We start from the raw sequence: 72,089 nt of genomic DNA, 5'->3' as shown, positions 1-72,089 counted from the left end.
CGAGCGGTATGTTTTCTTTCAATTCTCGGAAATTAAAAAAGCTCAACTACGTTTCGCTTTTTCAAACTTTTCCTCGAACATGAAAACTTCAACATACCGCTCTTGTAACGCATATTACTATATTCTACACATCTGCTTATACACTTCCTCTCTCCCCTATACTTCTCGATCTTTTCCAGTTTCACTTTATTTGCATTTTTTGATCACATCCACATTTTTTTTAAACGTATCAAATATCTCTGCTGTATCCTTAGCTGTCGCAGGTTTTGACCTTTCTTTACTGTTCGTCTCTGCCTTATTTCTGTCTTTGTCTTTCTTTCTCTTTATTTCTTCTTCTATTCCTCTTATTATTTTCCCCCCACGCTTTCACTTTCACATACTAGATTTCCACTTACACTCGCACCCTTATTCTTTCACTACTTTCTTCCCTATCATTTCCTGAATCTTGGTTTCTCTTTTCATCACCCCTCGCCTTTATATCCAACTGTATTGTTCATTCACTTTGTATTATGTTTCTACCAACTATTCACAAAGTTTCGTGGTGCTGCAAATATTGAATTTTGCTATTAAAATGCAGAATTATACTCATTCTGAAAACAGAAAAGTCCTCTTTGATGGAGCATTGTCCCATTTCGTACACATAGGCCTACCCTTCTTCTAAAATTCTGAATCGTTTTCTTAATGCCTCCAAATAAATTTATCCTGGAATTATGTGCAGTGTGTAAGTTCTTTGACAAATACGTAAGGATACTCAGATATGTAAGTATACTTTTCCGAGTAGATTGCTGTTATGTGGGTTATGTTATTCCTTCATTTTAAAAGTCCTTGTGAGTTTCATTAGAAACGTATTTTCATAAGAAATCGTAATGGAAGTTGTTACGTATCTCTAAACAGCATTTAAGTGCATACTCGTTAGGAATTATTTTAGCTGTTTTGAAGTTTTCACAGTAACGAGTCAGTTCGTTAAGAGAAAAGTTATAAATAGAGGGCGGTTATTAATGAAAAGTCATTATTTTACTTTTAACTTTATTATTATTAGGTTGAGAACCTTTTGTCATCTAGTCTGCTCTCAAAAAAAAAAAAAAAAACTGAAAGTTAGAAATTATAAAACAGTTATGTTACCGGTTCTGTATGGTTGTGAAACTTGGACTCTCACTTTGAGAGAGGAACATAGGTTAAGGGTGTTTGAGAATAATGTGCTTAGGAAAATATTTGGGGCTAAGAGCGATAAAGTTACAGGAAAATGGAGAAAGTTGCACAACGCAGCTCTGCACGCATTTTATTCTTTACTGAATATAATTAGGAACATTAAATCCAGACGTTTGAGATGGGCAGGGCATGTAGCACGTATGGGCGAATCCAGAAATTCGTATAGAGTGTTAGTTGGGAAATCTGAGGGAAAAAGATCTTTAGGGAGGCCGAGACGTAGATGGGAGGATAATATAAAATGGATTTGAGGGAGATGCGATATGATAGTAGGGACTGAATTAATGTTGCTCAGGATGGGGACCGATGGCGGGCTTGTGTTAGGACGGCAATGAACCTCCGGGTTCTCTAAAAACCATTTGTAAGTACGTAAGTAAGGAACCGACCCCCATTCGGTGGTCATGTTGATCCGATAAGCTGAAATAAATTGGTGAGGATAGATTTTATATGGAAATACAGACTTCACCACTCCGCACTAATGTTTTTCAGCGCTTAGTCCGCAAACACGTAAATACTCAGTTGCTTAATATTTCCATGGGTGAGGTGGGGAACAAACAAAAGAAGAATTAGAATAAAAAAAATAATTTTAGTTTTTACCTCATCAATTGATTCCGAAGGCCGTGATGATTTAATTGGGAATTAAATTACTTGGTTTTATTTTAAATGCTTATTATTTTGGTGAAATGCAAACGAATTAAATATGACTAGTGGTTTGTGCAGGAAATGCTGCGAACTAAGTTCATTAGACTTTCAAATAAAAATTTGCCAGATTTATTTTCAATGAAAAATACCAGACATTTTAAAAGTTATTAGGTGCTAACATTGTTAAAAAATGGCTTAATTCCAACTTCCTTTCTTTAAATATATCTAAATCAACTTTAGTCCCTTTCTCGTTAACAGCTGCCAGTGTTCAAAATTTAAAATTTAGCGATAAATATAGACTAATAATAAACAGTGAAAATTGTTTAGATCCCAAAAGTTGTAAATGTCCACCTTTGAAAGAAGCCACGTATGTCAAATATCTGGGTATCATTATTGATCAGAATTTAAAATGGCCTCATCACATTACTTATCTTTGTAAGAGGCTTCGTAAAACAATTTATAAATTCGTTAATCTTCGATGCTACTTACCCATTAGAGTTCTACGAAATGTTTATTTGGCCATTATTCAGTCTATCATTCAATATGGTATAATTGTTTGGGGTGGAAGTACGAAAATTAATCCTAGCCCGTTAAATTTACTACAAAAACGAATAATTAAAATTTGTTTGAAGAAACGTTTCGATTATCCAAATAAATTAATTTATTCTGAATTTAATGTATTTAATATTGAACAAATTTATAAGTATACGCTGTTAAAATTTTATCATAAAAATCGTAATAAGTTTGTATTACAGAAACACAATTATGACACAAGACGAAATATTAATTCAACATTAGTAGAACCTAAATGTCTCACATCTGATGGTCTAAAGCATAGGATTAATTTTGGCCCTCGGTTGTAAAATGCTTTAACTAAATTACACCCAGAACTTCTAACATGTAACCCACTAACATATAACAAGAAAATTAGAAATGTGTTAGCATCTTCAGTTTGATTAAATAAATTCATAGCCTATGTGTATGGATTAATCAACCTATATTATATTTGTATTTTATAATTTTGATATATATATATATAAGTATATATATATATATATATATATATATATATATATATATATATATATATATATATAGTCCTACTTTTCACGTGCGATATTATTCTTCTCTAGTGTTAATATTATATTATATAATTCCATTGCTGGTGTAATTATATTTTAGTTCCTATTTTATTTTACTTATTTATTATTATTATTATTATTTTTTATTTTAATATTATTATTATTTTTTATTTTAGTATTATATCTGAACTGCGACCGAGCACGAGCGCTGCTCATTCGGTCTCAAATTTTGTTAATACTACTGTATCTTCTTTTTATATTGCTTGTATTATTTTATTTCTATTTCTCTTGTTTGTTTTGTAATTATATTCTTTATTCTGTATATTTAAATTTAAATAAATAAATAAATAAATAAATAAATAAATAAATAAATAAATAAATAAATAAATAAATAAATAAATAAATTCCATAATAATGAAACATACACCCTCTGGATGTTTTTTTATGCCAAATACTTTTTCTTGAAACTATCCACCTTCAGTTTTTGAGTTTCAACGCGAGAACGCAAGTAACAATGTCAGGACGATCAGTGGGTTTTTCATGTAGGAGTAAAGCAATAGCTATTTCAGGTCATTGTGGATTGTAGGTGAAAGTTAAAAAAGAGTCAGGTTTGCTATGCTTTCGAACAATAGACATAGCATCTTGGTATAGCTGTTGCATGTAGAGCTTGAAATGTAGAGGTTAAAATCATTTTATCCTGCTAAAAGATCTTGCTGAAATGATCGGGAGACTAGAAAGTTTTATAGGCCTCTTATTTTATCAGTAAATAATACCGGCTTTCCTTAGATATTGCAATTTTGCGCTCTCTCGAGCCAATACTGAAGAGAGTGACGCATATAAGTATCTACACCACACCGCTATTAAGTGTATGAAAAAGACCCAACCCCACTTGATTAATAACTATAAACATATTTTATTTTTAATAAAAAAATTATTATCTTACATAAGTTTTGTAGTTAATAACATCATGGCATTGACTATGATAATATTTCATTTCTAGTGGTAGACTAATAATATCAAACCACCTCAAGTTTTGTAGATTTTAATATCCAATACACAGATTACTCAGAAAATCACACACAGCAGAATCAGACCTGTAAATTATTTTTAGTAAGTCTTGAAGTTTTTAATAACCAATGAATTTCAACTCTATATATGTCAGCAATCCTACATGTCATGTCCTTCGTGTAATAGACTATTGTTTATTGTAGTCTGTGTTTTGTTTTATTCTAAAATGGAATTAGTTCTCAAAACTAACGAAAGATGGATTTTGGAAAATAGAAAAATTATGTAGGAAAACTAACGCTTCATTGAAAGTTACTATTTTTCTGAAAATCATTTGATGCCAAGTTTCAAAATGACGGGTCATTAATTAAAATCCGTTTAGCCGTTTTCTCGTAATTTCCATTACCAATTCAAATTATATATATATATATATATATATATATAGATTCAACTTCCGTTCTCCATCCCACTCATGGGAATTTTAAGCAACTATTTACGGGCTTCCGTATTTAAGTTAAGTTACAATTAATTTATTGTGGATTAGAATAGTAACATATCAGTGAAATCGACCCTTATTGGTCATGCCCTTCAAATGGTAATTGTTCGTGTTTGGAAGAAACTTGAAAGCGACCGACTGACTATCAGCATGTACTCTGTACTGCTTCGGAGAGACCAAGTAAACAGGTCAGATTCAGTGATGCGCCACGATAGACAGAGAAGCTCCAAGACTCTCTAAAAGAAGCTTGATAATTGACCTACTAGTGGAAAGTGAAGTGAAAAAAGAAACGAGAGGGCAACGAAAATTGGGTTGAGGTTGTAACAACATAGCAAGTCAGGAAACTACATTTTGGCTGTGTTTTCTGTTGTAGCTTGTTACCAAGGAAACTCGGGGAAGAGACGATGATGGTCGACCGACTTAGGAAATTCCTAGCAACCAACCATGCGGCTCAGCCGAAGGTTTTGTTACAGTTGGTTTGTTCGGGATTTCCCAGCCTCTTTTTGATCACAGAGATTACGCTTCGTTAGCTCAGTTCCCCCGTTCTACCCCAGAAGCCATTCCTCTCTGCTGCAGCGAGTGTACCAAGAGTTAAAGCAAACATTGCAGTGTGTGCTTATTGTGAAATAAATTGCCTCACTTATAACGGACGGTGAATTATTTAACGACTACTAATCAAGATTGTGGGTCGAGAGCACTATTCACCGACCATTATCATCACCATCACCACCGTCGTGTTCACAATATCACCATCGCCATAAAATGAACAGCATAACTACCAGATCATCAGTTACAAATAAATACCATTCATTCATGTATACTCTTCTTCATAGAGACTAGTCCTTCACTGCAAATCCAGCATTATCCAGTCTCCCCTCTTTTCCGCCTTCCTCTTCATCTCCACATAATATATTATCCATATCATTTTCTTAATGTCGTGTATCATCTGATGCCTTCTTCTTCCCCGAACTTTTTCCCCGTTCACCATTCCTTCCAGTGTATCTTCCAGTAGGCAGTTAATTTTTTTCCTTCCTGATCAGTTTCAGTATTGTTCTATCTTTCTTCACCTGCTCTTTCCACCACAGTTTCATTTCTATTTATGTCCGTCCGTTTCACACGCTTCATTGTTCTTCATATCCACATTTCAAATGCTTCTATTCGCTTCTCTTCACTTCGTCGTAATGTCCATGTTTTGCCCCATACAATGACACAATCCAATCTTAGTTCTATTTCCAGAGGTCCGCAGAAGATGCTCCCTTTTCTGTTAAAAACTTCCTTTGCCATTGCTATCCTCCTTTTGACTTCCTGGCAACAGCTCATGTTCCTACCATGGATGAATATATAATAGGATGCGAAACTTACTGAGTTTCCCGTAACACATACTAGAGGCGCTGTTGTAGAAATTGATCTTGCTGCCACCTGTTGGGAGGAGGGGCGTTATTACATCTAGCAGCGCACCAAGTAGCGAAAAGAGTAACTAATTACTCCATGCATTTAGCATGGTGACGAAAATGTTAAACTGTGCAGAAAGTATTCCCTCCCACCCTCATTAGATATTCAAAACTAACCCAATTTAAAATAAAACATTTACATTTTTATTCCTCACAGCATCTTCTACTGAAAATTCTTACCGGAACCAACAGGAAGATAAAAGAGACGATCTATTTTACACTACCCGATTAAAATATAACCAGACAGAGATAAAAATAGAGCAAAAGATTAGATAATTTGGATTGTATTCTTTATTGTACAGCGCAATGGAAAAGCCTGCAAGAACTAGACAGTTCAATTTATTATATTACTATTACTTTACAATACATTCAACAACACTATTTTACAACGTCCATAAACATCACTGTTTATACACACACGTAGTGTCACTTTATGTTCACTTATTAACAAGTTTCTGTCTGCCATCTTGTCTCCTCGAACAATGTCTCGAATGGATAAATAGGGAACTCTGGGTAATGTACCCAACACGTAGTACTAATGTTCACCACCTACGACGTTGGGCGCTGATCATCTTATTTCAGCCCCCCGCCGCCAGATGGTGCTGACCGCGTTTCGCATCCTATTATATATTTATCCATGTTACTGCTTATAATACATCCCAAGTATTTGAAGCTGTCCATTTTTTCTACAACTTAATTTACAATTCGCACGTTTACCTTCCTTATTTTTGTTGCCTTAAAATATGTAACTAATTTTCCTCTACAGTAGCGGAACAGATGCGACACATTTGTTATGTCTTCGTTAACAGGTAGGAAGGTTTCTAATGTAAATAACATAACTGAACATTTTTATTTACATTTCAAACCTACTTCTTTTTCACACAGCTTGTATTATACTACTCTTCTTCAGAATGACTTCAATAGAATAAACGATTGGGCAATAGCCATCAAAATGAAAATAAATTCTCTAAAGAGCAAAGCTATTAGCTTTACAAGAAAAAGAAATAAAATAATCGCATCGTATACATTAGGGGGTTAAACCATTCTGGAAGTTAACAAATGTAAATACCTCGGAATAACATTTAGCAGCTATCTCGGCTGGGGGGAACACGTTACTGACACAGCGGGAAAGGCATGGAGGGCGTTACACTTTGTGATGAGGGTACTAAGGAAAGGCTCTGATAAATCCAGAGAGATTGCATATAAATCACTAGTACGTCCAGTAATGGAATATGGTGCTGCATGTTGGGATCCTTACGGATTAGAACATATTAAGAGACTGGAAAAGATTAAAAAACGGCCTCTCAAGTGTTGTCGTAATAATTCACCATTAAAATGGGACACACTCACGGACCGGAGAACGCGAATTCGATTATGCGCAATGTTCAAAACATACAGAGGTGAGCCTGCCTGGAGAGAAATAAAAAATAGGTTGCAGCCGCCAAATTACTCTTCAAGGAACGACCACTCATATAAATTGAGGGAAAGAAGACAGAGGACGGACACTGGAAAGTTTTCTTTTCTCAGTCGAACTATCAGGGACTGGAATGCTTTACCTGCAGACTTACTAAAGGCTTTACTAATAACCAAAAATGTATTTAAAAATAGGCTTAAGGAATTTACTAATAGACGTTATTATATTATACGCACTATTTAAAGGGTGTAATTGATATCTTGTTATTTGAAGTGTTCTGTCAGTGAGGAAGTGTTTTGTGTCAGTGAAGTGTGTAGTGTCAGTGAAGTCTATTGTGTAAGTGAAGTGTGTGTTGGTGTCAGTGAAGTGGCTGTGCAAAGTATTTGAACAGTGAAATGTTTAGAAGTATTAGTGAAATCAGGTAGAATCAGTGCAGTGAGTGAGTTGACAGCGAAATAATTGTAGTGCCGAAAGGTACTTGTGCAGGTATGAACCTGTCACACTCGTGGGTCTTAGTTCGAACTTAGGTTTAAGATACGAATTAGATTTACTTTGAATATTATTTTAAGTGATCGTGCTTCATTTAATTTAGGATGCTCCTTGTTATTATTATTATTATTATTATTATTATTATTATTATTATTATTATTTATCATTATTATTAATTATTGTTATTTTATTAGTTGTTTATTATTAATTATCATTATTGAGTGTAATTAGTTACCACTGCCACCGGGTATATACCCACTGCAGTGTGAATAAATACATACAATACTGAAAATCACTTGTAGGTTACTATAATATCTACTTTGTGTTATGTATGGGGTTCACTTGTAGCTCTGTGCTATGTTGTGAAAAACAGTCAGAACTATACATTGACACCGTCATGTAAGGGAACAGATCTTGCTGACGACGAACATTCCATGCAGCACGTAACTGTAGAACCCCTGAGCCGACCCAACACCTGTGTCGTGATGTGTGGCACTGTAAGGAGAGATATCAATAAGAACTTGTCTTTTAAACAGGCTGTAGTTAAGCAAGGGATAAAGATAAGGGCATACGTCAGAAGGAAATAAAAACAGAAGGAACCTTTATTACGCTGCACGCATCTCACTCACCCCTCCCAGCGGTGGTATTCGGAAACTTTAAAATTGGTGACCTGGTGCAGGGGAGGGGGTTGCTATTGGAGGTCGTGACCTCATTCCCCGGGTGCATCCGTTCCACTCCTTCTAGTCAATTATCCTCGGTACAGTATAAATTCAACTCCCTCACTATCACAGAGTTACACATGTAGGAATACCGCTAGAAAATTTGATATTCTGCTGTACACTCGCCATAGATTGTCTTGTATACAGCACTCAGGAGGGTCGTAGCCGCCGCTAACCGGCCGACGTAATGTCGATAGCTTCCCGATTGCCGTACACTCATTTCAGGAAAAAACCGCGGAATTGTGTGATCGAAGTTCTTACAGAGTTCTGATCGATTTGTGAAACGGACAGATAAAATGCTGAGCTTATGAAAGTCGTAACTACAGTATAATATTATTGTTAATACAACTTTAGGAAGTAACTGAAAATGCTACAGATTTGTTATCAACAGTAATCTCACTAGACCTTTCGATTTATCTAGAGAAAATCAAAACTCGAGTGGGATTTAATTGACTATTACACGATTAGAAGAAAGTATATAAAGATTAGAAGTAACGAAGTACTCCAATATAATAAAATATTGACTTACGAAAATACAACTGTCTTCAAATGTATTATTGTACCATTTCAACATTACAAATATTACGCTAGATGCATGCCAGATGGCAGTAGTGTGCAATGCCTTCTCGTCGAGAAGTTCTCGATCTATTATACACGATGGCAATGTTACTGGTCAAGAAGCCTTTGTTGATTCAGTTTCATTTTTATTAAAATGCAACATTCCACTTCAATTATCCGAATCCCAGTAATCAACGTCACTTGACAGATGATTTTCAATAAATCTTAATATTAAACAATCTCTGATACGTGACTATCCATAATATCATATAGCAGAAGCTATAACATAACCTAATTAATATCCACAAGTGTTAGAAAAGTTTTAATTAACGACGATGACATAAAAAATAAAGATGAATAATTTTAAAAGGAATAATTATTGAATGTACAATTTTCAAATTTGAATGTGGTTGGTGCTTCAATTGATGTTATATTGGACGTGTGCATAATAGAAGTGGAACTCGTTGATTTAGGCCTACATGGTGTATTCAACTTATTCAGAATTTCCGAATGAATAATTTTAAAAGGAATAATTATTGAATGTACAATTTTCAAATTTGAATGTGGTTGGTGGTTCAATTGATGTTATATTGGACGTGTGCGTAATAGAAGTGAACTGGTTGATTTAGGCCTACATGGTGTATTCAACTTATTCAGGATTTCCGAATGAATAATTTTAAAAGAAATAATTATTGAATGTACAATTTTCAAATTTGAATGTGGTTGGTGGTTCAGTTGATGTTGTATTGGACGTGTGCGTAATAGAAGTGGAACTCGTTGATTTAGGCCTACATGGTGTATTCAACTTATTCAGGATTTCCGAATGGTGCTGTTCATTTATTTGTAAATCGGATTTCAGAAGATGCATAGGTATGATCAGTGATTTTTATTAATTCTTGTTCTTGAATGCCAATGCGAGTCATATTTGAAACTGCTGTGCATCGACTGGAGTGGTTTGTAATTATATATATATATATATATATATATATATATATATATATATTGACGTCCAGACCAGCGCAGTTTCAAATGTTGGCAAAACAAAGAAACAAATGCTAGGGACGCGATAAAATTAAACAAATGCTAGGGACGCGATAAAATTAAACAAATGCTAGGGACGCGATAAAATTGTGCGATAAGCAGCCATGATTGGTTGAAATACGTCCTTTTGTACCGTTTTATTGGTCAAAACTAGTATGACGTAGTAAGAGTGTAATAGTCATTGTAAACACTAACTACAGTACATTACCTCAATACTTACGTATTTACTGGCTTTTAAGGAACCTGGAGAGGTTCATTGCCGCCCTCACATAAGCCCGCCATTGGTCCCTATCCTGAGCAAGATTAATCCATTCTCTATCATCATATCCCACCTCCCTCAAATCCATTTTAATATTATCTTCCCATCTACTCCTCGGCCTCCCTAAAGGTCTTTTTCCCTCCGGCCTCCCAACTAACACTCTATATGCATTTCTGGATTCGCCCATACGTGCTACATGCCCTGCCCATCTCAAACGGCTGGATTTAATGTTCCTAATTATGTCAGGTGAAGAATACAATGCGTGCAGTTTTGCGTTGTGTAACTTTCTCCATTCTCCTGTAACTTCATCCTTCTTAGCCCCAAATATTTTCCTAAGCACCTTATTCTCAAACACCCTTAACCTATGTTCGTTTCTCAAAGTGAGAGTCCAAGTTTCACAACCATACAGAACAACCGGTAATATAACTGTTTTATAAATTCTTTAAGATTTTTTTGACAACAGACTGGATGAGAAAAGCTTCTCAACCGAATAATAACAGGCATTTCCCATATTAATTCTGTGTTTAATTTCCTCCCGAGTATCATTTATATTTGTTACTGTTGCTCCAAGATGTTTGAACTTCTCCACCTCTTCAAAAGATAAATTTCCAATTTTTATATTTCCATTTCGTACAATATTCTCGTCACGGGACATAATCATATACTTTGACTTTTCGGGGTTTACTTCCAAACCTATATCTGTACTTGCTTCAAGTAAAATTCCCTTGTTTTCCCTAATCGTTTGTGGATTTTCTCCTAACATATTCACGTCATCCGCATAGACAAGCAGCTGATGTAACTCGTTCAATTCCAAACCCTCTCTGTTATCCTGGACTTTCCAAATGGCATACCTCAATTATTAACACAATTTCAGTTAAGTGATTCGAAATGATATACGTAGCTATGAACACTAACTGCAGTATAACACGTCGTAATTAACGAAACTACAGTTATGTGACCCCTGTATCGTTATATACAATACGTAATTATTCATCCGGATCCCTGAAGAAGACTCCGAGTGAAATTTGTCGGCCATTTTTGCCCACATTGATTTTTTACGTAGTGAAAGCATTGTTAAATGAAACGCTACTAATCTATTTCATTTGTCACATTACCTTAGAAACAATATCCTATAGATCCTACTGTATAATGTCTTAATTGCTGAGTCGATTTTGAGCAAATTGTCATTCCGTTATTATTTCTATCAATCGACAGTCCCGTAGCTTTCAGTGAAGGCGATTGTATTTCACGTGCGTCATTCCCAAATGAATTTATCCGGGGATATAGAATGTGGACAAAATCTGCCGATAGTGTTGAAGAAATTGTCGTATACCGTCAGCTTGATAGAATCACTTTACTGCTTTCGGGGATATGCATAACTATTTCGCTCACGGACCAATAGGTTACAGTAAGAATCTATTGAATTTCAAATGATCAAGACCAACTATCAACTGTACTCTTGTCCAAATAATCTTGTCGCATCTGATTTCCTCCTCCTCCTCCTTCTTCTTCTTCTTCTTCTTCTTCTTCTTCTTCTTCCCTTCAAGTATTAGGCCAAATGGCCTGTTACGACCCCACAGTTCAATTTTCAATCCAGCGCTTCTTTGAACGACCGAAAGATCTCTTCCCGTATGGACGGTAGTGGAGCATGACTTTAGGGATTCTATCTCTACGCATGCGATGCAGATGATTTATCCAGTTGTTCTGATAATGTTTTACGTAATTAATTACAGGTTCTAGTTGTATATCTTCTTTGCGTTTGTGATTCCATGCATCTGATTATTTTCAGATGTTAATATTTTCATTCTTTCCTTAACAATACAGTGGGTCGTGATATTGCGTGATGGCCGTGCTAGTTAATGTACTTTTAATTATTAAATATTTTTATTTACAATATAATCTGTTCCCGTATGTAATAAATTATTATTATTATTATTATTATTATTATTATTATTATTATTATTATTAATAATATTTTCGCGAAATAGTCATATTTAAATATCACACAAATTCTCATCTTGTCGATGATTCACTAGTTCAAAATAAAATGTTATAACCTCAAATATTTGTTTAGTTTTGCTGTTTAACTAATCACAATTTCTACAGCTATTGTCAACTGTTTACTCATGGATTTCATATTGCAGGAGTCCAAGGCAATGCCTGCCAATGAAATATATTACTATAGCAACTTAAATAACTTATTTAACAGTAATATAATTATTGCTTTTTTTGTTTATTTTTTATTCCTTTTCACGAAATAGTCTTATTCATATAAGCTATAATATCACGCAAGTTTTCATTTTGTCGATAATTCACTAAATGAAAGTACCTAGTGTTAAATAAAATGTTATAACCTCAAATATTTGTTTAATTTTGCTGTTTCACTAATCATAACAGCGAATAGGGAATATAAAGAATGGACACTGAGCGAATTTTCCTGTGTTTTGTATCTCTGTGCGCCGGCGTTTAGTTCCATTTTCAAGCGCTAGAGGTTAGTGTAATCGAGCATACGCTAAGATAATAATTGAGTATAGAGTTGAGACACAGGATCCAAACATCGCCTACCTTATTGCATAATCCAGTAACGCTTTGCTTCAAATAAATTCAAGTTAACAGCTTTTCCTTATTTCTCAGTGACAAACTAGTTGTAATAATAATTTTTTTATATTTCAGGTGTAATAAATTATATTATAAAATAATATAATACATTATAAAATTATGTATCAGATTCGTTTAATATTTGTATATAATATAATATAGGTATATGGTTTTACTTGTAAGAGTTTTGTTTTTCCATTTTCAGCGCTATCAAATCATTACATATTTTAATTGTTGTTGGGGTCAACGTCTCAACTCTCATTATAAAGGAACTCTAGAGTCTAGACATTACAGATAATGACGGATTTATTATTTTATGGATCCAATTTATTTTATTTCAGTATATAATGTACCTAGATGTATTAATTATATGTGTTACATTTCCGCTGAGTCGACTGCTAGCTGGTGTGATGTCAGCGTCAACTCTAGGGAGAAAGCAGAATCTCACGCTTTAGCTGGCTTGAAGGTCATTGAAATCAGTCCGGCTACATCAAAGGTACCAACGCGAAGTGTCCATACTTATCATGCCAGACAATAAAATATGTTACGATAGCAACTTACATGTATTTAATAGTAGCATAGTTATGCTATCTTATTATTATTATTATTATTATTATTATTATTATTATTATTATTATTATTAATTTGTCATTCTCGAAACAGTCTTATTGAAATATTACGCGACTTCTTATCTATTCATTCGCTTTCTAAAATTATCGATAAGATGAGAACCCTTGTGATAATCTATACAGTAGAACCCCGATTATCCGTCACCCTATTAACCGATTGGCGGATTATCCTACTGTCTATATCTGCGGTTTTTTTTCTTCAGAAATAAATAACTTATATAAAGTACTGTTTTGTATATCATATTAGTAGCACAGTCTAGTATATACAGTCACGAAGCTCAATACGTAGGGAATACGCATCCATAGATAGTTGGTAACCACTAGGGTCGCTACTATCGCAACTACCGCCTCATTACAGACAATGTGAAATAGTACCGACACAGTCTACTGTTCCTAGTACCCTCACAACTCGAGCTTCGTGACTGTATATACTAGACTATTTTATTTTATTAGGTTATTTTACGACGCTGTATCAACATCTAGGTTATTTAGCGTCTGAATGATATGAAGGTGATAATGCCGGTGAAATGAGTCCGGGGTCCAGCACCGAAAGTTACCCAGCATTTACTCGTATTGGGTTGAGGGAAAACCCCGGAAAAAACCTCAACCAGGTAACTTGCCCCGACCGGGATTCGAACCCGGGCCACCTGGTTTCGCAGCCAGACGCGCTGACCGTTACTCCGCAGGTGTGGACTATACTAGACTATGTTAGTAGGTTCTACATAGGCCTATTATGTTTTATTACAAGCCTTTGTCGTCACACAGCATTGTCTACTGTTGGAATTGCCGTTCTGTAATATAACTTGTATATAAAATGTCTTCCACGGGTGTTAACAGAAAACGTGTTGTGCTAAGTATCGAAAAATTGTAGATAATCGAACGGTTTGAGAAAGAAAAACTGTGGCTCATCACGCATCAGAATACGGATTGGAGTTACAACTGCGCGATTTAATAATAAGAACAACAAGGATAAAGAGTAAAAAAGTATGTAAATCTACAACATGAGACCTCCTTTATTCCTGTCTTTCCTGAGGCAGTCATTACAAACGGCTTCCTTGTCCTTTAAAAACCCGTCGTTTATAACCAGATTTAAATTAGTGAATTTTTGATCCACTACATAGCGAGTTAAATACAAGACAATGGAGGAAATTACAAAATCTTTCACGGTACGGATTATCTGATTTTTTCGATTAACCGTTCAGTCCATCCCCTTCATTACCACGGATAATAGAGGTTCTACTGTAAATACATTTTTTCAGCCTACGGTTGGTACCGGTACCCATACTTTCTGTTTATACTCGCTTATCATTTATGAAATATCCTCCCCAAGCTGTCATAGTCTGAAGTGCACTTCCAAGATTAATTAACGAAGGTATGCTCAGTTTTGGTGCAGAGCATAGTTGGTTAGGTATCGTGGGATTAACCCGTGAACTTACAAATGCAAAGCGGAGCCCTAAGATCGCTTTTAAAATCCGCCCGCTGAATGGCACAGCGGGCTCAAATGCTAAACGTTCAATGTGGCCTCCATTTCGCGCAATAAGGACACAAAGAAGAAACCACTCACGCCTGTACTCACCTCTGGAGTGTAATTCAGAAGGTGCAGGCTGGTGTAAAGCTACTGTGGTAAGAGGATCTTCTATGATAGCCTCTATCACACCTCACTGCAGCCCTACGGCCCTTAATGGCACCGGTGGGCCTCCCTGTCTCTCATCACACCAATTTCCCTCACGTCATTCCTGTGACGTACTAGTAAGCACATAAAATGCCTCTGCTCTATGCGACTCAGTCATATTCTGTTGGCCAAGCCCAGCTTCTAGTTTCAATCCCCCTTCTTAAGCTAACACTGACATATTTCCACACTTACTTTGTGTGTTACAGACGTGGCAGCTGACAATGTTCATCAAATTAAATAATAATAAAAAAGTAATGAGGCGCAGGTGACACCTTCTTTAGCAACGTACAGTCTTAGAAAAAAGTTTTGTCACACAGATACAATGAATGAATATATAATAGGATGCGAAACTTACTGAGTTTCCCGTAACACATACTAGAGGCGCTGTTGTAGAAATTGATCTTGCTGCCACCTGTTGGGGGGGAGGGGCGTTATTACATCTAGCAGCGCACCAAGTAGCGAAAAGAGTAACTAATTACTCCATGCATTTAGCAGCGCACCTGGTGACGAAAATGTTAAACTGTGCAGAAAGTATTCCCTCCCACCCTCATCGATATTCAAAACTAACCCAATTTAAAATAAAACATTTACAGTTTTATTCCTTACAGCATCTTCTAATGAAAATTCTTACCGGAGCCAACAGGAAGATAAAAGAGACGATGTGTTTTGCACTACCCAATTAAAATGTAACCAGAGACAAAAAATAAAGCAAAGGTTAGATAATTGGGATTGTATTCATTGGGTATTTATTGTACAGCGCAATGGAAAAGTCTGCAAGAACTACTTAGATAGTTCAATTTATTATATTACTATTACTTTACAATACATTCAACAACACTATTTTTACAACGTCCATAAACATCACTATTTATACACGCGTAGTATCACTTTATGTTCACTTATTATCAAGTTTCTGTCTGCCATCTTGTCTCTTCGAGTAGTATCTCGAACGGATAAATAGAGAACTCTGAGTAATGTACCCAACACGTAGTTCTAATGTTCACCATCTACGACGTTGGGCGCTGATCATATTATTTCAGCCCCTCGCCGCCAGATGGTGCTGACTGCAGTTTCGCATCCTATTATATATTTATCCATGCAGATACTTTACAAGTTCCAGAAAGAAGGCAGTGCGTATGATCAGAGGACGAGCGACATGGTTCACAAGAGAACGACTAGTGGAGGTAATAAAATTAGTTTTGTTTCGTTGTATGTCTGATCATGAGCACTGTCTCCTTTCTGGGATTTATAAAGTATCGTGCGAGAAAACTTTTTTTTAAGACTGTACGTTTTGTACCGTGTGTTTTTCTGGTTATAGGATATAGACATTTAATATTGTTATAAGAAACCTATGTATTAACCCATATCTGTCTAGTGTTGCGTTTTTGCAACATTCTGCATTAACTATTTTTCTGCAAAAATGCAAAGGAATGAATTACAAAATTAACTTTTATTTCATTGCTGTGTATACTAGAAGAATCAAAGGAGCCTGCAGTACAATAATTAACTTCCAGTTCAGTTTCATTTGGCGGTGCAAAAATTATGAAAATATTCAACAAAAAAAAAAAGTCTTGAGCATAAATGGGTTAAAACAATGAAGAAATAACTTAAGGGAAGAAGTCTGTTAAAATGCACGGTTATATTTAATTATTCACAGATCCCACTGTTTGAGCTAACGATTTGAAATTTGGTATGGTTATTTGTAGTGAAATTATACATTTCAGTCTTAATTAGGCTATGACATCGTAGCATTACAGGTAGTGCAGTTATCAACCGTCCGAACCTAAGTGTACTGTACATCACTGAAGATAAGAATCATTTCTCATGACATGTTAGAGGTTGTTGTTGTTTAGTCAACTGTCCGAAAATACCAACAAGGCACCACTTATGAGGCAACTAGGCCAGGAGATAATGGGGTAGGGTGACCAGTTCCTTCCTCCCCCCTCCTTTGCACGCATCGCCGATTAGCTACATATTACGCTAATCAGACTTCAGATGTATACAAACAATTTGTTCTTCCTCTGACACATATCGTCAAGTGAGATGTACTGCCTGATAATAGATGTACATATCAGCCAGAACCTCAATCAGAGGTACTGTTAGAGATATGGATCTAAAATTTTGCACTAACTTGCCCTATGTTATATCCAATAAATCCCTGTAAATAGAATTTTAAAATTTATGTTTTTATATACATTTTAAAATGTTATTATTAAAAATGTTTAAAATATCACTACTTAATTTAAGTAAAGTACTTTAAATTGTCAAATGAAAAACAATGTCAATTTATATCATTCAATAATAGGTGTACAAAATTTCATTACTTTATCTAAAATTTTCGAGGAAGTGATCCTTAATTTGCTGAAAATTGTAACTTTCGGAAAATGGGCAGTAAAGTTTAGGATTGGACTATAAAGAAAAGTGGTGTGGTACCATGGTATTTAATAAAATTATCTGAAGCACTCCTGATGGAATTTAGAAATAAAATTTTAACAACGTAAATATTTAAACACAAAAGAAAAAAATTAAATTAAATTTTTTCACCATTTTCATCTTACTCACCTTACATCCAATAAAATTAAGTGGAGAACTTCCTCATGGAATTTCGAAATAAAATTTTAACAACCTAAATATTTAAGTAATAAGAGAGAAAAATAAAAATTAAATTAAAAATATTTTTTTTTCACCATTTTCACCTTACATCTCCTCTTAATAAGTGAACCATGTTTAGAAATTAGCAGGCTTTGGCAATTTATAAAAGAAGAGAGCATATGGTTGCGCTATGTCAAAGCCCGTTCTCTTGTTTTACAAACTGTCCCATCCTTGTGGTTAAGGAAACTACAAACAGGGTTTCTCTACACCCACTGTGAACAGTACTGGCTTCAGACGACCTCAGAAGACTATTCCTTTGTGTATAGTCAATAGCAGGCAGTAATTCGTCTTTCCTTCATATCATTTGTAAAGGCTCATTCACAATGAAAATTAAATATAACGTAAGCGTTAACTTAAGAATGTAAACGTTACGGTAAAATCAAGAAGTTATACCATCATTTACGATGGGGACATAAACATAACAGCAAACATACTTGGTAACCATGGAAACATAACGACGACGCCATTTCCTCATATTCTGTCGCATACTTCAGCGCTCCACGATTGTGTTCTGTTTGCAAATCACGTAAGCATAAGCATGAAAGTTTGGAGTTTGCAAACTTTCATGTTAACGTCTTACGGTAATGTTTATGTCAATGCTTATGTGAATCATTGTGAATGATCCCATTTGGTAGCCTGGGCGCAAACTTCTGTGTTTATGTTACGGTTATGTTTAATTTTCATTGTGAATAGGTCTTAAGGCTTGTTACGCGTAACATTCAAACAGCTGTATGGTCACACCCATTGAAAATTAGACACATGTTTATATGGACATTTTTATTCAGAATAGTCCATATTACCACCCGAAAATATTTACTATTCCTGCTGAATCATCCTGTATATATAAACGGAGGTTTGGAAGTCTCACTATCGATCATCTTAAACATTACTCGAATTTCGAAACTAGCTGAGATTATGGTGTATAATGTCTGGTAGGTCTGACTTTTCTCCCCAAATTTTCTCCTCGCATAAAGTACGCTTCCTCGATTTTTATTAAAAAAATTAGGGGCGAGGAAATTGCGCATGTTATGCAAGTTAATACTGTATATATAGTTAGCAAACATTGGCATTGTAGTATATTACAGTAGCCTAAGAGACGCCCGTGCTGATTGAAACATGACCGTCAAGTTTAGAGTTTGTATCAGACTGAAGGAAGAATTCGATATCACTTGTTAGCCATGTTAATTCTGTCATATAGCTCAGTGTTAAAAGGTTATCCATCTTCCAGTGAACAAGCTCATCCATCAAACTGATTGCTGTCCTAGAATACTGATACACTAGCCGGGCTTGCTGGCTGTGAATGAAGACACGCTGCATAATGTTGCAAACGCAATGAATAAAATGTTACAATTATTGTATTGTGGTTTCTGTTAGCTTTTCTGCAGAATTAATATTACCCTGAAAACAGCGACAAATTGCACACCGATAAACCTGTCATGCACATATATACATATGCGCTGAACTTTAATTTATTTCTAGTAGTTTCCATATCCCCCCTTTTTATATTTTGGTATAATAATAATAATGATGGTTTATTTTAACTGGCAGAGTTAAGGCCATTCGGCCTTCTCTTCCACTCAACCAGTATGATAGAAAATTACTACAATGCTATGAATATAACATAATCAATACAATACAATTCAAAGCAATACAATACTACAATACAAGACAATATAATACATCATTAATATAATACAATGACAATTCTTTTCATCTTCACAACACCTATAAAATAATTGTGTAATAATAATAATAATAAAAATAATAATAATAATAATAAAAATAATAATAATAATAATAATAGGCTAATAATAACAGTAATAGTAATGATAGTCATACCTAAATTAAATTAAATTATTAAACTAGATCACAATTATAACTTCAATTTGACTGCGCCCGTAAGAAATCGTTTAGCCTTTTCTTGAAAGTGGTTATTGTCTGGCAGCCCCTAATCTTCTGAGGTAGAGAATTCCATTCACGGGGGACAGAGACAGTAAAAGAGGATGAATAGTGGGATGTTCTATGGGCAGGAATTGCTAGGATTTGTATATATTGTTTTAATGTACCGAAGTACATATGATATTTCCATGCAGATATTCTGCGTCATCATACGATGAAAGAGTAATGGAACGGAGAAAAATTATCTCCGGCGCCGGGATTTGAACCCGGGTTTTCAGCTCTACGTGCTGATGCTTTATCCACTAAGCCACACCGGATACAACTCCGACGCCGGTTAGAATCGTCTCAGATTAAGCTCCAACTCTTGGGTTCCCTCTAGTGGCCGCCCTCTGCACTACGTCATAGATGTCTATGAACGCAGGACCAAAATCCACACATGTGCTGAGGTGCACTCGATATGAGTCACTAGTTGGCCGGGATCCGACGGAATAAGCGCCGTCTTAAATCACGAAGTGATTTACGCATATCATATATATTGTTTTAATGTACCGCAGTACATATGATATTTCCATGCAGATATTCTGCGTCATCATACGATGAAAGAGTAATGGAACGGAGAATAATTCTCTCCGGCGCCGGGATTTGAACCCGGGTTTTCAGCTCTACGTGCTGGTTTTTTATCCACTAAGCCACACCGGATACAACTCCGACGCCGGTTAGAATTTTTCTCCGTTCCATTACTCTTTCATCGTATGCTAGGATTTGGCTCTCCTGTGACCTGGTGTTTAGATTGTGATTGGAGGATAAGTAGTTAAACCGGGAACGAAGATAATTTGGAATAGAAGTGTGGAGAACTCGAAACAGAAGAGACAGCGAATGAATTGTTCTACGGTTACTAAGTTGCAGCCAGGATAAAGATTTGAACGAGGGTGTAATGTGGTCAAATTTGTGAGCATTGCTGATGAATCTGACACTCGTATTGTGCACACGCTGCAGCTTATTAGGCCTATTTTTAATAATAATAATAATAATAATAATAATAATAATAATAATAATAATAATACTTACTTACAAATGGCTTTTAAGGAACCCGAAGGTTCATTGCCGCTCTCACATAAGCCCGCCATCGGTCCCTATCCTGTGCAAGATTAATCCAGTCCCTATCATCATATCCCACGTCCCTCAAATCCATTTTAATATTATCCTCCCATCTACGTCTCGGCCTCCCCAAAGGTCTTTTTCCCTCCTGTCTCTATATGCATTCCTGGATTCGCCCATACGTGCTACATGCCCTGCCCATCGCAAACCTGTGGATTTAATGTTTAATAATAATAATAATAATAATAATAATAATAATAATAATAATAATGATAATAGTTGGTAGAGCAGCTGGCTACGGACTGGAAGGTCCGGGGTTCGATCCCAGGTGGTGACAGGATTTTTTCTCGTTGCCAAACTTTCAGAACGACCCCGAGGTTCACTCAGCCTCCTATAAAATTGAGTACCGGGTCTTTCCCGGGGGTAAAAGGCGGTCAGAGCGTGGTGCCGACCACACCACCTCATTCTAGTGCCGAGGTCATGGAAAGCATGGGGCTCTACCTCTATGCCCCCCAAGTGCCTTCATGGCATGTTACGGGGATACCTTTACCTTTTAATAATAATAATAATAATAATAATAATAATAATAATAATAATAATAATAATAACATGCGAAGATGTAACAGGCCCGTAGTTTACGAGACAGTATAGTTGATGATAAAATAATGAATGTCTTTTATTGACTTGAAATGAGTTTAATCCGTTAGTAATTACAGGAAAAATAACGACGTATAAAAACAAGGCATATCTACTGTAGGTTAACAACTGCCAAAACTCCGCTGTAGGAGGTTACTAAACCTTACCGCTGCGCTGGAGGCAGTCGGAGTTTCCCTCCATTAATCTGAACCGTTGTCGCACTGATTGACAAGTCATCTGATGCATCACTGCTATCAGTTAAACATTCTCCTAACGAAATTATTCTGTCAGTATCTACGACGTGATTCTTGCATCCTGAAAAGTGGACATCATTTTAAACGTATGCTTTGATGAAAGGTAAGATCGACATAACATTTTCTTATTACGTCATACTTTCGTATTATTTGAACGGGACTACAGGACAAAATCACCGTCATTCACCGCAGATTCGTTTTCTTTCCGTCCGGGAGAACGGTCGGATGTTCCCAGTAAACACGCGCGCTGTGAGCGGTCACAATGCTGGCAAGTTGTATATGCCGAGCATTGTACAATGGCAGTCATCGGACTAATCCCGCTGTTATTAATGCAGCCGATGCTATATGAATGCGCAGTTGAGAGAGTTTCGTTAAATAAAAATGACAAATGAAATTCAGGAGACATTGCAGTACAATGTCAAGTAGACGGTATGATAAAATTCACACTTTCTTCCTGAAAAAATAGAAAAATCATGTCTATTTTCCTAACAACCCAAAACGGAATTTTTAAATTCTCTGTATAGCACATCTTAAATGTCAAAATACAGGGTTAGTACATAAGAAACATACACACTTAAAATCTTATAAATACAAAACTACTAAAGTTATCGGGAGTCAATTTACACTGTTTTATGAAGTAATTCAAGTTTACTTTGGGAACTCACAAATGTTCAATATATGCTCCTTGTGTCACACGGCACACATCAAGGCGATAGTCTGGTTCATTCCAAACCCGGTGTAACATATCTGCATCGACACTAGCCAGAGCAATCGTGATGCGCTGTTTCAACTCTTCTCAATCATTAGGGGAAGTAAACATCGTGTTTCACAAATCCCCAAAGAAAAAAGTCGCACGGTGTGAGATCGGGGCTCCTTGGTGGCAACTGTGGGGTTGTCTATTGCACGGCCAATCCAGCGTTATGGAAGTGTTTCGTCCAGATAATTTACAACACTCTGGTGCCAGTCATCCTGTTGGAAGATGGAGTTCCCCCTTCCCTATGCAGTGAAGGCAGTTCCTCAAACTAACAGCGCAAAATTCTTGTCGATATCAGAGATAGCCATCTTAGCTATAATGCTTGCGCCAGCGCAACAATCAGCGCAGTAATACCAACAGTGTGTCTTGTCGAAACTTCTACAGTTCAATCTAACAGGGCAAAATGCCTGTCGATATCAAAGATAGCCATCTCAGCTATTATGCTTGCGCCAGCGTAACAATCAGCGCAGTAATACCAACAGTGCGTCTTGTCGAAACTTCTACAGTTCTTCAATCTAACAGCGCAAAATGCATGTCGACATCACGCATAATTTTTGTTTTATACGACATTGAAAATGTCTCCTTTTTACTAACCTTGTATAACTTCCGTTTACCACGATCCTATTTGCCATTAACCCGATTTAAATTTTCTCTGTCACTTTCTTAAGCCTATAGCCTGCAGTTTAATTCGTAACAACACTGCAGATCTGACAACTGCGGTGTGCCGACCACGCGGTGTTGTTCAAGCGAGGCCAATGTAAAATTCAGCAGGATGAGAAGATATTTAAGCAGTTGAAGTCGTTTCCATCTCTGCAGCGGAAGCAAGACTTGACACTAGGCTATCAAACTTGGAAATCCGAAACGTTTTTCAATTTCCGAGTTGTTTTCTTCGCCCACACAACGGAAAGACGAGACTTCTCACGTCTTCTCTTTCGCTCCAACGAATTCTGCATGAACTCGGCCGGTAACGAACGAATAAAATATTCAGCATGTTTTCCGGAACCGCCGGGAGAGAGCCGGGAGAGAGCAGTTCAGCCGTCTTTTATAAACTACTTTGTTCACAGCGCTAAACGTGTACTGCGCTTCTCAACGTCATTTCCAGCGTTTTCTTCTTGTTATGTCTTTCAAAATAATACTGATTTTTTTTTCTCACTGCCGAGGTGGGCAATATGCAACCCGCAGGCCAAAGCGATCTTTGTTTTTACTGTGTACCAGAGTGCTGCATTGGAGTTAAATCGCTCGCTTGAACTCGGTCGAATGTCGTACCCTCGAGTGTGATGTAAGATCGGTCGTGATACGCTCGTAATAAATAGAAGCACAGTACAAGGTCATCTCACCGACATGTCTTATTTTGTATGGAAGGCGACAGATAAGATACACATATGTTTTGCTCACACGGTAAAAATAAGGCTTTATTTTCTGCGTTTATGACAAACGTTAATGGAACAGTCAATGGAACGTACCAAAACAGGAACATGAAGTTATAAATAAAATAGTATGAAAAACTTCGATATACAGTTATTATTGCTAATTAATAATTATTCAACATTTGATTTACCACATATATAATATGATAGGTCCATACATAGTGTTCCGCCTATATACTGCGACAATGTAGAAACGTTTTACAAAATATTATTGTTATAGAAGTAGATTAATATCAATATTAGTTCAGAGATAACGTCACAGAAAATATAATAAAACGAATAATCATGCTGCACAACTGTTACAGACGCAAAGATTGATACACTAATTATTTATTAGAGATTATTATTATTAGAAAACTTGATACAGTTCTTGCATTATCGTGATTGTGTTCTCCGTTTATAATAATTACATTTACATCCAGTAACATCTATCAGATGTCGCAAAACAAAATCACCCCTGTGTGGAAAAAAAAAAAAACCTTTACCCACAACATTTATATTACATTATAAAGCAAGTTTTGTAGTTGTACTATGGAGAGGTTAGTTAAACACTGCAAAGTTTTGAAATGATAAACATCTATGATGTTATTACACAGTTCATCACTGTAAGAAGAACGAATGTCTAACGCTCGGCTTATACCGTTCGAGGATTTATCGCTCGCAACAATTTTACCCATCATGCATGTGCGCTACCTATCGGATTATGCTATGAACTACTTGGCGCTCGAGCGAAAACGTCCGATGCAGACCTTTGCTGTGTACCCTCCACAGCGTTAAAGGTAAGTATTTATGGATGATAATGAACAAAGACTTAGATTGGGAAACATATAGATTATTCTTCTTCTTATCGACATTCTGGATTTAGGGTTATTTTAAGCTGTTCCCATGAAATTCTACACGATCCTGTTGGATCCAAAGTTGTCTAGGCCTTCCTACATGTCGTTGACCACAGGGTTTGCAATTGAAAGCAAATTTGGGCAATCTGTTGTCTGGACTTCTTCACAGATGCTGTAGCCAATACTTTTGATACTTCCTGGTTTCTTCAGCTATATTCTGTAAATGCAGTTTTTCTTGTATATCTACATAGGCCTATCGTAACCCGTCTCTGCGATTGACACCTAGCAAGGATCTTAGGAATCTCATCTGTGCTGCTGTTAGCTTTAACCTCCATCTACACACGATCATGCCTCATGTTGGCTCTAAGGAAGTTAAAATGATAATTAAGAACTTACCAAATAATACTTTTGTCTTTCCAAGAACACTCCCTAGCACAAGCTTTGGCTTTTTCGGGAATGAGCCATTTCTAAATTATACATTATAATTTCAAATATTTGTACAAGAGGTGAATAAATTTATTATTATTATTATTATTATTATTATTATTATTATTATTATTATTATTATTATTATTATTATTATTGGATACCAGTACTACACTTTTATGTTTCATTTTATATGGGAGTTAATATTTCCTATATGGTCCACACCTGTGGAGTAACGGTCAGCGCGTCTGGCCGCGAAACCAGGCGGCCCGGGTTCGAATCCTGGTCGGGGCAAGTTATCTGGTTGAGATATTTTCCGGGGGTTTCCCTCAACCCAATACAAGCAAATGTTGGGTAATTTTCGGTGATGGACCCCGGACTCATTTCACCAGCATTATCACCTTGATATCATTCAGACGTTAAATAACCTAGATGTTGATACAGCGTCGTAAAATAACAAAATAAAATAAATAAATATTTCCTATTAAGATAATTACAAATTGGAAGAAAAAATGTTTTCCAGAAATGACAGGAAAGTTATTTCAAATACTGCGGAATACTATCCCCTTTAATGGATCAAAATCATTAGCAAACGATGAATATCGGCTAAAAACTTCAAAAGTAATATTTTTCAAACATTAATTACAATACATCATGCAGTATCTACAAAATGATAATTTAATTCTGTTGTAATAGATATATTATAATCAAATTCTCACAATTTGTAGGAAAATGTAAATGTTAAAATACCTTACTCACTTTACTTTGATTTTAAAAATAGCATGCCAATTTAAAAGCGGATAAAAATGTAATGTTTAACAGGCTGCCATCATATACACGGTTCATTTATTTCACTTGATTCAAAGAAGCATGATGATGGTAGGGCTGTTAACAGCCCTTTACAAGCACTTCTGCAGTACACTCAATTTCATAGGGTCTATGGTTATGTTAAATTCCGTTCGACATGAAAGGGAGGGTTTTTGGTGCTAGAGATCTCTTAACACAGTAACAGTCAAAACTGGTTGTAGATCTGCCTTCCAGCGGAAACCTTGCGGAGTCCTGTGGGAAGGAATTGTCTTGCGGAAAAAGAAAAAAATTCTAGATTTTCTTCTAACGAGTGTTAATGCATCTTTAAAGATTTGACACATGTCATGCTGTATATAAAATAGCCTCTGTATAGGATTACATCTCACTTGGCCCATAATTACATGAATTATTAACATTTTTGTAATTTTAAATTGAAATTTGAAAAATCACTACTCGTCCTACAAATTTGAAAATGTTTGTCTGAAATTTGCTCCACGTAGCCTACCTTTCAAATTCTTTGCAACATAACTTGACATTTACTTTTTCAGAGGTTAATAAGAAATTGTTTTTTATGGTTAAATATAAAAGTAGGAAAAACATTGTGATATCTAGAAGAAACAACATTCTTTAAAAATCTTGTGGTTTAAGGAATCCTAGCAAGTTCCCTTAAGCACACCCTTAAGAAGACTTAAAAAATATCATGCACATGTTAGAACATTTGTAGGAGTAGCATTTTTAGTAACGCAGTATGCAAGAAAAATGCAAATGGAGAAAATTGAGTAAAAGAATTAAAAAGGCCACCCAGAGCATGCAACGTTTTAAATAAATGTCAACCGAAACAGCTGATTGATGAGGACTGTTTGTATGAAAATTTGTGTAGAGGTTTTCTGAGCAATGTATAGTTTTCTAATATTAAAAACGAAAATAGAAAAAAAAAAAAAACAATTTCACATTAGTGTGGCATTTTCTCAGAATTTGTTGAAATGATTTTTTTATTCAGCACTATTCGTGATGTTTCCCTTGCCGCTATCAGAGGACCACTTGCCATTTTAAAATACCATCTGTACTTTGTTTCCTAAAAAGGGATACTTTTCCTCGAATGTCTAATCCGTTTGTTTACTATGTTTAGGTCTGTTATATGCATGCTATCATCTTTCCTGTACTTAATTTTCCCTTTTGTTAGTTCCCCTCATTTATCTTTTGTGGTCTGTTTTTGTTTTCACTCAATATGTTTGTTATGCTTTGTCCAATGAGGCAGTCCCGTCATTGGGAAAGCTGAAAGAGTGTCTTTCAATATATATATATATATATATATATATATATATATATATATATATATATATAATTGCCATTGTTGTAGTTGTTGCGTTTAGTATCAGCAATATCAGTAGCAAATTTCGTTATGTTCTCAGTATTTTATAATAAGTTACAGACGAGATAGGACGTACCGGATCCTTTTAAGAAGATACAGTACGTTTTGCTCTCAACGATACCAAATGTAATACATGAATGAATGAATCACTCAATCAAGTAATGAATGAATGAACCAATCAGTCAATCACTGAATCAATCAATGAATCCATGATGAATGAATCAATGAGTCGATGGATAGATGGATGGATAGATGAATGTTTGATTGATTGTAGTGAGAGAAGAAGAATAAATTATTATCAATTAAATGCTAGGTCTACACGATGATAAACGCGTCCTTGCAAGGTCTCCTGTAACTCCTGCATGGCTCAATGTGGTCTGCCCTTGCCGTCCAACACAAAGCGTGAGAAACAACTCGAATATTCGTTAAACCGAACCTGTGACACTCCGAGAGACGAAGAGCTTTGCATACTGACTAAAGAGCCAGGCGTTCAATAGCAATATATAATTTCTATTTTTCGTAACCGGTTGTGGACGACTCTATAATCTTTTCGCTGTAAGAAAAATCCTAATGTAAACAATAGCACGTAACTGAAGTAAGGCTTCATTGGCCGCTGTTTGGCGCCATAGATTCTCAGTACGTGTTCCCGCCTACTGTTGTACATTCTGCTTCATGTTAAACATTTCCCGTTACTCGTCAAGTAGGCCTAACCTCACTACTATGCATTCGTTTGCTTAGGAAACATTTACTTTATAATTACTCTAATTAAATTATTTTTAAGTCTTATGTCTTCACGATGGACAGTTGAGGATGCAAAAGCCATACTTCAGTACCATGTGCTTACGTGAACAACTAGGAGCTCAAGTGACGCCAGCTTGTTACAAGAACAGACTACCTAGGTGTTACTGTTGGTATTCATCAGCGTTCATAGTACATAAGAAAATATAAAAGTAGCTTTTCTTTCACATAGCATTTTACATATGAGTGAAGTTAAATGTTTCATCGTATTTAACAACTAGAATTCAATTTTTTATTTTCAAATAATACAAGATTGTGGTTTCCAAATACGAACTATATTTTCCTGCGTCATGTGAGTGTTTCGACTGGGAGCCAATCACGGGTATGACAGCAACGTGCTTAGGATTTTTCTTACAGCGAAAACAGTATAGTTTGGAGTAGCCAGACATAACGACCCAACGAATCTGCCGGCAATGACGTAGCAGTTAGACCTCCCAGTACTGCACTTCCTCCAAAATCAGTTACTGTAATGGCAATAAGTATCACACCACCAGTCTTTTATAAGTTCTGTTTATTTTGGGAGATTATTTCCATTGAAAGGAATTGTGCATACGATACAAACTGTCTGGAAGAATACAGTGGCCGTCAGTGAAGAATGTTTTACAACGGGATACAAAGATGAAAGATGCTGGAGATTGGGAAGGGGTGGAGTATCATCACTTGGAGATCCCTGCTGTAAATATTGCCAAGTTGAAACAGAAGTTTATTGTTATTAAAGTGAAGATCGAGAAATAGGGAGAACAAATCTTGCAGCGAGAAGTGACGTTTTGTCAATATCGGGTCTCGCCTCGGCATGTGGCCGTCAGTCTGGCAGAGCGACGTTTAATAACGGGCCGCACAAAGACAGCTATTAAATGTGACGTCACCTCCACTCTTGCTTGAGTTGCTCTGTCGTCGATTATCAGATCCGCAGACGCATAAAAATGGCACAGATTTTTTTTATTGTTAGGGCTCTGAACTATATGCATTTGAATATACAGAGTGTTTCTAAATTAGACCGACAAATTTTGAGATCGGATATATAACCCTATTATCCATGTGCTAAAAAGGATAAATGTGGAATAGATCTTACATGACCAATGAAGCTTTAAGATGTAGAACAAGTCAAAATTTTACGATATTACAATTACAATTTTTACAATATTTTACAATTTTTACAGTTTTACAATTTAGTAATTTTCTACAATTTTTACAATTTTTTGCAATTTTTTACAATCTTTTGGCAAGACGTAGTGAGATGAGGTGAGGTCCGAGGATTCGCCAAAGGATTACCCGGCATTTGCCTTTTGGTTGGGGAAAACCTCGGAAAAACCCAACCAGGTAATCAGATCAAAAGTGTGAAATGAAGTGATGCCGAGGACTCGCCATAGACCATCCGGCTTCAGTCCTACGGGCTGGGGAAACCTCAGCTCACTATATTGTTGAAAAAGCAAAGAAAATATTTAACTTCCGAAAATCACGTGCGACAAGATATTAAACAAATGCGCATCAGGTTTGACAAGATTGTTTCGACAGGATTGCAGTTTATAGTTACCTCTGATAGACTAAAACTCAATAGATTCTTACAATATTATTGGTGCATTGATACGTGAGCGAAATAATCTATAAGAATTATCGATATTATTTTGGTCGTTTGTTGCAAATAACTGCGTAATTTCACATTTATTTTTATGCTCAACCATGCCGAAATGTAGTAATTATACACCTGGTAGCAGTCCTTTAATGTATGTCATTAAAGTACACCTATTCATTATAGTTCAGGTTTTCGATTATTCTCGGATATGCAATCGAAAGACAACGAGGGAAACGTCACGGAGGCTGGAAATCCAATACTGTCGCAGAAGGTTATGTTCTGTTACTATAATAATTAGCGTTAATTGTAAATAATATTCAAATAAATTCAATTTGTAATCTCGTTTTTCAATTCTAAATCAATTTCCATGTTGTATCAAAATTAGTTCATGTTACATTATATCAAGGTCAATGACATTACTGTTCCTCGGAAAAAATCAATACTTTCGCGTCTGCTCACACCTCACAATTTACGAGGTATTACACAAGGTCACTTCCGATCTTCAGTCAGATACAAATAAAATGAATACTTCTGAATAATTTCAAGTAAGAAATATGGTCGAGCATAAAAAGTCGTATGAAACTTGCCTATAATGGTAATTAAGACGCTCGTATGAAAATTATGAAACTCGCTTGCGCTCGTTTCATAAACAAACATCCTCGCGTCTTAATTACTATCATTATAGGCTCGTTGCATAATGTACTATTAATGCATTAGGCTATACATTAAAGTCTACACGGTATATTCAGACATTTAATTATTATTTTTACTTATTTTATAGTACTTGTTGTAGTAAGCCTCCTTACCGTTATGTGAAAACAAATATAAAGGGATCATTTGAATCCCCATATTAGGTACATGCAGGATGAGTTGGGCACTCCCTTTTGGTTCCCAGTGGTGGCTTGGTTAATGACTTCCAAAGCAATTGACTTGAATTAAAATATCCCTGCATAGGAACAGGTATGAAAAGTTGTATACTTCGGTAGTACATCGGTTGCCATGGTGATTATTGGATCAGATGTAGCGGGATCATTGTATGCATGCATGCGTCTTAATTTTATGTGTACCTACTAATATAAGTTTCGTACAAATACTTATACAGGGTTAGTTAAAAGTCCCGCACCATCTAAATAACTTTTGAAGCATACGGTTCAGTGACATGAAACTTGGTATGTGAGAATAACCATATACTAAGAACTCAATAATGGTATTACAGAGTTTTAACTCCAACTCTCTTATTTTAAATGGACCAACCAATATATATTTTCATTTTTGAATAGTGCTCATTAAGAGCTTTTCAAAAAGTACCCACACTTGATACTTCTGTACAAATTCAGTATTGCTAAGTCAAGAAAACAGAAAAGTGTATCGAATATTAAAATAATAAAATACTCCTTCCTTAACAAAAACAAAACAAAGCTAGCTCACCTTCTAAAATATGTTCAAATTGGTAGCCCTCAGCTGCTTTACAATGTGTCACTCTATCATAGAAACCATTTAAGGAATGATTTAACCAGGCTTTAGGAATATCTTGCACCACTTCCATTTTTATTTAACAACACTGAATTTGTACAGAAGTATCGAGTGTGGGTACTTTTTGAAAACCTCTTAATGAGCTTTATTCAAAAATAAAAAAATATATATTGGGTGTTCCGTTTAAAATAAGAGAGTTGGAGTTACTTCCTGTTAAACCGGAAGTATAAAAAACTCGGTAATACCATTATTGAGCTCTTAGCATATGGTTATCCTCACATACCAAGTTTCATGTCACTGAACCGAATGCTTCAAAAGTTATTTAGGTGGTGCGGTTATTATTTTAATATTCGATACGCTTTTCTGTTTTCTTGACTTAGCAACACTGAATTTGTACAGAAGTATCAAGTGTGGGTAATTTTTGAAAACCTCTTAATGAGTAATATTCAAAAATAAAATTATATAATGGGTATTCCATTTAAAATAAGAGAGTTGGAGTTACTTCCGGTTAAACAGGAAGCAGAAAAAACTCGGTAATACCATTATTGAGCTCTTAGCATATGGTTATCCTCACATACCAAGTTTCATGTCACTGAACCGAATGCTTCAAAAGTTATTTAGGTGGTGCGGTTATTATTTTAATATTCGATACGCTTTTCTGTTTTCTTGACTTAGCAACACTGAATTTGTACAGAAGTATCAAGTGTGGGTAATTTTTGAAAACCTCTTAATGAGTAATATTCAAAAATAAAATTATATAATGGGTATTCCATTTAAAATAAGAGAGTTGGAGTTACTTCCGGTTAAACCGGAAGCAGAAAAAACTCCGTAATACCATTATTGAGTTCTTAGTATATGGTTATCCCCACATACCAAGTTTCATGTCACTGAACCACATGCTTCAAAAGTTATTTAGGTGGTGCGGGACTTTTAACTAACCCTGTAGATGTAATGGTAGTAGGTTTATTCTGCCTGGCAGAGGTAAGGCCATGAGGCCTTCTCTTCCAGTCAACCAGGTTTCAATAATATACATGAAATACAAAATTAGATTACAAAACAACATGTAGGTATGTATGGAATTATTATAATTATTATTATTACTATTATTATTATAATTATTATTATTATTATTGTTATTGCGTGCTCAGATGTGTTCACGCTTGCCAACGCAGCCGTCCGAATTATCGAGCGCGGCGGCATCTCATTTTGTTTGTAATCGGCGGGAACATGGTAGCCTATTATAACGAGCACCACCCCTATCCACTTTGCCCCACAATCGAAATGTACCACACCCCCTGCATCGCACCCCCTTCCTCCGGTCGCGGGGTGGTGAGATTTACTGGCAGTCACGGCATGGGGCATTATCTGGTGACAGTGCGACGCCACCTGTATAAATCACCGGCCTCCTCGTGTCGCTGACAACGGCCAGCCCTCGATACGGATGATGGAGATGTCTATGCCGGGCCGTTTAGTTGAACTGTTGCTAATTTTACAAAGTTTTATGTTTGTTTTATTAACGGACATGTTTCATCTTACAAAAGAGGAGGAGAATGCAGCACTGATCCACGCTAAAAATCTTGTCATTAATTTCTATCGCCGTCTATCCGTCTATACTCCTATTTTACAGAGAACCCTATTTTACCTGAGATAGGTATGTTAGGGTTATAAATACATAATGACAATAATAATAATAATAATAATAATACTTACAAATGGCTTTTAAGGAACCCGAAGGTTCATTGCCGCCCTCACATAAGCCCGCCATCGGTCCCTATCCTGTGCAAGTTTAATCCACTCTCTATCATCATATCCCACTTCCCTCAAATCCATTTTAATATTATCCTCCCATCTACGTCTCGGCCTCCCAAAGGTCTTTTTCCCTCCGGTCTCCCAACTAACACTCTATATGCATTTCTGGATTCGCCCATACGTGCTACATGCCCTGCCCATCTCAAACGTCTGGATTTAATGTTCCTAATTATGTCAGGTGAAGAATACAATGCGTGCAGTTCTGCGTTGTGTAACTTTCTCCATTCTCCTGTAACTTCATCCCTCTTAGCCCCAAATATTTTCCTAAGCACCTTATTCTCAAACACCCTTAACCTATGCTTATTGTAGGGATTCGTAACAAGCTGTTTTTTTACGGTGATGGGTTGTTAGCCCTTCGCCCAACCCCCAAGCTGGAGGACCACCCCTTATCGGCTGTCCATGACTGCTTATTCAATATATTCGCAGCTACCCTCCATATCTGGAGGCCGTCTCCTCTATCCGCAACCTGAGGACGCGCCATGCCGTGGTGATAGGGACCCACCATACATTGAATAATAATAATATTAATTTATTTATTTTATTTTATTTATTTAGAATATTAACGTGCAAAAACAACAGCACAAGGCAATAATAATAATAATAATAATAATAATAATAATAATAATCACAGTCTACTATATACAGTCACGAAGCTTGAGTTTTGAGGGTGCTAGAAACAATAGACTGTGACGGTTCTATTTTGCATTGCCTGTAATGAGGCGATATTAGCGATCCTAGTGGTGAGCAACTATCTAATGTTTGCATATTTACAACGTATTGAGCTTCGCGACTGTATATACTAGACTGTGATAATAATAATAATAATAATAATAATAATAATAATAATAATAATAATACTAATAATAATATATTGATTAATGAATTCTCCTATTGAATTAATCTTACGTTTCAATTATGGAATTACTAATCTATAAATTCAGCATATCTCTACAAAGTTTTATAATTTGTACACATGAATGAATGAAATGCAATGAGATGAAATTAAATACTGAAATACAATCTTATATTTCAATTAACAAGTTTCATGAAATGTATACTATATTATAACCTAAGCAAATAACTAATCCTAATATTCACTAGAATGTAGTTTAAATTACTGTGGGTTGATATCTCTGAAGACGTTCCACAGTTTTCCGTTAAACAGTGTTGTTACAAGCAGTTTATAAATTTTATACAACACATTTATCGTGAATCTATTTTAGATTATTATCCTAATTTATTTCTATCAACTGTTAATTTAAATATTTATAGCAAAATATATAAGAAGAAAAACTAATTGAAAAAAAAATATAATAATAAATAAAAATAAATAATAATAATAATAATAATAATAATAATAATAATAATAATAATAATAATAACGATGAATTTTAAAGGAAAATAAAAATCCTTAGCATGAAGTACACATGTGAGTGCCGTGTCGTACATTTAGGGCACGTAAGACAATCGTCTGTCTAATAGACAGTTCCAGACAAAATGTAATGCCTTTTCTCTTTCCAACTGAAGTTCAACGCTGATCAGCCTTTAGAGTCGAAAAAATCGTTTAGTGAAAAACTATCACTTCTTTTTCCCCAATTTAATATTAGTTTTATATTGTAAATTCATAAATATGTACAATTTTGAAATAGTGATGGTATTTGGCCCATGTTTAACTGTTTATGCAGGTTTCAGGAGAAATGAATGTCTTAATAGTTATTTATGATATAAGTTCGTAACCGCTGCCCTATACTGACCAGACTTCACAGATGTAGTTCTACGTGAAATGTGTGAGTCGGGAGATGAGGAATATTGAATGACGAGGAAGATGAAGAGGAGAAGAAAGAAGAAAATCTGTGCCAGGAGGAAGATATCCGTCGTGCAATATGAATTGTCAGCGCGCGTCTGCAAGTCGCAAGCAACGCCAGTGAATTACATTTTCGCCGCAGCCTGCCGTCTCTGTTCTAATTCCCCGCTGACCGTGTTAGAGCGCCGTGGGTTTTATTTTAAACCTTTACTTTTTGGTATCAAATTAAAATAATTATCTCCCATTGTTGAAATAAACACCAGGCGGTATTAGTGCCATTGTTCTTCCAACGGGTGGAGAGAAATAGAGTATCCACGCAGAGCTGGTTCAATTTTTAATTAATGTACCACACATATTTTCTCTCGCAGGGTTTTACAGATGCCGGGGTGGGAAGTAGAAATATACACACGTGCTTTGTGTGCAGTAAGCAAAAGCCAGGGACATCAGGGATGTGAGGATTATATTTATTATTTCGCGGGATTCCTGCTCTTCGCTGTAATACCAGATCTAGCACTGCGTGGAAGAGGTAATGCGCTTGCAACACGCCCAAGTTTTCAGAATATTTTTAATATGCATAGATACTGTTACTAGAAACACACAAATACTTTTATTCCGATGAAATAAGTTGGTGCCAATATTAATTCCAGCTTTTTAGATACATATTTCAGTTAATCTTAATGAAGAAGGATTAATTGAGATGGACAGGGCATGTAGTACGTATGGCTCAATCCAAAAATGCATATAGAATATTTGTTGGGAGGGCGGAGGGAAAAAAATCTTTGCGTAGTGTGATACATAGATGGGAGGATAATATTAAAATGGATTTGAGGGAGGTGAGTTATGACGGTAGGTTCTGAATTAATCTTGCTTAGGATAGTGACCGATGGCGGCAATGAACCTCCGGGTTCTTTAAAAGCCATTTGTAAGTAAATAAAAGGAGGGTTAATACCACCTTCGAATTAGCCTCATTCTACTGTATATAAAGGCTTCTTAACAGCACAAGTATTACATGGAGAAGATGTTATGCCAACAGCAAAACAACATGATGTGTGTATGCATGCTTCCATCATTCTATACAGGGTGGAAATGAAATAATCCTGCAAATTGAAAGGGACGATAGAGTACATTTAAATGAATATAAAACACATAGGCTATTACGTTTTGTGATTATATGCACGGTTAATTAGAACATTGAGTTGGAAGTTACAGCAGTCTGGCAATATCACCTCCTTTTCCTCTCGTAATACAAATGTAAGAGGTAAACGAACTCAGGTCTGTCTGCCTTAGTAAACTACCTTTCATCTTCCTTTCTGACTAAAACGTTGCCACCTGGTTGTAGTGGTCAGTGGCTTGAAATAAGTGGTTTTTAAATTAAATTTACCCATTTAAACATTTAGAGAAAAAAACATTATTTTTTTTTTCTGAGAAAACTATGAACTTTCCACCAATATGGTATTACTTACTTACTTATGGCTTTCAATTAACCCGGAGGTTCATTGCCGTCCTCACATAAGCCCGCCATTGGTCCCTACCCCGAGCAAGATTAATTCAGTCTCTACCATCATATTCCACTTCCCTCAAATCTATTTTAATATTATCCTCCCATCTACATCTCGGCCTCCATAAAGGTATTTTTCCCTTCAACTTCCCAACTAACACTCTTTATGCATTCTGGATTCGCCCATTAGTGCTAAATGCTCTGCCCATCTCAAAGTCTGGATTTAACTAACACTCTTAATCTCTGTTCCTCTCTCAAAGTGAGAGTCCAAGTTTCACAAACCATAAAGAACAACCGGTAATATAACTGTTTTATAAATAATAACTTTCAGATTTTTTGACAGCAGACTGGCTGACAAAAGCTTCTCAACCGAATAATAACAGGAATTTCCCATATTTATTCTGCGTTTAATTTTCTCTCGAGTGTCATTTATATTTGTTAGTGTTGCTCCAAGATATTTAAACTTTTCCATCTTTTCAAAGGATAAATTATTGTTGTTATTATTATTATTATTATTATTATTATTACTTATGAATTTGTATTAGTTACAGACCTGGTTAAGTGAAAGAGAAGGTCTTAAGGCCTTGACTCTGTCGTGTGCAATAAACTAAATTATTATTATTATTATTATTATTATTATTATTATTATTATTATTATTATTATACTCTTCATAAATCAATAACACGTCATCACATATAGGTATACTAGTACTGAATAAACAGACATTCATTGTGATAAAAGAAATTGCAATACAGAGCTAGGTAGACACGATTCTGAAGTAGGGACAGGTTCAGTAACGTAAATATGGAAGTAGACGATGGTCCTTTGTATTAGTTATCTGTGCCTGATTGTATGAAATTAAAAGGGCGATATTTTGGCTGGCAGAAGAGAATTTTGCAATTGATACAACAAATCCATAGTACGGTACTTAAATGTAAATCAGTAGCCGACCTTATTCGATTGAAAGGTGGTCGGGATTTTCACGTTGATATCGAAAGGGAAATTGCGTCCACTATGCAACACAGAGGTAAATTCTTTCACACATGAACAGAGGTTAAAAGCCTGGCTGCCATTGAAAGAATGAGTTGTCAGTCGTTAGTGCCACTTCACACAACAGGCGACTCTGTTGGAACTTATTTCCGAGTCAATTTCCACGTCGCTTCCTCAATATAACTCCCCGCTTCCTATTCGTTTAGCACCGTGAAGCTCTGATCTGATTCAGCTCAGGTTTACAATGGACAACCCGCATAGCGCTTTTGTTTACCTTTTCCATCATTGCAGAAGACTTAAAAATGTGAAAGTTGATTATTATTTGCTCAAACTATGCGTCTATTCTTTCGTACACCGTTAGCCCAACCCTGAAGCGTCGGCTTTCCAAGCTGCTGACTCAGGTTTGAATCTCGATTGGTCAAAGTACAATTATTTGTGATGAACAAAATTATTCTTGGTGGCAGGTTTTATTTATTCATTTACTTATTTATTTACTAGCCGTACCCGTGCGCTCCGCTGCACCCGTTAGAAATAAATATAAAGTAATTACATAATTAAAATAGGACATTTGATCCAGGGAAGATTCGTGTTTGATAGAAGGATAAATCGTTTAATATGTTACTTAATTTAAATTGTATTTAAATAATTAAAATGCGATCATTTTGGTCCAGAGACCACTCATTTGGTGCAAAGACAATTCCTTTAACATGTTTCTTAATTGTTATTACATGCATCCATATTTTAATGAAGACTGACATATTATCATTTAGATTTAATGTGTATACTTTATTTTATTTGCTATATGTTTCCATTGAATTATGATAATAACTTAATTTTAACCCTTGTTTTCTACGTATTCAGTAAATGGCGCTTGGGCCACTATGGTTATGAACCCTTCAAATAACTTAAATAACTTAAATTATATTATATTATATAAAATGAGTTGATAACGGATGTACACCGATGGGAAACGAATGTACAGAATAGCCTATCAAGTTTTCTGTGCATAAGAAGCTATTTTAATCTTACCTGTCCTCGATTCACTCAGACGTTACTGTAATAACATTATAGCATTATGTCCATCTAGAGAAACTACACTTTCCAATGGTGAAATAATAATTAATTATACAAATCGGTTAATTTACTTCATACAAACACAGAAACATTCTTTGTAGGCTATGATTCATAGCTTTCGATTGTTGTTGACCAAGGCCACTTATAGACGAATTCATTTGTTTATTTCATTACACCGCCTTGGATGGCAATTATTTCAATTTTGAAACTCATTTATCTCATTAAATATCAGTCCTATCAAAATTTTTCATAGAATAAAACTTATCGAAAATGATTTTTAAAGAAGTATTTGTTACGTAACATTTTTCACAAAAATCAATAATAAGCGAGATATTTCGATTTATTTAATTCAGGCCCCCTTATAACCCCCCTTTTAAATAAAGTATTTTGAATGCCATATAGCCTAAAATCTAAGTTACAACGAACTTAATTTATATTCCAATTTTCATCGAAATCGGTTCATCCATTATCGCGTGAAAAGGTAACAAACATACAGACAGACATACAAACAAAAATTTCAAAAAAGCGATTTTCGATTTCAGGGTGGTTAATTATATATGTTAGGGCCAATTATTTTTGGAAAATCGAAAATTACCAGAAAAATTTGAGCTACAGATTTATTATTAGTATAGATTTATTTATTTATATTCTTCTTCTTATTCGCTTTTCAGCCCATCTAGGGACCATGTGAAGCAAGTCACTATATTTATTTCTGTTTCTTCTTTTCCACTTCCTTTTCTCCATCTGACACTCAGTTTTTTTCACTCTTCTGTCCAGATGTTGTTTTCTTCCTTTCCTTCACGTGGAGAGCTTTAAAGCTTTAAAGCTTTGAATTAACCTTCTAAACCTCTTTCTATTCTGTATTATTTCTTCTGCTATCCCATCTCGTTTATCTTTTCTTATTCTTTGGAATCATTGGTTACCACTCTTACTCTAGTATATTACTGTATATATATATATATATATATATATATATATATATATATATATATATATATGAATTATATCTATATTTTTATTGCATTTATTTATTTGTTACAACAGAGAAATGCTACAATTACAGTAGCTGCATACATGTTAAGGTATATCATGAAAATATAACAATAATAAACTAAGACTAAAACTACACAATTAATGAATTAAGTATTATTGTGACAAAAGCTGCAATATTTATACAGACAGACAATAAGGTAATAATATTAATCAGATAAAATAACAGACCGACCGACCTATTTGGATGCTTGTTTATTTCTCTGATTTTTATCAACAATAATCTCACTAGAGGTTTTGATTTATCTAGAGAAAATCAAAACTCGAGTGGGATTTAATTGACTATTATATGATGAGAAGAAAGTATATAAAGATTAGAAGAAACGAAGTACTCTAATACAATAAAATATTAATTGACTTACTAAAATTCTAAACTGTTTTGAAAATGTATAATTGTGACATCTCATCATTACAAATATTTCGTCAGATGGCAGTAATGTGTTATGATTTGCTGTTCTCTTGTTACCAGTTGTGCCAACTATACAATCTTGATTGAACTCTATGGACGATTACTAGTCAAGAAGGCTTGTTGATTCAGTTTAATTTTTATTCGAACAGTTCCATCCCACTTCAATTATCAATATATATTAAACAATCTCTGATACGTGACTATCCATAATCTGATACAGCAGAAGCTATAACATAACCTAAATAATATGAACAAGATAAATGATAGAAAAGTTTTAATTAAGGATGATGAAATAAACATGAATCATTTTAAAAGGTACAATCATCATCATCATCATCATCATCATCATCATCATCATCAGCATCATCTTCCTAACAAGTATTAGACCAAGTGGCCTGTTACGGTCTCAAACTAGAATTTTCAGTCCATCTCTTCTTTGGACGGCCTAGAGATCTTTTGCCATATGGATGGTAATGAAACAGTGCTTTTGGAATTCAGCATCGATTCATTCGTTCGAGATGACCCTTCCACTGAAGTTGATATTTGCTGATGAACTGTATAATGGGTTCTATTTGAAGTTCTTGCATTATGTCCTCATTTAAGACTTGAAAGCAATGTGAAAATGACTCTCAATGGGTTGCTAGCCCAGAGAGGTGCAAAGGTACAATTATTGAAAGCACAATGTTGGCAAACAAAGGAACAAATGCTAGGGAGGTGATGAAATAAACAAATGCTAGGGAAGTGATAAAAACAAATGTTAGGGAGGTGATAAAATTGTAGGATAAGCAGCCACGATGGGTCGAAACACGTCGGTCTGTACCGTTTTATTGATCAAAATTAGTATGACGTAGTAAAAATATAAATCTTTATAAACAAGGGGAGCTATGTCGAAAACAATTGCTATAGATCTGTGATTTCGGTAAACTCTGAAGAACTGAAAGGCAAATTGTATTAAGTCAGTGAAGGAAAACACATTTTATCAACCCTCGAGAAGAGGCGGCAGGATATTCCCGACTGTTTACGAGATATGATTGTCTTATAGAGCATCGAAACAAATTGAACAACAAACTACCCAATGTGATAGAAAGTGAAATAAATTTAATGAAATTTATGTGCTATATTATAAATTATTATTTTTCGTTTATTTTTTTTTTTTACTGAATATATACCGTATACTGTATCTATACAAGTATTTACAAGGGAATTGACTATGTTTCACGTGAATTGGTTTGTTGGAGTACCGTGTAGGGCTATGAGAAGAGAAATAAGTATACAAGAATGAAATTATTACAGGGAAGTAGCTTCATATCAATGTAAGAATCTTATCATTTGCTAAACAAGTGAAGTCAGAATTTTGTGACTTGACTTAGCTCATTGCAGTTGCTAAGCAACTGATGTCAAATGTTAACATTTTCGTAACATTTTATTCAGTTGACTGTCGATCATAAACGTCTCACGTTAAAATATCCTGCTCAAGAATGCAGTTGTAGTCTATCTAATACTTCAACAAAAATGTTACATTTCATTCACTATAACCAAATTTCCCTCCGTACTGCTGACGTAGTTCCTCCCCCTTCCGGAGCCCGATTTAACTCCAATCTTGGACTCATTCGAACCTCATATGATGGAGTTAATGTGAGGCCTGAAAAAAGTGAGAAGGGATATAAACAAGGTTTTAATTCAATTCCTTCCCCCCTTATATTAAACCCTTGGCCCTTTTCCTACAAGCCCAGCAATTTGTTGAACCGCCTCGGTTCCCGAGCCACTAATTTGACTGTTGCAAACGTGACCCATAACGATGTTACAGGCTGCTGTTTTTATGGCGTTTCCTTTTTAAAACAGCATATTCTTCCTCTTTCCACGAGATTGAAGCACGTCTGAATCAAAGGGGGGAATCCTGTTCGCAACACGTGACGAACAAGGTAATGGGATGCAGCCCTGTGATTGAAATTCCCAAACACGTTCAACTTAACTGTTGTCAACTCTATCAAATTATCGGTTACTTGTTTATTCAGAGGTCTGATATCACTGCAAGAACAGGAACTATCTTGTAACGTATAACATGCATTATACGAGTGGACCAAGTAATATCATTAATTTCAGGGGGTTATTCTTTGAGATATTTCAAACAAGAAAGTTGAGTACAATTTTGCTCGATTTTAGCTTCCTTTTCGAGATAAGAATTGTTTTATATGAAACGTTCCATACTGTGTTTTGGGAAAGCCATCGACTTTGTTCCCAATATGTTAAGTCAATTTAAGAGAACAGTGTATTATGACAGTAAATGTTTGAAACAATTTTAGTTTTATCTTTTAAATATGCAGAAATTTGATCCAAACAAATGTAACATTGATCAATTGTTAGATGTGTTGCTGAATGGGTCTGTTTTAGATAGGAGAAAAGTTACAAATTACGTCTAAATTAATTTAATTTTGCCTAAATTCACCCTCTATAAGGGTAGTTTTCCTTACACGAACGTAATAAGGGTTTGAATACAAAACAAATATACTACCTGTAACTACTGTACTGTACTGTAATGTTACAACAGAAATTGATCGATTAATCGTTTAAATCCCACAACATTAATAATAATAATAATAATAATAATAATAATAATAATAATAACCGATTAGGGAAGAAGCGGAAATTCTACTTGAAGCAAGTAAAGCGATAGGATTGGAAGTAAATCCCGAAAAGACTAAGTATATGATTATCCCTCGTGACCGGAATATTGTACGAAATGGAAATAGAAAAATTGGAGATCTATTCTTCGAAGAGGTGGAAAAATTCAAATATCTTGGAGCAACAGTAAGAAATATAAATGCCACTCGGGAAGAAATTAAACGCAGAATAAATATGGGAAAAGCGTGTTATTATTCGGTTGAGAAGCTTTTGTCATGCAGTCTGCTGTCAAAAAATCTGAAAGTTAGAATTAATAAAACAGTTATATTACCGGTTGTTCTGTATGGTTGTGAAACTTGGACTCTCACTTCGAGAGAGGAACAGAGATTAAGGTTGTTTGAGAATAAGGTGCTTAGGAAAATATTTGGGGCTAAGCGGGATGAAGTTACAGGAGAATGGAGAAAGTTACACAACACAGAACTTCACGCATTGTATTCTTCACCTGACATAATTAGGAACATTAAATCCAGACGTTTGAGATGGGCAGGGCATGCAGCACGTATGGGCGAGTCTAGAAATGCATATAGAGTGTTAGTTGGGAGGCCGAAGGGAAAAAGACCTTTGGGGAGGCCGAGACGTAGATGGGAATATAATATTAAAATGGATTTGAGGGAGGTGCCATATGATGATAGAGAATGGATTAATCTTGCAGAGGATAGGGACCAATGGCGGGCTTATGTGAGGGCGGCAATGAACCTCCGGGTTCCTTAAAAGCCAGTAAGGAAATAATAATAGCCTAATAATAATAATAATATGCAAATCTGGCTTTCAGGTAGTAGCTCCCTGTAAAGCAGGTTTGAATAATTTCAAGGAAAAATTGTTCTGGAGCCGGGTATCGATCCCGGGACCCTTCGCTTAGCGCGCGAACGCTCTACCGACTGAGCTACCCCAGGAACTATACACGACACCGTCACAATTTTATTTTCTAGAGTTTATGTGTACAGCAGCATTTCCTGAAAGTAACCACCGAGCCATCCAGAATGTTGTCTGTCTATATAGTCTATTCCAAAAATAAAAAAATAAATAAAAAAATAAATAAATACATAAAAAGAAAAAATGTGACGGTGTCGTGTATAGTTCCTGGGGTAGCTCAGTCGGTAGAGCGTTCGCGCGCTAAGCGAAGGGTCCCGGGATCGATACCCGGCTCCGGAACAATTTTTCCTTGAAATTATTCAATAATAATAATAATTTCTTTAAATTATTTCATATGATTAATGGCATATATAGTAGAACTGTAAAGCATTTATTAAAAATCACTTCTTTATTATTATTATTATTATTATTATTATTATTATTATTATTATTATTATTATTATTATTATTATTATTATTATTGTATCTGTCCTCGCCCCTTCGTCGTTTAATTTCCACTGGGTATTTCATCCCGAAACTAGTTCAGTTGAAGTTTCCCTCTCTTCGCTCCTTTCAGGCTCCCCTTGTGCTCTTTGAAACAAGACATGCATCCCTTCAACCCCACCCACTCAGCTCTTAATGAAACAGAATCATTTCAACCAGAGTGCAGAGTGATTCAAGCATGATTCATTCTTCGTCGCATGGACGGTTTCTCCTTCCCTCCTTTGCGTTACAACTTCTGAAAGAAACAAAACTGAAGCGAACTCTCCTCTTGAAGGAAACAAGGATCGCCCGACGAATTGACAGAACGTGCAATTTACGAGTCTGTGTAGGTGAGAAACCTTGCCTGTTGTTTTAAGCATTGATTTATATATGTATGTATGTATTTATTCACACTGCAATGGGTATATACCCGGTGGCAGTGGTAACTAATTACACTCAATAATGACAATAATGAACTTGTTAATTAAAAATACAATTAATAATAATACTAATAATTAATACTAACAATAATTTATAATAATAATAATAATAATAATAATAATAATAATAATAATAATAACAGGGAATATCCTAAATTGAATGAAGCACCATCACTTAAAATAACATTTAAAGTAAATCTAATTTGTATCTTAAACCTAAGTTCGAACTAAAACCCACGAGTACGATATGTTCATATCTGCACAAGTACCTTTCAACATTACACTCATTTCGCTGTCAACTCACTCACTGCACTGGAACTACGACACATTTCACCGATTCTATCCTGATTTCACTAACACTTCAAAAACATTTCACTGTTCAAATACTTTGCACTGCCACTATAAACTATAAAGCTTCACTGACAGGAACACGTTTCACTTACACAACACGCTTCACTGACACAACATAATTCTTCACTGATACAACACTTCAATAACAACATATCATTTACACCCTTTAAATACTGTGTATAATGACCGTCTATTAGTAAAGTCCTTAAGCCTATTTTTAAATACATTTTTGGATACATTTTTGGTTGTTGGTAAAGTCTTTAGTAAGTTTGCAGGTAAAGCATTCCAGTCCCTGATAGTACGATTGAGAAAAGAAAACTTTCCAGTGGCCGTCCTCTGTCTTCTTTCCCTCAATTTATATGAGTGGTCGTTCCTTGAAGAGTAATTTGTCGGCTGCAACCTATTTATTATTTCTCTCCAGGCAGGCTCTAATGACATGGCTAGTCCCTGGTTTCCTTTCTCTTCTTTAAGTAATACATCTGTACGGAAAAAATTCCAGAGCTTTCTTTCCTTGAAGAGTTGGAGTATCACGTGTTGTTATCCACCATCTTCTTGATCTCATTCCAATATCTTTATTCTCTTTTCATCCCCTAAGTTCCATGACATTTCTTCGTGTACGTCTTGGTCTAACACGCTTATAGGCTGCTTAAGACTCATTTCCAGTTCATGGCCTATTTTACTCCATTAATTTTTTTCTTCAAAGTGAGCCCGACATCACTATCTCCTGAAGTAAATGTAGAGATGGATGTCAAATTCTCTTCCAGAAGTCATGAAATATATTTTTGTGCGAGATCGTGCGTATTTGCTTGGTTTCCGCACAAAACCAACCCGCGGAAAGTCTAAAATTCCACATTCAGTATTCCCAACCTAACACACATAACAATTTCCCTCTTCTTACCGCTTAAGTGACATACTGATTTTACTGCTTTAGGCTTTTAACATATTATTTTAAAGACGTTCAATATAGTAATAATTATAAATTGGAAACTTACCACTGCAATTTCACCTAAATTGCACTGTTAATTATTGTTTTTAAATATCTGCAAAAATTAAGTAAACTCTACAACTCCACTAAAGTTACTGCATTCGTGATGCAAGTAACATTAAGGAAGCCGTGAAAAAATCAACAAGATTCCAGACTCATCATAGACTGGGGGGAAAAAAAGACAGACGTATATCACGGCCTGCTGGAGTATAGTAAACACAGAAAACATTTTAAAGCAATAATGTTGAAGATAGGTATTTCTGTTCTGCAAATTTGCCGTCATTGAACAGAAACCAAGATGGAGATTTCATTGCAACTAATTGGAAATTCCTCTTTCAGGTATGTAATAAACGATCTTCGCACAAAATAATGTACGATACACGAGCGGTATGTTTTCTTTCAATTCTCGGAAATTAAAAAAGCTCAACTACGTTTCGCTTTTTCAAACTTTTCCTCGAACATGAAAACTTCAACATACCGCTATTGTAACGCATATTACTATTGTGCGAGATCGTGCGTATTTGCTTGCTTTCCGCACAAAACCAATACGCGGTAAGTGTGAAATACTACATTCAGTATTCCCAACTTAACACACATAACAATTTCCCTATTCTTACCGCTTAAGCGTCATATTCATTTTACTGCTTTAGGCTTATAATATATTATTTTTAAATACGTGCAATATAGTAACATTTATAAATTGGAAACTTACCACTGCTATTTCATCTAAATTGCACTGTTAATTGTTTTTAAATATTTTAAAAAATTAAGTAAACTCTACAACTCCCTTAAAGTTACTTCATTCGTGATGCAAGTAACATTAAGTAAGCCGTGAAAAAATCAACAAGATTCCAGACTCATCATAGACTGGGGGAAAAAAAAAGACAGACGTATATCAAGGCCTGCTGCAGTATAGTAAACACAGAAAATATATTTTATGGGAACAATATTGAAGATAGATATATTTGTTTTCCAAAGTTGCCGTCATTGAACAGAAACCAAGATGGAGATTTCATTGCAACTAATTAGAAATTCCTCTTTCAGGTATGTAATAAACGATCTTCGCACAAAATAATGTACGATACACGAGCGGTATGCTTTCTTTCAATTTTCGGAAATTAAAGAAGCTCAACTACGTTTCGCTTTTTCAAACTTTTCCTCGACCATGAAAACGTCAACATACCGCTCTTGTAACGCATATTACTGTTTAAGGTCTTTCGAAAAAAAAAAAATAGTTTTACATGTTCCAGCGTAGCGCGAGTGAGCGATCTGAAAAAACGAGATCTCCAGTAATATTTTTATAAAACTACTGGAATAACAATAAAAAATAATAAATAGAAGATAACATAATTATATTACTATTAAGTAAGATATTTAAATTGCTAACTTAGACACACAAAAACACATCCTCAACACTAAATTGAATTTCAGAACACATCCTTTTCGATACAGCATAACCAGTCATGAACACACCCACCATGAAGCCAGAAGATAGCGTGGGAATTGACTAGAATTAAGAGGATAATGGAAATTACATTGAAACTGGTCAAATGGGTAAAATAAAACCATAATTTAAATATTAACACAGTAAAGTCGTTAATTATTTAATTTAAGTAACTTACTAGTTAATCAGTTAATAGGTCTATAATATTTCATTGGCCGGCATGACCTTGGCCTCCTGTAATATGAAATTCAGGGGTAAACATTTGACAGTAGCTGTAGAAGTTATAATCAGTGACACAGCAAAATCAAACAAATATTTGAGATTATAACATTTTATTTCGAACTAGGCACTTTCATTTAATGAATTATGGACGAGATATTGTGATATTTGAATAAGACTATTAGGCGAATGTATTAATAAGGAATTTATTCCATATACAATGAGATTATATTAGACCTATAAATTAAGATATTTAATATTCACATTCGCTAGCACGGCCATCACGCAATATCACGGCCCACTGTATTGTTAAGGAAATATGAAAACATTTAACATCTGACCATCAGATGCGACAATATATTAAACAAATTCGCATCAAGTGCGACAAGATTGCAGTTGATAGTTGAAACCAAATCGATTCTTACACTCCATTGGTACATAAGACAAATGGTCTCCAAAATAACCCGACGACTGATTCAGTAATACCAATTTCTTCTGTTACAGATCCATGTCGCCATTTGGTCGCCTTTGGCAGCTCCATTCCTGGCAGTCATCAGGATTTGGACCTGTGACTTGGTGAGTTCAAATGTGGCCAGTTTTCAGTAGGATGTAGTCTCTGTAGATATCGTTGTGTGGCTGTTAAGTCGTTACTATTAGGGAAGGGAAAGAGAACATTGAAAGAAAGCCGAAGGTTAATGATAAGTCAATCACTAGGAAGGTGACATATTTTCTTCTTGTGATTCTACGTGTGTCATAACAGTACAGTTCATAGAGAGTTCGTAGTTAGAAGTACGCTGTGGAGTCTTTAGTGGCTGCTACCGCTATGAGATAGATCGACTGTATCTCTGAAGTTTTATATACTCTTCTATTCCAGTTTCTCTTAAGAGATTTCATTTCACTGTGATAATTGATTCTCAAGTATATAATGCCAGAATTTGTGCTAACAAATAGGGAAAAGTTTTATTTCTTTTGCGGGACAGGTGTTCTGTACACTGAAGGGAAACCCCTCGCTGTGGTTGGCAGTACTGAAGAGTAATTTTTACCTCTAGGGACGCTTGAGTATTAAAAAAGACCGATGCTTCTTACCCTCAACCACTTGCAACAATAAATACATACATTGTTGCCTCTATTTTTTTTTTTCATGTTTTCTAGACGTTACTAACTATTTACAGCAAAAAGGTAACACTACTGCTATTGTATGTCAACCTTGGAGAAACAAAGCTTCTTTTAAACCCACATTCTGCCTGTAGGTACGAATTCTGTAGTGCGAAATTTCATTTGGCACCGTCGGAGGTTCACATGTCCGAAGCAGAAATTGGGGAGGTGCAGAATTTCCTCAATACCGGTTAAATAGGAAGGAGCCTAAAACATGACGATCAAACCACAAAAAAAGCGATTCCACATCTCCTGAGTTCAGAGGGAAGCGTAGAGGTCGTAGAAATGCGTAGAACAGCGTACAGCTGATTGCCAGGGTTCCGAAACTAGCTAACGGGAAGAAGTGTTAGGACTTCGCACGACCTGTTAGAATTAACAGACAGGGTATTGTGGGTGAACATTGGTCCCGAAAATGTTAAAATTGGAATAGGAAATACTGGGAGAAAGATGTGTGAATCACTTCTTGCGTTATGGAAAGTTTTTTGATAAACTTAATTAAGATTGAAATTTCGATATCTTCCCACACCACACATGGGACTGATGTTTGATTTACGTTTAAGTTTATCTTAATAATAACATTTTCAGTAATAAAATTAAATATATTTCTATGAATTGAAACTGCCCATTATTTTAGTTTTTTCGTAAAGATGTTTTCGTTTCTTTTTTTCTGCTAGTGTTTTCTTTTGTCAATTTCGACTTACAATTATATCGCTTAACTTCAAGCATTATATTATGTAACTTGATCTGTCCCAGACACAAACATTTGCTCTGTTGATTGCAAATTATATATTTTTTTAAAATACAGTATTTATAACATTATGTAATTTCAATAAATTCAGTTCAGTTATAATGAAAACTGAAACGCTCCAAACATGTAGTGAGCCCATCTCCATGACAACGATTTGTCGAATCTCAGTGTGGAACACTTCATTTGTTTTTGATTGCAAATTAAGATACGTGAAGAAAAATAAGGCATGATAAATGAATGTTCTTTTTTAAGGGAACACACATGATTTTTAAAACTTCCACAATTTTCATCCAACATTTGTGAAATTTAAACTACGTAAATAGGCCTAAAATACTATCATCTCTACAAAATTTGGTGCCATTAGGACTAATAATTTTGAAATTTTATTTTTTAAATATATTTTATATTGACGTTCTTTGCGTCGAAGTTTTCAAATGTTTTAGTTCATATTTGCTTAAAAGCTTGAAAATAGTCATGGGAATAAAATTAATTAGGTTTTGAGCTCAATCTAAATAGTGTGTCACAATGAATTTTTAAATTTAATGAATTTACCATTACAGTATATTTTAATGTAAATACAGTATGAATATGGCATGAAGGAACTTAATATTAATATTTCACATAAATGTTAATTAAATTTTATTTATCAACATTTAATTGGCCTAGTTAGAAGTTTCAGACGAATCTAACAACTGTAATGCAAGGAGTTTTTATTATTAAACAAATTGCTTAAAACTTTGAAGTCCAGAAAACATTCACTCACGCGCCGTAAGTTTCTCCACATTTGATTACATGGTTAGATCATTTAAGATATTCTCAAATATAACTACGATCATAAAAACAAACAAAAAAAATGGATTTTCTCCATTTTTCAGCTTTATTTCACCATGTTGTCCCCCTAAACCCCGATTAAAATATACGGCACCGAAATTCCGTTCACTGAATCAGTAAAGAATCTAGGCATTTATGTGGATAAAAGTTTAAATTGGAACATTCAAGTTGCAGAAACCTGCAAAAAAGTATTCTCATTAATCCACTCGTTTAGGCGATTGAAGAATTTTCTGCCCTTTTCCATGAAAAAAATCTTAGTGCAAACACTCGTGATGCCCCACTTCGATTACTGTGATATTCTGCTTACTGACCTAAGCGTTACTTCGGCGCAGAGACTACAACGTGTTCATAATATGTGCGTCCGTTTCGTCTGCAATATTCGCCGGGCTGATCACGTAACACCATCCCTCGAAATGTTGTCCTGGCTCCGTCTAGAAGATCGTAGGAAAATCCACTGTCTTTCCCTTCTCTTTCACATATTGCATTTCTCCACTCCTGTCTATCTTGCGTCTCGTTTTCAAAATTTATCCACCCATCATAACCTAGACACACGATCACAACACTCCTCAATATTATCCATTCCCTCCCACCGAACATCCTCATATTCATCTTCTTTCACTGTGGCTGTTCCTCGGCTTTGGAATTCCCTACCGAGTAATGTCAGGGACTGTCAGACATCAAACCAATTTAAGAATAGGCTAACGAAATATTTTTCTAACAATTCTTGTTAACAATAATAGCTGTTTCAGGTTTCTCAATGTTTAATGGTTATATATATCACAGATAAATACCGTATCTAAATTATATTATTATTATTATTATTATTATTATTATTATAACTATTTCTTACCAATGTTTATTATTGTCACACTAACATTACTTATCCAACTATTTCCAAACTCTGTCTTGGCTAAGGCTAAGCGATCGACGAGCCCTGCATTCTCTTGTTCTCTTATTTCAAATTCTGCGCACCGCTACCCCAATCTATTTGGCTTCTCGTTTTCAAAATTTATCCGCATATCATCAGCTAAGTACGAGATCTCATTATAACAATTTACTCATTATACCCTACCACAAGACATCTTTATATTCTTCATCCTATACAGTTTCAGTTGCTAGAAATTGGAACTCGCTTCCGAGTGATGTAAGAGGTTGTTGGACAATAACTTCATTTAGGTCAAAATTACATAAATTCTTACTTAACAGATTAATTGCTGATTAATATTTGTTACTTATAATGAAACTAACATCTGTCCATTCTTATTATTATCATTAATTTCTCTAAATATATTTACAAAACCTCTAATGGCAATTACATTAATATTCTCATTATAGTATTTTAGATTTACATACATATATTCTTTTTTCTCCCTGTAACATAGTTCTAGTAAGCTTATATTAAATTAATTTTCATCATTTTACTAGATATCCCAAATATTAAATTAATTATAATTGATTGAATTAAATTAGCTCATAAATTAAGTTACTACTTTACCTTATAGGTTTATCTAAATTTAAATAAATATGTAGTCTACTAGTCGTTAAAATTGAAGAATATTGCTGGAGAACCTTTTAAGTGTAGTTTGTAATTTAAATATGTATTGTATTGATTAAGGCTGGCTGGGCGGAAGAGAAGGCCTACTGGCCTTAGCTCTGCCGGATTAAATAAATAAATTATTATTATTATTATTATTATTATTATTATTTACTTTCATGTTGTTTTATGGTCTAGATATTAATGTAATAACTATGTAAGCAATTGTATTCAATTAGAATTAGAGTCTGGCTGGGCGGAAGAGAAGGCCTACTGGCCTTAGCTCTGCCAGACTAAATAAATAAATAAATTATTATTATTATTATTATTATTATTATTATTATTATTATTATTATTATACCCTGGATCCCTGTTTTCATGCTTCGGATTTCTGACCACTCTGCACTGAAGAGTTAGGCCTACATCATTATATAAATTAGTGATTACAATTTCTGAGATGGCACTGTTTACCAAAGTCGAAACCAGTCCGTCCTCTTGAATGTACCCGACGAATGGAACGCAGGCTATGGAGGGCCCTCCAATTTATGAAAGACTGTTGTTTCCGAGGTATTGAGCCCGTGAAGTGCTCTATGTAACAATTTCAGTCCGTCATTTCGCACAGCGACAATTCAACAGCTGCCCTGACCCATTCCATATCGTAGCCTACTGTTGCAGACCCAAAAACCCCAGTGCTTTAATTTGTGAATTCCAATATACCGATTTTGTGGGCGATCGTGCGAAGGGAAGCCCTCCTGCCCCTTCCAATTGCATATAAAGAGAAGAGGGAATTGTGAGGTAACATGGCTGTAACTGGCTTCGGAATGGCTTTTAGCATTTTTTTATTTCATTGTAGAGCGTTTGTTAGGTATTGATGCTATTGGCTGTAAAGGGAAGGGGGACTCCTGGAAAATGCAATTTACTGTTCTTTTTTGTGTACTGTTTTGTAATGTTTGGTCCTGGATGGTCGGTATCAACGTTGGTTTTTTTTTCGTCTGCCTTTCTCTACGCACCCGTGACGGTCTGTAGTCGAAGGTAGAAATTACAAGTTTCAGTTAAAATATCCAATTAAATAAACCAGAATTGGGTTTTCAACTGTCTAAGTTCGACTGAATGATGTAGACACTAACTGCAAGTTTTTGCATTTACTTTCTAGAATAATTTTATATGATTTTTATGCAGAACTCTTCATTAAAATTCTGAGGACACTAACATTTTTAGCAGACTGTTGATACAGGTTCAAGTCCTCGATTTTGAGGCAACTTGTTTGTGGAAACAGAATATGCTCCAATTGGGCTTTGGTACAATACATTTTTTTGTTTCATTAGCCACGATATTGGAAAGATCAGAGTTCCGTTCACTGCGACCGTAGAAATTGTTTCAATATCTCTCTCGATATTAAAATTAATGGAACCATGATTAATGTACAACAGTTTCCATTTGATGTAAAAACTGGTTAAACAACGTAGCAAAGTAGAAATTCCCTACACTCTTTATTTGAAATGTTTTTGTTTTTCTCCTCAGTGGGTGGAAACAATCCAGTTACACGCTCATAAGATTCAAGACACGTTCAAGGGTTCATTTGTTCATTATTTAATAACAATACCTTTGATAGAGGAACAGAGGTTAAGGGTGTTGGAGAATAAGGTGTTTAGGAAAATATTTGGGGCTAAGAGGGATGAAGTTACGGGAGAATGGAGAAAGTTACACAACACAGAACTGCACGCATTGTATTATTCACCTGACATAATTAGGAACATTAAATTCAGACGTTTAAGATGGGCAGGGCATGTAGCACATATGGGCGAATCCAGAAAATAAAATGTTAGTTGGGAGGCCAGAGGGAAAAATACCTTTGGAGAGGCCGAGACAGAAATTTAAAATTATGTTTTATTTAATCAAGTTGTAAAATAAAATTATTGAAGCTAACATTTGAAGAAGATTTAACACATTAAAACAAATAATCATCTATTTATCAACATAATCATCATGAACGATTCTGGATTAGGTCCGATAGACCCTGTTCCGTTGTTACTCCCGATATCAAGGGGAATGAACAAATATGTCTCAAAATTAACATTTTTTAATTTTAACCTAGAAATACTTCGTAGTATTGACTTCATTTGAGCGAAATTTCAAGGTTGTTAGAAAGATAACAATTGCTTTTACGACATTTTTAAATATGTGTGCTCAATCTTCTACGTTGAGTATCCGGAGTTTATTTATTTTATGTTTTTCAACATTTATTATGTAATATCTCAGGCAATAATAGAGAAAATTGAATAAAATTTTCAGGGCATATTTTATTTTTCATTGGGTTATTTTACGACGCTGTATCAACATCTAGGTTATTTAGCGTCTGAATGAAATGAAGTGATGATGCCGGTGAAATGAGTCCGGGGTCCAGCACCGAAAGTTACCCAGCATTTGCTCGTATTGGGTTGAGGGAAAACCCCGGAAAAAACCTCAACCAGGTAATTTGTCCCGACCGGGATTCGAACTCAGGGCACCTGGTTTCGCGGCCAGACGCGCTAACCGTTACTCCACAGGTGTGGACTTCAGGGCATATTCTCATATTATAGATGAATAATTCTGTAACAGGAAATTTTCAAATTGCAAATTAAAGAATGAGTTAAAATAGACGTGCAATTTTTCTTTCTGTTCATAAAAATGCAAAGTAAAATATATAGGCCTAAAAATATAAAATTAAAATTTATAAAAAAATCACCAAACAAAATTGATTAGCAGTCTTTTAGCTTTCATTTAAGACAATATTCGTGATTCTATGATACTCTGGAGAGCAGATATAGACCTATCAGTTTGTTTGATATACTGCATTTTTTATGTCTGTGACTGTACCATAAAGGGTAAAAGTGAAAATGTTGTATTTAAAAGGCTTCATACATTGATATGAAACTATGTTAGGGAAATAGAGGCTCTACTTAAAATGATATGGGAAAAGAGATTTTCTGTAGAGCCTTCCCCTTAAAACATATGATGTCTGTTTATGTATAGCAATAAGACAAGCTGTGAAATACTACTGCTGAGAAAAAGTTTGGAGATCAGTAAAACATTAAAGTTGAGTGTAAATTGGTTTGGAAGTGATTTTTAGATGTAGTTTAAATATTTTTAGAGTAGGCACGGGTTAACTGTGGGTGAGTACTAGGCCCCATGCCTCAGTTTCTGTCTCTATTCTTTTCTTCCCTTCTTGATAGTGTTAATGCAATTTCAAATTCATTAGAATTAAAATTTTCGGCATGGGAGATACGAACTTTAAATTAATTTAATGTTAATATTTGCATATTGAATTAACACATTCCACACTTTGTAAGCATGTTTTCAGAGCTGTTTAAGTGGAGAGGATGGTATTTTTTTAAACTTTTTTCCTATTTGGTGTAAAATATTAATTTTTTGTATGTAGAGAGCTCATAGCTGTAGCAACTCAAGCAAATATAAATATTTTGAAAAATATTATTTGGGGGCCCAGATTTGAAAAAAATATATATATATATATATATATATATATATATATATATATATATATATATATACCCAATGCAAGATTTTACTAACACCGATATATCTAAACCATTTTTAAATATAGATTCAAACAATTTTTTGCAATGTACTTGCAAAAGCATGCTTTACAATCTATCTGTAACAGAATTTTGATATTAGTCCCTACGTTTGTAAAATAAACAATTAAAATTTAATAACACTTTTTTATTTCCTTTTTCGCAAACAAACGCGCATATTTTAAAAATGAAATCTAGTAACAAAATTCTGTTACAGAGAAAAGTTTCCTAATAGTCTAAAGAATGTGTGTTCTAAATTTCGTGCATGTATCTTTAATATTTCAGAAATTATATCCATTTTTATGTGGCAATGTAGCAAAAAAAAATGAAGTTACCGGAAACAACGATGAAGGGGTCGTGTGACTTAAAAATCCATAGCGCAGGAAGTTTTGAAATGGCATCTCAACATCTGACAAGGGCACAAATACCCATAAAATGTTATGCAATGCATTCCACACATATCAAAGAGCATTTTAAAGATTTTTTTTTTTTTGAAAATTTGATTTGCCGGAAACAACAATGAAAGGAGTCGTGTGATTTAAAAAATCCATAGCGCAGGAAGTTTTGAAATGGCGTCTCAACATCTGATAAGGGCACAAATACCCATAAAATGTTATGCAATGCATTCCACACATATCAAAGAGCATTTTAAAGATTTTTTTTTGAAAATTTAATTTGCCGGAAACAACAATGAAAGGAGACGTGTGATTTAAAAATCCATAGCGCAGGAAGTTTAAAAATGACATCTCAACATCCGCTAAGGGTACAAATACCCACAAAATGTTATGCAATGCATTCCACACATAGCCTATCAAAGGGCATTTTAAAGAATTTTTTTTTTTTTTAAATTTAATTTGCCGGAAACAACAATGAACGGAGACGTGTGATTTAAAAATCCTTAGCACAGGAAGTTTAAAAATGACGTCTCAACATCTGCTAAGGGCACAAATACGCACAAAATGTTATGCAATGCATTCCACACATATCTATGTATGTATTTATTCACACTGCAATGGGTATATACCCGGTGGCAGTGGTAACTAATTACGCTTAATAATGACAATAATAAACTTATTAATTAGAAATACAATTAATAATAATAATAATAATAATAATAATAATAATAATAATAATATTAATAATAATAACGGGGAACATTCTAAATTAAATGAAGCACGATCACTTAAAATAACATTTAAAGTAAATCTAATTTTAAAGTAGATCTAATATATGTAAAAATATGTAAAATGAAACTCATCTATAACCATATCAGAAACACAAATCGCCGGCATTTGTCATTTTCAATAGTCTACAAGTAAAGGAATGCAATATGTTATTACTTAAGAATCCGGTCTCTAGTAATGACCCATGATAATACTGTACTTTATTTCTATTGTACGAGGCGCATCCAGAAAGTAAGTTTCCCGATTTTTTCCCCTTGAAAGTAAACGTAATTAGCCGTGTCAATTGCGCATGCGTAACAGATCTATCATATGCCAGCCGGACACGTCCCGCCTGGTGCCAGTAGCGTGGCAGCAGTAGTCCTCCCGCCGCCTGCGAGGTTCGGTCGGTGATAAAGTTCTTTAATGCACAAAGCATTGCGCCAATTGAAATTCATCGGCAGCTCTGTCAGGTCTATGGGCCGAACATCATGAGTAAGCCACCGATAATTTAAGAAATCTTAATATATCTAAAAGTGTCACATAAATTTAGATGTTCTAAAATAAAAACGATTATTATTACACTACACAAATATGAAATAAAAGAATACTACATTGTTCTCTTACTAAATATCATTTCGCAATAATTACCCATCAGTTACAAGGCAGCGGATGAAGTACGGTATTTTTATTTATTTATTTATTTTAGTAGTTTATTTTACGACGCTTAATCAACATCTGAGATTATTTAGCGTCTGAATGAGATGAAGGTGATAATGCCGGTGACATGAGTCCAGAGTCCAGCACCGAAAGTTACCCAGCATTTGCTCATATTTTGGGCTGAGGGGAAAACCCCGGGAAAAACCTCAACCAGGTAACTTGCCCCAACCGGGAATCGAACCCGGGCCACCTGGTTTCGCGGCCAGACGCATTAACCGTTACTCATCAGGTGTGGACAGAGTATTCTAAATAAATTTTTTTTTTTGAAAATTTTCTCATTTTTTAACCAAAAAATATCGTTCTCTCCCCTTAAAATAATTGAGGAATAACGTCATTGGTGAAGTGTACAGAGGAAGGTCACCTTGATGCAGTATTTGTGTTAACAGCTACATTTTGTGAACGCGCAATGTGTCGTGCCCGTGCTGATTAACGAATGCCCTCCGGTTCCCGTGTGTTAATGGATACATACACATGTTTTCAACACAGGGATGATCGCTGCGCCTACATTAATCAACAGCATAATGTCACAGCGGGAGGCCAGGACCGGAGGTTCTCCCATGTGACGTCCGTACTTTGTTATGTTGTATTCACAATTCAAAATGTGATTTCCATAGCCCATCGTCGAGTTTTTCCCCGTGGATTTTCACTAAATTTGAAGCCCCTATCGACCACGAGTTTTAATCGATATTGTTGCCCATCCCCCTTTACGAGACCTTCGTTACTTCCAAACAATCACCGAATAAAAATGCTAATGCAGTTAATCCCAGCGTGCGTGTTCCTCCGTCTCCCTCGAAACAGAAGCGAAGCACGTGGCGAGTCGTGAAGACTTATCAACTACTACAATTATTTTTGTGGTTCTTGTTGCCAATATATCTCTGTATTTATTTACACTGCGCTATTAATCAGACTGCAGATGTATACAAATGATTCTTCTTCCCCTGACAGACTGTATATCGTCAAGTAAGATGTAGGCCTACTGCCTGATAATAGAAAGGTGTATGAATTACGATATTGGGTTATTATAGGTGGTGAAAGTGGTGGTAATGAATTAAGGATGGTACTAGTGGCACTAACAAAGTAATAATAGTGATGATTTTAGACGACGTGGTAGTGTTCATGGTGTTAGTGATATTAGAGATGTAGTGTTTGTTATGCTAATCCTGCTGATAGCGAAAGCAATAATGATGTTACCGATGTTGGTAGAGCTGAGACGAGATGTTATGGCACCAACATGCGCGAAGTTTTAAATTGCCGGCCAGCAGGGTAGAGGAGTGGGGGTTGTTTGGGTTACGGTTCTCAAGCTCAGAGCGGCAGGCATATCCGTTTCATCTCTTTCCAAAAACCTTCGTCTTACCTTAGTATCACCACTTTCCTACTCAAGAGTCCGAAGGTACCTAATGGAATTACGCCCGCTATTCCATCTTTATATTCTTATTCTCCGTCCGAATCAGAAGACTGATCTGTGCTGGAATCAGATATCCTTAAGTTTATGGAAATGTTCTCCAAAATACTGTCCATCACGTGCTCACTTTCAATGTAATTGTTCTCTACTTTCTTCACATAATCATAAACCGATATCCATTCTTGGAAGAAGCGATTGCATAGTCGTCCTCTGCTTATGCGTAGCGTAGAAATTATAGAGGAGTCTTCTTATGACTTCCTCATCAAAACTGTCTACAGCTGCAACAATCTTCTTCTTCGGCTGTGATTTTTCCGGACTGGAGAAAGAATCTGCTGTTCCTGCCTCAATATTTTCCCCTTCTTTCCTGATTCTTGTCAAGGTTCGCTTTGAAATACCAGTGGCAGCCAGTACTCTTGCACACACGCTTTTCAATGGAATTGGTATTCCGTTTACAGCCTCTTCTGACATGAATTTCCATACATTGTGTGCTATTTCATGTCCTTGACTATGAACTACTCTATGATTTCACACCTTAGACAATGCCATAATGAGGGCGCTCAGAAGGACAATGTTTTCAGTATTAGCAATAGCGGTAGTAGCAGAACGATATGAACACTCGGAATGCTAGTAACCAACTAACCCAACACCCCTCCAGTTGAGTGTGAGGGCGAGTCCAAGCAAACGAACTAAAATGCGTCCCTCGCGCTGGTGCCATAACTTCTCGTCCGGGCTCTAGTAGAGTTGAAGTTTATGGTAATGTCGGTGATAGTGATTATGATTGATATTGATGATTTGGTGTTGGTGATCAATGATGTTAGCGATGACAGTTCTAGTGACAGTGATGTTGGTTGAGATGATAAGCTAATTCTATTAATGATGGTGATTATTGGAGCCAGGAAGTTCATGCCCTAAAAACCTACCAAATATGTAGACCTATACAAGTATGCCTTTGAAAAACCTTAAAATATGCCAATAAATATGGACTAATAAAATTATATATTTCTTGTTATCACTAAGAAATAATAATAAATAAATGCAATAACATTATAGGTCAAACTAGATGAGATTAACTTACATTTTATTGCTGAGAGCGGCACACTACTGTGCCGTGAGATTTGCTAGTGAGCCGCGAAACATTCGATACTCTTCTGGTAAAAAATCATTATAATAACTTTATTCAGTAACCTTACCAGAATCTGAAAGTTAGAATTTATAAAACAGTTATATTAGCGGTTGTTCTTTATGGTTGTGAAACTTGGACTCTCACTTTGAGAGAGGAACATAGGTTAAGGATGTTTGAGAATAAGGTTCTTAGGAAAATATTTGGGGCTAAGAGGAATGAAGTTACAGGAGAATGGAGAAAGTTACACAACGCAGAACTGCACGCATTGTATTCTTCATCTGACATAATTAGGAACATTAAATCCAGACGTGTGAGATGGGCAGGGCATGTAGCACGTATGGGCGAATCCAAAAATGCAATAGAATGTTAGTTGGGAGGTCGGAGGGAAAAAGACATATGGGGAGGCCGAGACGTAGATGGGAAGATAATATTAAAATGGATTTGAGGGAGGTGGGATATGATGGTAGAGACTGGATTAATCTTGGTCAGGATAGGGACCAATGGCGGGCTTATGTGAGGGCGGCAATGAACTTCCGAGTTCCTTAAAAGCCAATAAGTAAGTAAGTAAGTAAGTAAGTAAGTAAGTAAGTAAGTAAGTAAGTATTTATTTACACTGCAAGTGGGCAAGCACCCGGTGGCAGTGGTATACACAATAAAATTACAATACAATACACAATACAATTATACAATACACAATACAATTATGTACAGAATACTATAAGAATTTAACACAAAAATTACAATTAATAATAAAACATAAAATAACCTAATTTTACAATACAACCTACATATGTATAGACCCTACATAAGTTTCAATAGCTTTTCACTTTACTCTCATCTCACTCACTGACGCATTTCACTGATACTTTAGGACACATTTCACTGACACTATAGAACACATTTCACTGACACTCTAGAACACATTTCATTGACGCTATAAATTATCACTGATCGGAACTATTCGGAACCATAACTTCACTGACTCACCTCGCTTCACTGATACAACAGTTCAAATAAGTCAAATAATTACACCCTTATGCATACTTATAAACAGAACTACATTTAAGCTAAACATTTCTAGTCTAAGACCCTCTTACAAGCTATTTGTAAATAATTTACAATTCAAACCAAGGAAGTAACTCGTCAGGCTAAATAAATACATGTCACCTTAAAAAATTAAATGTTAAATGTCACCTTAATTTTAATTTGCACTTTATACACAACTTTTTAGGTTATTCTTGAAACTCCTTAAGGAAGGACAGCCCTCAAAGACCGCTGCAGGTAGGTCATTCCAATCATTTATAGTTCTATTTAAAAATGAGAATTTACCTACATCCGTTTTCTGTTTCTTATATTTGATTTTAAAATAATGACAGTAACTTTTGAAAATAAAAACAATTGTGATAATTCCGTCGTTATGCATACTGAATGACAACAAAGCAAGGTAAAGGCGTTTCATTGGCAAAGGATGAACGTTCTTAATAAATGCCATGGCCTGGTGTAAATTAGGGTTAAAGTTAGAACGTGCCTGAAAGCACTTAGACCATCGGTATTGGTCTATTGTGTGTTTTTTAAATACATTGTTAAGTTTTTACTATCTCTTGGTGTTTTCCGGTTGTGTTCATCGATGGCGTTATTTGTCAACGATGTAACGTTGAAACGTGTTCAGGTTTCCAGACTCTAGATACCTAGGGAACCTTTCTTCTTTAAGGAAAATTCCCTGAGAGCTGAGCCCGGAAATCGAATGCAGGACCTCCAGATCTGGAAGCCAGCATGCTGACAGTCTCTATTATGTAACTTTAGGTTTATACATTACATGAAGGAGGAAATTGCCGACAAGTTTGGCCTGGAACTTCCAACTGATGAATTCATGACTCGTGGAGTGTCTACTACATTGAAAACAACTCGATGGAAAACAATGACGAGTCGTAAACATTATAAAAATAATGAGTCTTCTACAGGCTGGTAAACAGTAGCGAGTCAACGTTGTTGTAGATAAAACGAATTAGTAACATTATGGTAAATGATGACGAATCACCGATATTGTGGTCAACAATGACGAGTCCCCGACATTGCTAAACGATGACGAGTCTGACATTGTGATAAACGGTGACGAGTCACTGACATTTGGTAAACGGTAACGAGTCCCGACATTACAGTAAATAACGAGTCCCTGACGTGGTAAATGGCGCTCAGTCCCAGACTACGCTAAACGATGACGAGTTCACGACTTCGTGGTAAACGGTGACGAGTCACTGACATTTGGTAAACGGTAACGAGTCCCGTCATTACAGTAAATAACGAGTCCCTGACGTGGTAAATGGTGCTCAGTCCCTGACTACGCTAAACGATGACGAGTTCACGACATCGTGGTAAACGGTGACGAGTCACTGACATTTGGTAAACGGTAACGAGTCCCGACATTACAGTAAATAACGAGTCCGTAACGTGGTAAATGGCGCTCAGTCCCAGACTACGCTAAACGATGACGAGTTCACGACATCGTGGTAAACGGTGACGAGTCACTGACATTTGGTAAACGGTAACGAGTCCCGACATTACAGTAAATAACGAGTCCCTGACGTGGTAAATGGTGCTCAGTCCCAGACTACGCTAAACGATGACGAGTTCACGACATCGTGGTAAACGGTGACGAGTCACTGACATTTGGTAAACGGTAACGAGTCCCGACATTACAGTAAATAACGAGTCCCTGACGTGGTAAATGGTGCTCAATCCCAGACTACGCTAAACGATGACGAGTTCACGACATTTTTAAACGTTGGCGAGTCCCGACATTGTGGGAAATGATGAGAGCCGACATGGTAAACGGTGTGAGGAATTCCCGACATTATGGCAAATGATGAGTCCCGACATGGTAAACGACGACGGGTCCCGAAGTAGCTGTAAGCAATGGCGAATCTCGACATTACGGTAAACATTGACAAGTCCTCGACGTTATGGAAGACAATGGCGAGTCCTCAGTGTTTTGGAAAATAATGACTAGTTTTCTACTCGGTGGAAAGCAATGACCACTTCTCGATTCGATGGGCAGCATTTGCGATTCCTCGACGTTATTTTTTAGTTGGTTATTTAACGACGCTGTATCAACTACGAGGTTATTTAGCGTCAATGAGATTGGTGATAGCGAGAAGGTATTTGGCGAGATGAGGCCGAGGATTCGCCATAGATTACCTGGCATTCACCTTACGGTTGGAGAAAACTTCGGCAAAAACCCAACCAGGTAATCAGCCCGAGCGCAACTTCAGATCGGCAGGCAAGCGCCTTAACCGACTGAGCCACCGCATCCTGATATTTGTGTTGGCGTGATGGTAAGGAGAGTAAAGATGAATCAAGCGAAATGAAAAATATACTCCTTAACATGTCCCTTATTCATCTGTCGTAAAAAATCTTGGCTTCTTTTTTGATAATAATCTAAGTTGGAATTTTCAAGTTAAAGAAACGATAAAAAAAATCTGTTCCTCCATTCACTCTTTGAGTCGCTTGAGAAACTTCTTGCCCCAGCAACTAAAACTTACCCTAGTACAAGCCCTAGTAATGCCTCACTTCGATTATTGTGACGTTTTGTTACGCGACCTAAGTTCTGAACTGTCAGTCAAGTTACAGCGAGCTCAGAATATGTGCGTCAAATACGTGTGCAACATCCGACGATATGATCACATATCACCGTCCTTCGCAAGTCTCTCGTGGCTCCGACTTAAAGAACGCAGAACTTTACACTCTTTGTCTTTACTCTTTCGAATTCTGCACACCTCAACACCAAATTACCTTTCGTCTCGTTTCTCTTATCTATACTCTAACCACGACGTAAATACCAGATCACTTATCTGTGGCACGCTAAGTATACCTCTTCATAGAACATCTTGTTATTCATCATCTTTCACAGTATCCACCACGCGTCAATGGAATTCCTTGTCACAAAGTATTAGGGGCTGCAAGACAATAAACACCTTTAAGAACAGCTTAAAAGATAACCTTATTAGCATTTCACTCCAATCATACTGATTTAAACTATCACTGACTACACTGTTACTTTTTTTCTTTAGACATCATCCTGATAGTGCTGTATTTTCAAAATTGTCTCATAATAATCTCTTTCTATTATCTAATATCACTTGAAATATATTAACATTCTATGTATTTTAGTTTAATTCTGCTACACAGTTTATTTCAGTGTTTAATTAATAGTTCATAGTATTTTGTTGTTTAATTCGTAAATAACTCTTGTATACATGTAACTCTCATCTAAATCAAATTGTTGAATTCTTGTAAGTTCATGCATATGTATATACACTTTTTGCTGGTTGAGTGGAAGAGAAGACCTTACGGCCTTAACTCTGCCAGCTAAAATAAATTATTATTATTATTATTATTATTATTATTATTATTATTATTATCATCATCATCATCATATACCAGAATTTCATTTTTAGAACTTCCGAGTCTAAATAACTATTTATTTCAATTAAATTTATTTGAAACAAAAACACGTCGCCTGGCACTCTGGATTGTTGTTCTAATCAGTTGGTTGTAGGATGAAAACACACTTTATTTTGTGTAATTTGCTAAATTTAATTAGGCCTAATTGAATTTACTAAATTAAATATTCAAAATGTGCTGCATTGTTTGCTAGACAGTAATACAGCCTATTTCTGAACTCCTCAACATAGCATTGCCAGAGTAGACTATCAAAATCATAGGGCTACATAAATAAAGAAAATCCAAACTTCTCCTTTTATTATCCTCTATCAAATACTCTCTACCTGTTTTAAATTTTTAAAGAAATGTTTATAATACACAGCCATTATATTCCTTAATATCAGTTAGTGTTATTACCTGAAAAACTAGTCTTTTATTCTCATTAGCTTTAATCAAGGACAAGAATGCAGGTTACCAGGCGATGATAGAAAACAAAAGATGTGAGAACAAATGAATGAGATGTTTAAACAATTGAATACTCTTTCAAATTTAACTATCATAATATACGAGGAATGCCATTTGAAATTTCAGAAATGATATAGGGTGAGGAGTGAAACCTAAAATGCAATTAATACTGGTTTTGAACTTGCCCCTCAATTTCTCAATAGTCGTGTTTTTGTTTAAATTAAATTTAATTGAAATAGTTACTGGGACTAGGAAGTTCTGAAATGAAAGTCCTGTATATAAGGGACTGGAATGCTTTACCTGCAGACTTACTAAAGGCTTTACCAGCAACCAAAAACGTATTTAAAAATAGGCTTAAGGACTTTACTAATAGACGGTAATTATACACAGTATGTAAAGGATGTAAATGATATTTTGTTATTGAAGTGTTGTATCAGTGAAGAATTATGTTGTGTCAGTGAAACGTGTTCCTGTCAGTGAAGCTTTATAGTTTATAGTGGCAGTGCAAAGTATTTGAACAATGAAATGTTTTTGAAGTGTTAGTGAAATCAGGATAGAATCAGTAAAATGTGTCGTAGTTCCAGTGCAGTGAGTGAGTTGACAGCGAAATGAGTGTAATGTGGAAAGGTACTTGTGCAGATATGAACATATCATACTGATGGGTTTCAGTTCGAATTTAGATTTAAGATACAAATTAGATTTATTTTAAATGTTATTTTAAGTGATCGTGCTTAATTTAATTTAGAATATTACCTATTATTATTATTATTATTATTATTATTATTATTATTATTATTATTATTATTATTATTATTATAAATTATTGTTAGTATTAATTATTTGCATTAATTATTGGCATTATTATTAACTGTACTTTTAATTAATAAGTTTATTATTGTCATTATTAAGTGTAATTAGTTACCACTGCCACCGGGTATATACCCATTGCAGTGTGAATAAATACAGACATACAATTCTAGTGGCTTGTACAGCAAATGCTGCAAACTAAGTAAATTAGACGTTCAAATTAAAAATGTTTCAGATTTATTTTCAATAAAGATTACCAGATATTTTGTAAGTTATTTTCTTCCATAATAATGAAACATACTCCCTCTGGATGTTTTTTTATGCCAAAAACTTTTTCTTGAACCTACCAACTCCAGGTTTTGAGTTTCAACGCGAAAACGCAAGTAACAATGTCAGGACGATCAGTGGGTTTTTCATGTGGGAGTAAAGCAATAGCTATTTCACGTCATTGTGGATTGTAGGCGAAAGTTAACAAAAAGTGTCTGGTTTGCTATGCTTTCGAACAATAAACATAGCATCTTGGTATAGCTGCTGCATGTAGAGCTTGAAATGTAGAGGGTAAAATCATTTCATCCTGTTAAGAGATCTTGCTGAAATGATCGGGGGACTACAAAATTTTCTAGATCTTTTATTTTATCAGTAACTAATACCTTTTGGTTTTTCTTTAGGAACTATAATTTTTGCGCTCTCTCGAGCCAATAGTGAAGAGAATGATGCATATAAATATCTACACCACACCGCCATTAAGTATATGAAAAAGACCCAACCCCACTTGATTAATAACTATAAAAATATTTCATTTTTAATAACAATATTATTATCTTACGTAAGTTTTGTAGTTATATATACTACTTAGCTGCCATTCAGTAAATTTCATATATTCTCTACGTCTACTTACATAACCCCAAAAGTTTCACTTTCATATCATGACTATAGTATTAATACGTATGATTAATGAAAAATAGTCGCATCATGCCATTAATTATAATAATATTTAATTTCTAATGGTAATAATGTATCAAACCGTCTCAAATTTTGTAGATTTTAATATCCAATACGCAGCTGTAATTAGAAAATTACAAATCACAGAATCAGACCTGTAAATTATTTATAGTAAGCTTTAAAGTTTCTAATAACCAATTGAATTGAGCTCTAAATATGTGAACAATCCTGCAGGTCATGGCCTTCGTGTAATAGCCTATTGTTTATTGTAAGCTAGTGTGTGTTTTGTTTTATTCTGAAATGATGCAATTACATCTGATGATTCGTTTATTTTTAGGATTCAGTTAATAAAGCCATTTGTTCAAATACTTTCGATTACGATGGGTATAAATCTAGTTGTCAAAACTGACGAAAGATGGATTTTGGAAAATATGAAAATTATGTAGGAAAACTAACTACTATTTTTCTGAAAACTTCGGTTTCTAAGCTTCAAAATGAGGGGTCATTTATATTAAAATCCGTTCAGCTGTTTTCCTGTAATTTCCATTATCAGTTAAAATTATATATATAGATTTAGAAATTGATGGATTTGTAATAAATATACAAAAAAATACGCGGTAGTATGCACTGTAAAATCATGTTTAATGAACTTATGAAAATTGATTATTCGTGTCGATAATTTATCAGCGAAAAGTTTATAGTAGGTGAAAAATAGTGGAAATGCAGCGTCCTGTGTGTAGCTCAAGGAGTAGCAAGCGATGTTTACTGACCTGGAGGTCAGGGGGTGAGTTGGTAAAATTAGCGTGAGCATATAGACATGCATACTGAGCTCATGCATGGGGGTATAATTTAATCCTGCAACGCACGGATTGGCTGAATATGCTTATCATATTGATACGTCACGCGGCCGTGCTTGTCGAAGTGGGTTACAGCATTTTAACCAGTGATTTGCATTCCAATGCCGGCTGCGGTAAACATTTGACATGGCTTCTTAATAGCGAATGACAGTTATTTTGTTACGTGCCAATCTGTCATGAGAGTTTGTTACAAGCCATCCAGCACGTTAAAATATTTTCCCTCTGTCACATTGATGCTAATGTGATTCAATTCTGGACCAGATATTTTAAACATGGTGTAGCAGCGGTTTTTTTTTCTTCTGATGCTATGTATGCGGAGGTTTACGTGCAACTTCAACTTTGCTTCTTGGTTCTTAGATACTCAAATATGTGCAAATAAAACAAAAAAATATTATGAATGACGTTCCAACTGATGAACAAAAGCTCCATGGACTGCCAAATTTAGTTAATCGTCACATATCTACTAATATGTTGAATATCTCAGGAGCCATTACCGTAAATCAGTAGATAGATAGGTAGGTAGACGGGTGGGTGGGTGGATGGATGGATCGATGGATCGATGGATCGATAGATAGATAGATAGATAGATAGATAGATAGATAGATAGATAGATAGATAGATAGATAGATAGATAGATAGATAGATAGATAGATAGATAGATAGATAGATAGATAGATAGATAGATAGATAGATAGATAGATAGATAGATAGATAGATAGATAGATAGATAGATAGATAGATAGATAGATAGATAGATAGATAGATAGATAGATAGATAGATAGATAGATTTATTGAGTAATATTATACATGCAAATTTTATATTATCAGAATTTTGTCTAAAATCCAACGCATGGGTCTTCTGACCGTACGTGCTTTGTACCCGAAACAAGTCCTCCTTTGTAGGTCCCCCCCACCTATGATTACATCCAGCTACTCTCTAAAAGAACACACATATTAAAATGGAAATAGCACAATAAAACACATTATATAATATATTCTAACCTAAAAGACATAGATGTGTACAGTTGGGTGGATACTATTATCCCTTCCTCAGTTCACGTCACAAACTGAAACAGCTGCAGTTCTAATCTTTCTCGCCTTCAAGAGGAACAATCCAGTCTTTTGTTCCCATTCTCTATTCCCCATGAGGTCAAGACATGCAAGGGAACTCCTATTCTGACTTAGCATCGAGGGTGGTAGATATTTTCTCCGTACATGTTCCAATTCGACACACAGCAATAAAATATGTTTATAGGAATCCTTTTCTTTGCAAAGCGGACAAAGACGCTCCCCTACTTCATTGACAATTTTATTACCCTTCCAGTAAATCAGTAAAAGATGTACTGTGAACTCTGAGTTGGAGGGAGGGGATGGATAGGTGGTTAGATGGATGGATGGATGGATGGATAGATGGATGGACGGATAGACACAGACAGACAGACGGGCGGTGGGAGCGGGGAGACAGACTGACGAACATGATCGACGGACAGAGGGACAGACAGACAGATATTACGTAGTAGTTATGTAGTTAGATAGGTGGGTAGGTAGGTAGGTAGATTGGTTTGTAGGTAGGTACGTTGGTAGGTAGGTTAGTTTGTAGGGAAGTTGATTTGTATGTAGGTAGGTAGATTGGTTTGTAGGTAGATATGTTGGTAGGTAGGTTAGTTTGTAGGTAAGTTGATTTCTAGGTAAGTCGGTTTGTAGGTAAGTCGGTTGGTTTGTAGGCAAATAGGTTGATGAACTTTATTGTTGAAGGTATAAATGCATAGACATAGTAGTCAAAATACATGAATAAAACAGTCAATCAAACATAATTTAAAAGTCAATAGGACATTATTTCATTATTTTAGAGTTGAAAGACCCACACGCGCTTCCTCTAGACTACAGGGACACAGTTGTACCAACATATTTCAAATATATTTCTTAAATTTAATATTATTTGTATTTTTGACATCAGCTAGTAAACTGTCATAGAACTTTTAGACAAAAACCTTTTCAGTTCTACTAATACTAATAAGGTGGTGTACCGGAATACTTAAATCTTTTTTATTACGAGTATCGTATGAAAATAACTATTTCGATCAAAGTCAGAGAGGTTAGTCCTGGCCTAGTTGACTCACGAGTGATGCCATGTTGGTGTCACAATTTCTAGGGAAAAATTTTTCCGGGGTCGGGCATCGAACCCGGGACCTTTGGTTAAACGTACCAACGCTCTAGCAACTGAGCTACCCGAGAACTCTACCAGACACCGATCCAATTTTTCCCTCTATATCCACAGATCTCAAACTGGACTGACAACCGTCAAGCAACCAACATTGAGTGCACACTAACTCTGTGTGACTTAAATTGTGGTTTTCTGTAACGAACAGTGACGTATATTATCCAAATCAAGCTATCATGTATAACTCCCTGTGAAGTTGATTTGAATAATTTCGAGGGAAAAATTGTTTCGGGGCCGGGCATCGGACCCGGAACCTTTGGTTAAACGTACCAAAGCTCTCTCTCTCTCTCTCGCTCTCTATGTATATATATTAGTAGTAAAGATTGGAGAGTGCTGGGTTTGCAATGGAAGACCTGGTCTTGGGTAGAAAATTATGAATGAATATATACACACATATACTCTATAAACAGTAAGAAGATTATAATGTAGACAATATTCCCTACAAGAAGTTTAAAATATGTTTTGTATGGAATCCAGAGCAGCAAGAAACCTTCCCCAGCACATTTCTCTGCACCACAAATTCCAGTTTAATTGCATGCTTTGAACCCAGTTCCCCAGCAAAGGAATGCAGCATCGGTTAACAGCGCCACTTCGATTCAGATGCGCCCAAAATTAACGCCGCTATTAGGTTTTCAAAGCAGGCTGATCCATGGAGCGGGCGCGTCCCTGTCCTTCGTGTGGGATGATGCGGTCAACCGGCGGGCGAGCGGGCTGCAGAGGGGGTGACGGATTACTCCGGCCGTAATTAAGAATGGACGCAACTTCACCTTGCCGCAGATTGACTGCACTCTGCAACTCTTGAACTATGTCTCCAGTAACAGTTGTAAGCACCGTTCGTTACAACTGGACAGTCGGGAAAGAACAAAAGTGTAGTCAAGCTTCAGATCCGTCTGTCTGTACCTTTTAATACGATGGGGGACTAATGTATCGAAATCTTGTCGTCAAGAGCTTGAAACAATTTTATCACTAAAAAATGTACAGCTCCGGAATAAAACTAAATACTGTAGTGACTTGGTACTGACAGTGGACCCCGGTTCAAATACAAGTGATGACGGAATCGTATTTATGGTAGGCGAAGTCAATATTCCTAAGCGTTTCTCCCCTGTTTCCCTCCATTATTTCACCGTCACTATTCATTCCAATATTCATCATCCTAATTTCAATGAATGAATAAATTATTTACTTATCTATTTGTCCATTTACCTATTTACCTACTCACTCACTCACTCACTCACTCACTCACTCACTCACTCACTCACTCACCCACCCACCCACCCACCCACCCACCCACTCACCCACCAACCACCCACTCACACTCACACATCCACCCACCACCCACTCTCACCCACCCACTCACTCACCCACCCCACCACCCACTCTCACTCACTCATCCACCCACCACCCACTCTCACTCACCCACTCTGCCACTCACCCACCCACCCACCCACCCTCACTCACTCACTCACCCACCCACACTCACTCACTTACCCACCCACCACCCACTCTCACTCACTCACCCACTCACCACCCACTCTCACTCACTCATCCACCCACCACCCACTCTCACTCACTCATGCACCCACCACCCACTCTCACCCACCCACTCACTCACCCACCCACTCTCACTCACTCACTTACCCACCCACCACCCACTCTCACTCACTCACTTACCCACCCACCACCCACTCTCACTCACTCACCCACTCAACCACCCATTCACACACCCACCCACTCACTCGCTCACCCACCCACTCTCACTCACTCACTTACCCACCCACCACCCACTCTCACCCACTCACCCACCCACCACCCACTCTCACTCACCCACCCACCCACCACCCACTCTCACCCACCCGCCCACTCACCCACTCACCCACCCACCACCCACTCTCACCACCCACTCACCCACCCACCACCCACTCTCACCCACCCACTCTGTCACTCACCCACCCACCCACCCACCCACTCTCACTCACTCACTCACTCACTCACTCACCCACTCTCACTCACTCACTTACCCACCCACCACCCACTCTCACTCACTCACCCACCCACTCACCCACTCTCACTCACTCATCCACCCACCACCCACTCTCACCCACCCACTCACTCACCCACTCTGCCACTCACCCACCCACTCTCACCCACTCTCACTCACTCATCCACCCACCACCCACTCTCACTCACCCACTCTGCCACTCACCCACCCACCCACCCACTCACACTCACTCACTCACCCACCCACTGTCACTCACTCACTTACCCACCCACCACCCACTCTCACACCCACTCACCCACCCACTCACCCACTCACACTCACTCATCCACCCACCCACTCACCCACCCACCACCCACTCTCACTCACTCATCCACCCACCACCCACTCTCACCCACCCACTCACTCACCCACTCTGCCACTCACCCACCCACCACCCACTCTCACTCACTCGTCCACCCACCCACTCACCCACCCACCCACTCTCACTTACCCACCCACCACCCACTCACTCACCCACCCACCACCCACTCTCACTCACTCATCCACCCACCACCCACTCTCACCCACCCACTCACTCACCAACTATGCCACTCACTCACCCACCCACCCACCCACTCTCACTCACTCACTCACTCACTCACTCACTCACTCACTCACTCACTCACTCACTCACTCACTCACTCACCCTCACTCACTTACCCACCCACCACCCACCACCCACTCTCACTCACTCACTCACTCACCCACCCACCCAC

General features: G+C 36.0%; 2 non-coding genes across 2 annotated transcripts; one reads left to right on the top strand and one right to left on the bottom strand.

The window, feature by feature from the left end:
* Window positions 1–43,403: 43,403 nt before the first annotated feature.
* Window positions 43,404–43,476, bottom strand: TRNAS-GCU (transfer RNA serine (anticodon GCU)). Its single transcript has one exon. It is a non-coding gene; the product is annotated as a tRNA-Ser (tRNA).
* A 185-nt stretch (window positions 43,477–43,661) lies between these two features.
* Window positions 43,662–43,735, top strand: TRNAS-GCU (transfer RNA serine (anticodon GCU)). Its single transcript has one exon. It is a non-coding gene; the product is annotated as a tRNA-Ser (tRNA).
* Window positions 43,736–72,089: the final 28,354 nt, after the last annotated feature.

The sequence above is a fragment of the Periplaneta americana genome, chromosome 3 (assembly GCF_040183065.1).
Source record: "Periplaneta americana isolate PAMFEO1 chromosome 3, P.americana_PAMFEO1_priV1, whole genome shotgun sequence".
Classification (NCBI taxonomy): domain Eukaryota; kingdom Metazoa; phylum Arthropoda; class Insecta; order Blattodea; family Blattidae; genus Periplaneta; species Periplaneta americana.
This window is presented reverse-complemented; position numbering and strand designations above follow the sequence as displayed.